Here is a 70,752-nt window from a genome sequence, read left to right as displayed (position 1 = left end):
GTTAAGAATAAATAAAGCCATTCATGGAGTTGTACTCTTAGAATCCCAGCACCAGAGAAGTGGAGACAGATGATTCCTGGGGCTTGACGGGGCCAGCCCAGACTACTTGGCAAGTTCCAGCAGGAAGACTGACTAAAAATAAAAGTGGGGAGGAAGGCTACTGGAGGAATGGCGCCTTTGGATATCCTCTGGCCTACACACACACACACACACACACACACACACACACACACACACACACCATGTGGGCTATGAGTGTGCTCATACATCTACACAAAGAGGCCAATGTTGGGTTCTCTCCTCTGTTACCTGCCCCTTTGATCCCCCTGATATAGTCTCTCACTGAACCTGCAACCCCTGTTTGTTGGCTATGTTGGCCAGCAGTCCTAGAGATTGGCCTGTCCCTAGTTTTGACCTGGGTGCTGGGGATCTGAACTCTGGTCCTCATGGCTTTTAATGGGCTCAGGGGCACACTTGCCCAAGGCATGTGTTAGACCCCCAGCACTAGAAAACTCCCTAAACATTTCCATTGTGAGCAGGCATAGTTTCCGTTTTAGAAGGAAGAAAAAACAGCACACCAGCCCCCCACTGGGAATTTCTGGCCACTCTGGCAATCCCAAATATATGGGAGGAAATGGGAGTAGGTAAGAAGCCCTTAGCACCCTGTGTGGCGGCCACTGCTGTCTTCAGTGACAACTGTTTGGTTCTGGACAAATGTCTGGCCCGTTGGACGGCTCTGTGTAGTGTAGGTGTGACAGAGTCCCCTGTGATTTTACCCCTCACCCAGAGCAGTCAGAGAGGCCAGAATCACAAGGGTCTGGATCTGTGTGTCTGAGCCTTGTCACCCTTTTTGAGGCTGCTTGGCCTCGGGTGTGTCTGAGCGCATTAGGGACTGTGCTGGGAGCGTGGAGCCTTCAGACGGAAGCACAGAGCTCTGGGCATCATTCAGAATCTGGAGGAAAGCTGGGCGGTGGTGGCGCACTCCTTCAATCCCAGCACTTGGGAGGCAGAGGCAGGAGGATCTCTGTGAGTTCGAGGTCAGCCTGGTCTACAGAGTGAGTTCCAAGGTAGACAGGGTTATATAAAGAGACGCTGTCTCAAAAAGCTGAAAAACAAAACAAAACAAAAAGTTCAATAGAGGTACATAGGCATGGCCTGCCTCTGGCAGTGCCCACACCTTTAGCCAAATTCTTGCAAGTTCCTTAAGCCTCAAAATATTATATGTGGGTTAAATGAGTGAATATGAGTCATACACTTAACGTAATGTTTGAGTCCCAGCTTCTAGGAAGGCTGAGGCAGGAGTGGCTTGAGCCAAGAGTTCACAACTAGTCTGGGCAACATAGTGAAAACCTATCTCAAAATAAACATGCAAAGAAGCGATTCTGTTTTGCTGTGATGGCTACCTTGATGAAGCACTTACATACCGTCATGAGTACCTAAGTTTGATTCCCAGCACCCAGGCAAAAAGCCAGGCGTGATGGGCTGCAGAGAAGGCTCAGTGTTAGGAGCAGTTACTGCTCTTGCAGGGACCCTCACAGTGGCTAATGAATATCCAATCATTTGTCAGGATTCCGGGGGGATCTGACACCTTCTTCTGAGCTTTGAGGGCTCCAGTCATGTACACGGTGCATATACATAAAAAGATAGCTTTATTTTTTTGAGTATGAGTGCCTAAGAACCACAACAGAAATAGTTAGGAACACTAGGCATAGATAGCAACCTGTATTTGTAATCTCAGTACTAGGGAGGAAGAGACAGGATCTTGGAGCTCCCTGGCCAGCAAGCAGCCTAGCCTGATTGGTGACTCCTGTACCACAGTGTCATCCTTTTTCAAAACACAAAAGTGGCAAAATAAAGCCAAAGTAGACAACTCCTGAAGAACAATACCTGCGTCCTGATACCAGAGAGCTGGTACACACACATACACACACACATATACACACACACACATACACACACACACACACACACACACACACAAACACACACACATAAACACACTCACACATAAACACACACACACACATAAACATGCTCACACAAACACACACACACATAAACACACACACATAAACACACACACTCACACACACACTCACACTCACACACACACACACACATAAACACACACACATAAACATACACACTCACACATAAACACACACATAAGCACACACACACATAAACACACTCACACACAAACACACACACATACACACACATAAACACACACACACACACATAGACACACTCTCTCTCTCTCTTTCTCTCTCTCTCTCTCTCTCTTTCTCTCTCTCTCTCCAAGGAGCTGTAGTTTCCTGAGCTAGATCCTCTAGGCTTGAAGAAAGAGATATGCCTTCCCGACTCCATTAGTGTCCTTATGAAGGCCCAGGAGTTAACACAGATTTCCTAATAGGCAGATAGATAGGGAGAGGGCCATGGCTGGGTAATAAAGATGGCTAACCTCCAAGATGGCTGGCTTCTCCTTCACCTTCCTAACTGACAAACTGCCAATACAGGTGGAAGGGTTTCAAACTTCCTGCTTTGCTGAGAAGTCTGCCAGACACTCTTGGCCTGTAGGCTTAAGATGGATTCCCCAACATTACAGAAGAACTTTGGGTGACTGTCCAGGCAGTGAGAAGTCTCTATCAATTCTAGAGTTTATATATTACTCTTCTGAGGTTTTTAATAGAGTTGAAGACAGTTATGGTTTTCCCTAGTTATGACAAAAGACAAGTTGCATATGAGACTTAAGACCCACAAAGATAGGATAGAATTTGAAGAATATTTTCTTTAAATTTTGCCAAATGGCTGGGTAGTGGTGGCACTCGGGAGGCAGAGGCAGGATATCTGTGAGTTCAAGGCCAGCCCGGTCTCCAGAGCGAGTGCCAGGACAGGCTCCAAAGCTACACAGAGAAACCTTGCCTCGAACCCCCTCACCCCCCAAAAAGTTAAAACCCTTCTTTTTATTTAGACAGTGGAGATGATGGGGGATGTCCTTCTGTATATATGTTTCCCTTATTGGTTGATAAATAAAACATGATTGGGCAATAGCCAGGCAGGAAGCATAGGCAGGGCTACCAGATGAGGAGAAGGCTGAGGAGAGGAGGGCAGAGAGGCGAGGAGAGAGAGAGATGTGATGCTGCCGAAAGTGTAACATGCCAATTGTGGGTAAGCCACAGCCTCGTGGAAATATATAGATTAAGAGAAATGGGTTCATAATTAAGACAGAGCTAGCCAATTAGAAGTCCTAGCCCGGGCTGGAGAGATGGCTCAGAGGTTAAGAGCACTGACTGCTCTTCCAGAGGTCCTGAGTTCAATTCCCAGCAACTACATGGTGGCTCACAACCATCTGTTATGAGATCTGGTGCCCTCTTCTGGTGTGCAGATACACATGGAATGTTGTATACATAATAAATAAATAAAATCTTTAAAAAAAGAAGCCCTAGCCTTGGCCAACATTTTATAAAAGAAGAAGCAATTACTGGGATTTTGGTCCTGGGATGGTAGACCTTTCCTGAGGTCCAGGGGTAGGAGATGGTGGGGATGAGGTGATGGCTCTAAGACGGAGGCATAGAGGCTCGCCCTAAGCTGATGGGAACCAACTGAGCAGGCAGGTATGAACTTTAGTCTCTCTGCATCATTGTGGCTACAGTTGTGTGGCTAGACATCTTTCTTTCTTTCTTTCTTTCTTTTTTTTTTTCAAGAAAGGGTTTCTCTGTGTAGCCCTGGCTATCCTGGAACTCACCACACAGACCAGGCTGCCCTTGAACTCATAGAGATCCACCTGCCTCCTGAGTGCTAGGATTAAACCACACTGCCTGGCTGACATATGTAGCCTTCAGGCCCATCCAGAGCAAGTCACCTATCAAATATGTGACTTTGGGCATTGCTTACAGAGCTCTCCAGGTGCTCTGCCTTCATAGCAAGGTCAGTGATGAAAAGAAAACGTCGGGAACCTGAGTAAAACATTCCCACATCAAAGGCTCAGGAGGGAGGTAAAGTTTTTGCTTCATTAATGAATGGCAGGATTTCCTTGGGGCCTTTTCTACTTTCAAAAGTTGTCCAAGGACTAAGTATGGTGGTGCATGCCTTTAGTTTCAGAATGCAGGAGGCAAAGGCAGGTGGATCTGTGTGGCTTCCTGGCCAGCATGGACTACATAGTAAGTTCCTGGACAGCCAGAGCTACACACTAAGACCTTGTCTTAAAAGAAAGTCACTGGAGTCAGGTGCTGTGGTGAGGTCTGGCATCGTGGTTCAATCTCGCTCTCTGGTACATGCCTACAATCCTAGCATTATAGAGGTGAAGGCAGGACTGGGGAGTTCAAAGCTAAGAGCTATGTGAAACCCTATTTCCAAACAAACAAACAAACAAACTCACCAAAGCTAGGCATGGTAGTGCACACATATTACCTTAGCACTCAGGAAGTTAAGGCAGTAAGACCACAAATGTAAAGCCAGCCTGGGAGTACATAGATAGTTTTCGGCCAGCCTGAGCTACAAAACAAAACACTCTGAAGTAGGGAGGTAAGAAAACAAAACAGCTAGAGAGATGGTTCAGCGGTTAAGAGCCCTGGCTGTTCTTCCAGAGGACCTGGGTTCAATTCCCAGCAACCACATGACTGCTCACAACGATCTGTAACTCCATTTCCAGGGGGAATCAGGGACTCTCATACAGACATATATGTAGGCAAAACACCAATGCCAATCAAAATAAGTAAATAATAAAAAAAGAAACAAGAAGATGATATCCAGGCTTGGCATGCAGCTCAGAGGCATTGCACACACTTGGGGCATTCACGGAGCAGTTAGAGGGAAGGTCATTTTCCACTATCTCAGTCCTCGTCCAGGGCAACCTCAGATGATCTCTCATCATCACTGTCTCCAGCCCTGAGGAACGACAGCCTTTGAACAACTGGGAAAGCAGTAAGGTGTCTGGAAGGACAGCTCTACAGCTGGCACTGTGGCTCTTTTTGTCTGTCCCCACCTACCTGTACTGACATTGACTGGATCAAATAACAGGAACTGGAGGCAACAGTGGGTCTCTCCCTTCTAGAAACCTTTTCCCTGAACCAAAGAATTGACTGGAGATTTTTTTTTTAAAATCAGAATGTTGGGCTTAATTTCCAAAGATTCTGACTTGGGTCATTGGGTCAGGGCCCACGCTGCAATGCTGACCAGTTTACAGGCAGAGAAACACACTGGTTTCCACAAGCACTAAGGAGGCTTGGACTGGGGCTGTTGCCCTCTGTGCTGCCTCGTTCTGTATCAATCTGACACAAGCCAGAGTCATTTTGGAAGAGGGAACCTTAACTGAGGAGATACCCTACCAGATTGGACTGTGGTGCGTTTCCTTGTTGATGAGTGATGCGGGAGGGTCCCTCACCGCGGTGCTGCTCTTGGGGTGCTGTAAGAAAGCAGAGGAGCAGCCATGTGCAACAAGCCAGTAAGCAGCTCTCCTCCAAGGCGTCTACATCAGTTCCTGCCTCCAAGTTTCTGCTCTGACTTCCTCCCACGATGGACTGTGATCGAGACATGTGAGACTAAATAATCCCCCCCCCCCACACACACACACATTGCTTTTGGCCCAGTGTTTTATCGCAGGAATAGAAACCCTAACTAAGGCTCCCTCACTCCTCAGGTAGCTGAGAAAGGAACAAGAACGATGCTACTTCATTTGGGATGGCGGTGAGGGAAACAGAAGACTGCAGAGCAGCAAGCTGTGACAGATCAGACCATGTGCTTGCTGCAGTCTTCACTCGCATTGGAGCTCTTTATGGTAAAAAGAACTTAGGTGACAGATAGATATAGATATATAGATATATAAATCTAGATATAGATATATAGATATAGATATGGGCTGGGCAGCGGTGGTGCAAGTCTTTAGTCCCAGCACTCAGGAGGCAGAGGCAGGTGGATCTCTGTGAGTTTGAGGCCAGCCTGGTCTACAGACAGAGTGAGTTCCAGGTCAACCTTCAAAGTAATACAGAAAATCCTGTCTTGAAAACCAAAACAAAAAACAAACAAACAAAACCAACAACAACAAAAAAGGTTTGCTGTCGTTATGGTGTCTCTTCCCAGCGCTAGAAACCCTAAGATGGGATTTCTCACAATGACTATAGGCTGTGGTCTAGCTAATCCAACACTGGCTGCCTATGTCTGTAATGAAAGGTTCAAGATTCCAGTAATTGTTCAGTCCATTACTGGACTGGATGTCTCACTGATCTTCAGTATATGCCAGAATCCCGAAGAAATAGGCTCCAATGCCAGTGAAGGAATGAACTTGCTAGTGAGGGCAGGAGGGAGCAGGCAAAGAGAGTTTCTTTCTTCCATGTCTGTTATACAGGCTTCCAGCAGAAAGTGTGACCCAGAATAGAAGTGCGTCTTCTCACACCAAAGATCTCTATTAGCTGGGCATGATGGTGCTCACCTTTAATCCCAGCACTCGGGAGGCAGAGGCAGGTGGATCTCTGTGAGTTTGAAGCCAGCCTGGTCTACAGAGCAAGTGCCAGGACAGGCTCAAAAGCTACACAGAGAAACCCTGTCTTGAAAAATAAAACAAAACAACAACAACAGCAAAAGATCTCAATTAAAGGCTTGTTACCACCACAAAGATCTGGATTAGAAGTGATTTTTCCCACCTCAAATGATCCAATTAAGAAAAAAAAAATCACAGGTGTGCCTAGCCATTTTGGGGTTTTAGCTCATTCCAAATGTAGTCAGGTTTGCAAAGAATAGCCATCACAGTATGCAACTGCAGGGTCTCAGTAAACCTCTCAGCAGGGGAATTTGCTCACAGAGAGTGAGGGACCAGCCTGGATCCATTTAAAGATTAGAAGTCATATGATTATAAGGTCAAAATAAGTTCTTGCTTTCTGCAAAGCCTTAATTTTTACCAGGTCTTAACCCACTTTATGGAATTTGACTTGTTCTATACCCTATACCCTTATCACCACCCTCATAAGATGCTCTACCAACTAATGTTGAAATGTTCTCCCAAGTTTGTACATAACCCAAAACCCTTGAAAATCCCCCTAAACCCTTGAAACCCCCCTAGCCTTGCAGTTTCAGAATTAATATAAACCCATGTTTGATGCTATTTTTCTCAAATCCCATTTTAGGGAGATAGCCCTGTTTGATTTGCTTAATTAGACTAAAAAAAAAAAAGAAAGAAAGAAAGCTTGCTTAATAAAAGAACTTTTAAAAAATTGGGTAATGGTCTTTATTCTTGTTCGGTGGGATTAACAATTAGAGGCCCCAGTGAGATCAAGACTCCAATCCAAATTCTGAATACGAACCTTCACTCCAGGTACCTGTGTGTGCCTGACAAGGACGTGAACTCCTGTCCAGGGTACTAACAAGATGTCCACCTGGTTTTTTGGCACCTGGTTCTTAGTACCTTGTGTTTTGTTCTGTGTTTTGTCTCTTGCCCAGGGTACTCGTAAAAAGTCATTCTGTTGGTCTGGGTCTTGGATATTGGGAGCTAAAACAGAAATCAGTCAAGCCTGGTTAAAGGTATGAATGAAAGAGGCCACTACGTGTTTTGTTATTGACTGGTCTCTTTTATTCGAGAATGGTCTGTGTTTTCTGTTTACTGGTTTTGGTTTTTGCTGTGTCTGTCTCCTACAATATGCCATGTCACCTCCACACCCTCCACACCTCTCCCCTCCACCCTGCTGTGCTGTCCCTGCTGCAGGGGCCTGTCCCACCTCAGCTGTTTACCCAAGCTGCTTTCTTTTCCTTTCCTGAGTCCACTGCTGGGTCCTCTATGGAATAAAATGCTAGTCAGTGGCAGGCAGAAGCGGGGACAGTGGGAAGCGATGAGTTAGCTCCCATATTCTCACAGGCAGTGGCTCTATTAGGAGGTGAGGCTTTGTGGGAATGGATATGGCTTTGTTAGAAGAAGTGTGTCACTGTGAGGGTGAGCTTTGAGGTTTCCTATGCTCAGGAGTCTTCCCAGTGAGCCTGTTGACTTCCTATTGACTGCAAATTGTAGCACTCTCAGCTCCAGCACTAAAGCCGCCTACACACGGCCACACCATCCTTCATAATGGGTGGAACCTCTGAAACATAAAGGAGCCACCTCAATGAAATGTTTTCTTTAGGAAGTTGCCATGGTCACGGCATCTCTTCACAGCGTAGAAACCCCAAAACAAGCCTACAAGGTGGGCAGGGGGTGGTGGACTTGGCAGTGGAAGACTGACCAGTGCATTGCAACTTTGGTCACTGCCATGACTGCTTTAGGAAAGAGAGCTTGGAATTTCTTCTCTCTTCCTTCCTTTCTTCCTTCCTTCCTTCTTTCTTTTTCTTTTTTTCTTTTTTTTTTTTTTGGCTTTTTTCTTTTGTTGTTGTTAATTTATTGGGCATTGTTAGCTCCTCAAGGCTCAGGAGTGGCCAGTCCCTGTCCCTGAGAACTCCATCATAGACCATTCTGACAGCAGGACCCAGAGTCCAGAAGCAGACTGACAAGTTCCACTCGACAGAGTAAAAAGCCCAAGCTCAGGACTTGAAATTCCACCAATCCCCACCCTGAAAATCTACACCCTGGGAAGATCTGCCCTCCCCCCAAGAAACCCTATATAAACCCCGTCTTCTGCTCAGTTCTCTGCAGCTTCTCACCAGAGCGGGTTTTGTTTTGTTTTGTTTTCCTTCTCCAAATAAATCTCATGTGTGAGATTTGTTATATGGTGTGACTTTGTGGTATTCCTTGGCTCCTTACTGCCAGGATGCCTTTCCCTTCAGAGCTGTTATAGCTGCACTGAGGAAACCTTTCTCTCAGAGCTGTGACACTGACAGATACTGAGACCTACTCCACCACCCAACCCAGCCCACCTCATCACCCTCCCCATGGCCAGCGCTCCCCACATCTCCAGCAGACTCCGTAGCCCCAGACACATCTCACACCAGTCAGAAAAACAGCACCCCATCCTCTGGGCTCCATATTCTAGTCTACAACTTTGGAAGAAATCTTCAGTCTTTATGGGAGGCCAGGCTGCATCTAGGAACTCAAAGCCCCAAAACTCTAGCGGTCACCCTTAATGGATCTGAAGACTTTCCAGTCACCAGAACCCTTGGCCACTTAGGCCACAAGACCAGAGAGGAAACAAAAAATAAAGGGAAAAAAGACCCAACCAACAAATTCATAAGCAGGAATCAACACCTAGACCCATAATCATCCCAAATCCATAGTCCTTGAAAAGGAAATTAAAACTCTCCTAAAGAAATCGAGGGGCTGGAGAGATGACTCAGAGGTTAAGAGTACCAGCTGCTTTCCCAGAGGACCTGGGTTCAATTCCCAGCACCCACATGGCAGCCCACAACTGTCCGTAGCTCCAGTTCCAGGGGATCTGACACCTTCATACCAATGTACATAAAATAAAGTTAAAAAACCTCAGGGCTGAAGAGATGGCTGAGAGGTTAAGAGTACTGACTTCCAAAGGTCCTGAATTCAATCCCCAGCAACCACATGGTGGCTCACAACCATCCATAGTGGGATCTGGTGCCCTCTTCTGGCCTGCAGGCACACAGGCAGACAGAGTTCTATATACATAAGAAAGAAAGAAAGAAAGAAAGAAAGAAAGAAAGAAAGAAAGAAAGAAAGAAATTGAGGAAAAGACAAACAAAATATTGGAAGAAGCTGGGTGTTGGTGGTGCACGTCTTTAATCCTAGCACTCGGGAGGCAGAGGCAGGTGGATCTCTGTGAGTTCGAGACCAACCTGGTCTACAAGAGCTAGTTCCAAGGACAGCCTCCAAAGCCACAGAGAAACCCTGTCTCGAAAAACCAAAAATAAATAAATAAAAATATATATAGGAAGAAATCAGTAAATCCCCTAAAGAATGCCAAGAAAGCCAATAAAAAGCAAACAAACATATGAAGGAAATGATCTAAGACCTGAAAATGGAAATAGAAGCAATAATGAAAATACAAATTGAGGGAATTCTGGAAATTAAAAATCTAGGTAAGATGAAAGCATCACCAACAAAATATAAGAAATGGAACAGAGAATCTCAGGCATTGAAGATATGATAGAGGAAATAATTCATTGGTCAAAGAAAATGTTAAATCTAAAAAATTCCTAACCCAAAACATCCAGGAAATCTGGACACCAGGAAAACGTGAAGAATAATAGGAATAGAAGAAGGGGAAGAATCCTTGCTCAAAGACCCAGAAAATATATTCATCAAAATCATAGAAGAAAAATTCCCAATCTAAAGAAGGACATGCCTGTAAAGGTACATGAAGCTTACAGAACACCAAATAGACTGGACCAGGAAAAAAGTTCCTTTGCCATATAATAATCAAAACACTAAACATACAGAATAAAGAAAGAAAATTTAAATCTGCAAAGGAAAAAGGCTAAGTAACATATAAAGGCAGAGCTGTCAGAATACATCCAACTTCTCAATGGAGACTCTAAAAGCCAGAAGGGCACGAACAGACATTTTGCAGATGTTAAGAGACAACGACGACTCCACTAGGACTATGATAACACTAAGCTAAAAAACACAAACTAAACAGTGGCTTTGGACTACAAACTACTTAGAAAAGTTTCAATGTGGCTAGTTGAGATGATCTGGCCTCACAGACTACTCTAGCCAGGACTTGGGATAAGCCCTGCACTTTCCCATTACGCAGAGACTAGCCAACAAATGATACATCTACCTCTCCCAGTACTTGACAACTAACCCATTTTTTTCTTTTCAGGATTCTCTAAAGATGCCATCACCCCCAGACTCACTACAAAGTGAGTTCCAGGACAGCCAGGGCTGTTATTACAGAGAAACCTTGACTCAAAACAAAACAGAATATATATATATATATATATATATATATATATATATATATATTTTTTTTTTTTTTTCGAGACAGGGTTTCTCTGTGGCTTTGGAGCCTGTCCTGGAACTAGTTCTTGTAGACCAGGCTGGTCTCGAACTCACAGAGATCTGCCTGCCTCTGCCTCACAAGGGCTGGGATTAAAGGCATATGCCACCACCGCCCAGCAGATTATGTTTTTTAAGACAGGTTTTTTTTTTCTGTGTAGCCTTGCCTTTCTTGGAACTCACTCTGTATAGACCAGGCTGGCCTCAAACTCAGAGATCCACCTGCCTCTGCCCTCCAACTTCTGGGATTAAAGGTGTGTGCCACCACCATTCAGCTAAAGATAATTTTTAATTAAGTATTAATTAAACATTTTTAGGACTTGGATATTTCATATTGTAGTGGTTTGAAAAGTATGGTCTCCATAGACTACTGTTTAAATGGTTGGCCCATAGGGAGTGGCACTGAGGTGTGGCCTTCTTGGAGGAAGTATATACCTGTGGGGGCAGGCTTTGAGGTCTGCTATGCTCAAGGTACAGTCTCCTGCTGCCTGTGGAGCAAGATGTAAAACTCAGTTCCTTCTCTAGCACCGTGTCTGCCACCATGTTCTACTGTTCTACGGTGATGATAATGGACTAAACCTCTGAAACTGTAAGTCAGACCCAATAAATGTTTTCCTTTACAAGAGTTGCTATGGTCATGGTGTCTCTTCACAGCAATAGAAACCCTAAGACACACTCAATTAAGGAATTAATGTTAGTGAGTGGTTTTTGTTATTGTGTTTCACTGTTTAACTCTGACTGTCCTAGAGCTTGCTTATGTAAACTAGACTGGCTTTTGAACTCATATTCCCCGGCATCTGCCTTCTAAGTGCTGGGATTAAAGGTGATGCCCGACATGTTTAGATAGCCCAGGTTAGCTATGAACTTTGCTTCCATTAATTTTTGCTTGTTTTCCTTTGTTTATACAGGGTTTCTCTATGTAATAGCCCTGCATGTTCTAGAACTTGATTTGTGGACTGGAGTCAAACTCAAAGAGATCCACCTGCCTCTGCCTCCTGAGTGCTGGGATTAAAAGTGTGTGCCACCAAGCCCAATGTAATACCACATTTGGCATGCGGAGGCAGAATTGCTGCAAATTGAGGCCAGACTGGGCAACATAGTGAGTTCTAGGGTACAGAGTGAGAGACATCCTATAAAAAATAAAACCCATAGAATGAGATAGTCATAAGTTATACAGGGATTTAAAGTCCAGAATACAAAGCTCTTACCTGTCCAGTATAAAAACAAATATGGTCAAAGCATTTGAACAGAGGCATTTAAAAAGTTACTCAGTGAGGCCAGGGAGACGGCTCAGTTGGTAAAGTTCTTGCCATGCAAGTGTTAGTTTGGGTCTCTACCACCCACAAAGTGGATCAGGCCAGGTGTTCCTTTTTCTTTCTTTTTTTTTTTTCAAGACAGGGTTTCTCTGTGGCTTTGGAGGCTGGCCTTGAACTCACAGAGATCCACCTGCCTCTGCCTCCCAAGTGCTGGGATTAAAGGCGAGCGCCACCACTGCTAGGCTAGGCCAGGTCTTCCTATCATCCCCATGTGAGGTAGACATGGTTCACGAATCAGCTCATCCACCCAATCAGCAAGTTCCAGGTTCAGTGAGCGACCCAGACTCAAAACGTAGTGTAGAGTGATTGAGGGAGGTGTGCAATCTGATCTTTACATGCATGCTCCCCAAACACGTGCATAACACACACATGCCAAGACACGCAGACGGCTTATAAAAATAGATACTCAGTATCTAGTCACTAGTGAAATGCAAATCAAGACCACAAATGAAAGTCACCAGGATTCCTACAATAAAAGTGGCATGCATTGAGGAGAGTGTACAGGGACCCTTCACATAAAGCTACTTAAGAACCTGGCAGGTAAAAAAAAAGAACCTGGCAGGTTTTCAGAAAGTTTACTAACATGTCCACACGGACCTGACACAACTTTTTTTTTTTCCCATTTTTTTTTTTTAATTTGAATTAGAAACAAGCTTGTTTTACATGTCAATCCCAGTTCCCTCTCTCCTCCCCTGCCCCCTGCCCCCCACTAAAACCCTACCTATCACAGACCCTTTCTGCTCCCCAAGGAGGGTGAGGCCTTCCGAAGGGGGTCTTCAGAGTCTGTCATATCCTTTGGGATAGGGCCTAGGCCCAGTGACACAACTTTTAAAAAGCCCAATGAATGTGGCATGTCTACACCACAGACCATCCTAGTCAGGAACAGCAGTGATTTTGTAACACGAACGTAACACTACATTTCAAAAGAGCAGAGATTACAATTTAGAGAAATGTTCAAAACAGGCAAAACTATAGATGATCAGAGTTTGTCTAGTGACTGGGAGGTAGGGATGGGGCATTAACTGCCAGTGAGCTTGTAGCTTTTTGGGGTGGGAAAGGAATGATGAAAACATTCTGGAATTATAGACAGCAGTGCCCACCACACAACCGTGCATACCACACTGGACCTCCTGCTCTAAGACAGTCAATTTTGTTTTTCTGTTTTGTTTTTTTGTTTTTTTGTTTTTTGAGATAGGGCTTCTCTGTGGCTTTGGAGGCTGTCCTGGAACTAGCTCTTGTAGACCAGGCTGGCCTGAAATTCAGAGATCAACTTGCCTCTGCCTCCTGAGTGCTAGGATTAAAGGCGTGCATCACCACTGTTTGGCAAGACTGTCAATTTTACGGTATGTTTATTTTTCAAAAAAGGGGGAAGGTTTTACTCAGCAGTGTCTTATGGTCAAACCAATCAGACGAGGCCAGGTCTATCTAGAGGTCACAGGATACAGGGTGTGAAGCCAACACCAGCAGCCCTTCTGTCTTGTCTGCCTGTTCCAGGGGTTCTCAGTTCCTTACATAGTGGTGACCTGCACCATACAATTATTTTTGTTGCTATTTCATAACTGTATTTTTGCTGTTATGAATCATAATGTGAATGTTTTCTGATCGTCTTAGGCAACTCCTGCATGTTGAGAACCACTGCCTCAGTTCTAATGATTGTGTTTAAACAGTGACTCTGAAGGTTCAGCTGGAGTGAGCAAGCCATAGTCCTGCTGAAACACAGGCTGCTGAGGAGCTTCCTGCAAACGAGGGAAGAAGAAAGAACCCTGAAACCCCGCCTCTGGGCATGGGTGAGTAGATTATATCTCCAGAAGACTCAGGCCAGTTAGACAATATGAGGAAAAACTTGCTATATATCCTTCCTTTTTTTTTTTTTTTCCCAAGATGGGGTTTCTCTGTAATTTTGTAGTCCTGGAACTCGCTCTGTAGACCAGGCTGGTCTCGTATTCAGAGATCTGCCTGCCTCTGCTTTTCAGCGTTAGGACTAAAGGTGTACACCTACTATTACCACCCAGCATATCATCCCTAAGAATTGAGACTGGGCCAGGTGGTGGTGCCATACACCTTTAATCCCAGCATTCAGGAGCAGAGTTCGATCTATAGATCAGCCTGGTCTATAGAGTTGAGTTCCAGGACAGCCAGGGCTACAGAGAAACCCTGTCTGGAAAAAACAAAACAAAACAAAACAAAAAGGTGAGATTGGAGGTGGAGAACTGGCTCATTGGTTAAGAGAACGGACTCTTCTTCTAGAGGACCCAGGTTTAATGCCCAGCACCCACATGGCAGCTCATAACTGTAATTCCAGTTCTAGGGGACCTGGAACTCATGACAAAACACTAATGCACATAAAAGAAAAAATAAAAATAAGGTAGATTGGTTACAGCATGCTTTGAGTTGGGAAGGGTGCACTCAAAAAAAAAAATACCGTTTGCACAGTCTGTGCACCACATGTGTGCCTGGTGTCCATGGAAACCGGGAGGGGATATTTGATTTCCTGGAACTGGAGTTAAAGTGTCAGGAGTTAGCATGTCATTATGTGCTGGCAACTAACCCTGTATGCTTTGGGGGGGGGGGGGCGTGTCACAGTAAGTGCCCCAACCACCCCGTCTATCTCCAGCCCTCTGGGGGGTTCACTTTTTGCTGCTGAAATGGTTTTCATGTGGCCAAGTCTGGTCTTACATGTCGAGTTCATGGTGACCTTCAACTCCTCATCTCGACAGCCTCCTAAGTGTTCGGGCCACAGGATAATAAAGGTATAGCCAGGTAGCACATAGCCAGTCTTTAGTTCAGCACAGGGCAGACACAGAGCAACTCAAATACGCCAAGCTATAGGAATACATACCAAGTTGACTATCAACAGACCTATCCCACATATTTGGCAACAGGTGACCAGAGCAGAAAAATACTTACAAGCCAGCTATGACATAGGGAGGCAATGTCCACTTTAGAATTGGCCCAAAGACTAGCACGGCACGTGGTAGGGGTGAATGCAGTCCATGGTTAAGCAAAACACATAATCTCAACACAGTAAGTAACCCAACTATAGTTTCCAAACTAACAGTAACCATGAAGACAGCCCACAGGTCCCTCTGGAATTGTCTCACACATCAGTCAAAATGAAATGGCCTTTGGATAGGAGTCTAAGACTTTTGACAAATTACTTTGAAAACTCATTTTGTTCAGAATGTTGGCAAATAACTAAGGTTTCTCATTTTAGTTTCTTAATCCAGAAAGGAACACACCAACCCCAAAGCTTCAAGAGCTAAATTGTCAACTCAACCTTTTGACAGAGGAATAGAATGAGGCAATTTCTGTAGTTTCCCAATTTATTTCCCTCAAATATAAGCCACGTGAATTCTGTGAAACACGTTCAAATTGCAGTCACACAAATCTATTAAAAGGCCTGTATTGTTTTGGGGGAAGGAGAGTGGTTTGAGACAGGTTTCTCTGTGGCTTTGGAGGCTGTCCTGAACTAGCTCTTGTAGACCAGGCTGGTCTCCAACTCAGAGATCACCCACCTCTGCTTCTGCCTCCCGAGTGCTGGGATTAAAGTCGAGCGCCACCACTGCCCAGCAGCCTGTATTCTTATACCCTCCAATTAGCCAGCCAGTCTATTAACATTGTTGCAGGTCAGTAGAGTGGCAGCTGATCTGATTCATATGACCAAACATAGCATTGCCTCAAGAGAGCAGAGGGATGCCTAGCTGTTTGTATCCAAACCTTTGACCTGTTGATCCTTGCATATAATAAACTTTAAGCCCTTCAAGAACCACTCTTTCCTTTACCCACTCACCATCAAGTCTACTTCTGGGAGGCACAGCCACCTCCACTTACCGTGTGTTTAGGAGACTGACTAAATCCAAGACCATTCAATCAAACCAAGAGTCCCGGGAGCCAGGTTCCTCATTGTTGGGAAAAGACCAGAGGCAGCATTCCAAGCCAAACCTTATCCAGCTTTATTAAAGATACTTTCCATAAACAATCATGGTATTTCAGGCAGGACATGGGCAGACAATCAGTAACAGTTTACAAGAACTTCCAAACTCCCTTCTTGTATGGACTACCAAAATCAGAAAGCCACTATAAAACCCGGTGAAGTCTTCATTCAATGCTTTGAAAAGGGGAAGAGCTTAGAGTGAGGGTTGACATTTCACATTAAGGATGTTGTTTAACAACTTTTCACAAGCCGACCCTGACTTTCAGGAAACGAAATGAAAACGGCAGAATTATCAATCTGAAGATCCACAATCTTGTATATAAAAGGAACTGCTGCTCTTTTGAGGATATTATTTTCACTGCAAAGTTCAGATTGCCCAATAGACCAGCAAAACCAATTTTAGGGGGTCAGGTTCCAACAGGTCTCTGGTTTTAAGGGAGTTAAGTCTATGTTGATGGTACAGGGGGAAGAGGATATAAAAATGAATTTTAGAGTTTTTCCACACAAGGCATTCTGTGCCATGGCGGCCACATATGTCAACACCAGGACGTCTCTCCTGAGCCAAGAGAAAACTTTCTAAATTGTCAAGGAAAGATGTTTTCCATCAACCATCAATCAATCCAGCTTAGGAGACATTTTGTTAGTGACACATGTTCCTTCCCCACCCCAAAACAATGAAGTGTTCTGTGTGCTAACAACATAGCTTAAAAAAAAAAAAAAAGTAAAACAAAATTCTGCATTTTTATAAAACTTGATAAAAAATAGTATTTCAAACTGTACAGTCACCAGAAGTACACAGTTATCAAAAATGCACACATTTCACTTGGCATCTCCAGCACCTTCAGCTTTTTGTGCCTAAAAGAAAGACAGGTAAAGTCAACATGCAAATTAAAATTGATCTTTGCTTATAATCAATACATGGTATCACTGTTTGCAGTTTTGGGGTACGTAAAGACACCAAGTCTGAAGCACACCCAGTGGTCAACTTTACTAAATCACCCCCTTCACTAACTGACTAGGAAGAGAGATCAGAAGACCCCAGGTCACTTCTAGCTTTAAAATTTCATGGAACAGCACGAGTGACACTCAGGACAAGCCAACACAGCCTGTGCCTTGTAGATTATAACAGATTTTTACAACTGAGGATTTGGGACAGGAAAAAAAAAAAAATCACATCACACCCAGACCTATCCAGATATAATAAACAATTTCAGGATAGATGACTCACTGAGTGCACACCCAATGAAGATCTAGCTACAACTGTACCTGGTCTGTTTTGGCGTCTCCATTTTCTGCAGGGTTATTTGCATCCTTGCCAGCATCTGCTTTCCCCTTCTTCCCCTTGGGTACCTTCTCTCCCTTCTAAAACCAAGGAAGGATGGATAGAACATTTTTCATTTTGTATACCAGGAGATAACCTACCAGGCTCTGCAAAGCAGGCTTGGCTACTGGATACACCCCCTACAGTAAGCTAAATTATAACTTGTGGTCCTCAGCATACAAAGTCATCTAAACATGAGTTACAGACTACATTAACTAGAAATCCTTGTTTAACAGACAAGGGTAGTGTTTTGTAATTTATGCCAAGGATCCTAACATGACAAATACCAGGAATGAGGCTATGGAAATAACTTACAACATCCACTGATAAGAGTCACCATGATGATGATTAAGGAGGTGAAGGATAGTTCTCCTTCTGTGAAAATCACCAAACTAGTATCAGCTCCGAAGTCTCTGGGTCCTGCTTACCTTTGCAGGAGCCTTTTTAGGCTTGGGCTCTGGCTTTGGAGGAGCAGGTTTCTAATTTTGGGAGGCAGAGGAGAAGAGGAAACTATTAGTATGATGGACCAAAAGAAACAGCCCACCACACCACAGCTAGGAAAGCTCCTATCATTTGGGATTGCCTTTCTTTTACAATTTAAAAGTGACCTTCCACTTTGGTCACTACCATCAGAACTTAAGACAACAGTGAACTCCAGATGTGTACCACCACAAGGTAATTTATTCCAAACCAGCCACAAACTGAACTGCAATTCAATGAATCCAAAGGGAATCCCAAAAATGTTTCCCAACCTCAGAGTAATAAGCATGAGGAATTCAAAATATACTTACAGCAGACAACCTTGCAGATCTTCTCTGTGGCTATTAAAATAAAAACAAAGTCAGAAAAATAGGCACAAGTTTCACCCCAGTTTCTCCTCCCAGGTTAAGGAGAGCAAATATGGAAAACTCTAGGGCAACTTCCAGACCGGGGCTGTGGTCAAATACTACGGAAGGAGCCCCGTGGTGTTTACCACCCACGGCCTGTGCGACAAGCCCTATATGGACAACACTCACCTCGTCCTTCACCTTGGCTTTATCTCCTTTAGTATCCCCTTCAGCCTATAAAAAGATGAAAGGCCAACATTTGTAACCTCGGGGATGTAAATCTCAGTCATCGGCAACTTGACAGAAAGCGGTAACTCGTTTCTAAGACGTATCCACTCCGGGTCTCTTAAAAGTAGCTTTAGTGGGGATCCAGCCGAGCCGCAGCCCGAAGGACCCGGCGGGTTGGCTGTAAAGCGCGGGAGAAGCTGGAGCGGGGCCGGGAAGGCGCCCGGCGCCACCAGCCAGGCAGGAGCAACAGCTGCAGACTGTGCAAACAAACCCCTCCGGAGGCGGAGCCCAGTGCCGTTGCCATGGCAGCCGTCGAGGGCGGGAGCTCGGGGAACTCGTGGGCGGCCGTGCGCGGCCTCTGCGCCGGGAACGTGGGCGGCCGGGGGCGGAGCCCCGGCGAGGCCCCACCCCTCGCGGCGGCAGTTTTTTGGCGGCAGCGCGCTCCCCGCCCGCCCAGCCGAGCGCCGCCTTCCCGCCCTTTCGGGTTTGAATCGCCCGCTCGCTCGCTCGCCCGCCCGCCCGGAGGAGGGGAGGGGCTGCCGGTGGGGGAGGGGGCGCGGCGGCAGAGGAGAGCGGGGTAAACAGCTGCCAACATGGCTCCTCCCGCCGCCGCCGCCGCCGCTCCTCCAATATGGCTTCTGGAGCCCGCGGGCAACGCGCCGCGCAGGATTCGCCCGCGGCCCGACTCGGGCTGGAACCCGCGCGCGCCGCGCCGCGCCGCGCCGCTCTACCCGCCGAGTTCCGCGCTCGAGGCGAGCGGTGCAAGTGGCGGCGCCCGGGCTCCCGCGCGCTCGCGCCACGTACCTTTCTTTTGGGCATGGCGGCGGCGGCGGCGGCGGCGGGGGAGGTCGGCGCTGGACGCGGGGATGCAGCGGTGCGCGGGCTCGGTCCGTCCGGGGGTCGCTCTCGCTGCTTCTTCACACTGCTCGGGCTCCGGGGGGTTTATAAAGTTTTTATAGCGCTGGGAGCCCCGGACCGGTTAGAACCGGATTTCACCTCCCGTCGCCGCTCATTGGCCCAGCTGGGGTCACGTGGGCGGGGTTTAAACTCACCTCCTCTGGAGTGAGGAGGGGGTGTAGGGGGAGGGGGAGCGAGACGGCGGCGCGCCCTGGGGGAGGGGGCGCGGTGGGGGAGGCGCGCACTGGAGGCCGTAAACGAGGGGCGCGCGAGGCGGCGGGCTCGGGGTTCCGCTCCCGCCCGAGCTGCCTTTTGCAAACTACCAAGTTCCTTCCACCTTATGCAACCCCGCTACCCACTTCTCCAAGCCGTGCGAGCCGCACGGGCACATCTCGTCCGCTTTCCTTCCTGCTCCCGCCGGGGGCCCCACGACAGGGGACTGCGAGGCCTGGCCGCGCTGCCAGCTCCCTGGGCGGCGGGAGGCGCGCCAGCTCCGGGGGCCGCGGGCTCTCCGGGATGGCAGCGAGGAGGCCGGCTTGGCGCAGTCGGACGTGCATCCTCCCGAGCTGCCACCGCGGGGAGCCCCTCCGAGCGCCTCACCTGCAGAGCAGCCCGGGAGGTGGGGGGCGTGGGCTTCAAGTGGAGACTCTCCACACAGGGGTGCCTTTCGGGTACCGCGGGGCAGGTAGGAGCTGTCCTTTCAGCACCTACCGCGCCATCGCCTCCCCGAACGCGAAGCCGCCCCCCAACATCGGGCGGGCGGCTTCCTTGAGTCCCTGCACGTCCGGCCCCTTGGACCCCGTCACAGAATGGTGGAGAAAGCCGCCAACACGATCCGCGAGCTCTCCCCTCCCCCTAAGCCCTCTGGGTCTCGGGTACAGCTAGCCCAGCTGCCCCCGCTCGACAGAGGCCACCAAACCTGGGCTTTGCAGATGCCACAGCTGGCGAAATCCCTCCCAGCAGTATCAAGCCCGCTTGCTCCCGCTGTTGAAGGAAAGCGCCAGAAGATTGGGAAACAAGTAGATGAACAGGTGTGATGGCCAAGGGGCCCTTCCAGTGCACCCCAGCCCCAAGCCCAGCGATCCAGTGCTAGCCAAGCGCACGACAGAGGGTGCCAATCGCAGAAGCAAAGCGTTCTTTGGTTAGTCACTAAACAAATCTTACATCTAAGTTTTTTTTTTTTAATTCTATTTGATACCCAGAACACAATCCGCTAAACATCTGCAACAGGGTGTTTGGCGCTCAAGTGGAAGACACATAAACAGGTCCCACCTTATTTTTTGAGGCAAGGGTTGAAGCTAGTTTGCACCAGCCATACTAGCAGAAAGCAAACATCCAAATCAAGCATTTTCAGCCTTTGCTTCTGGGCAGCAATGGTTCTGCCTCTTCCTTCCACTCCCACTGCCTCCCGAGACCTCCCCCTCCCCTGCACCTTTCCCAGAATACAGGTCTCCAGGCTGGAAGATACCTTCTCCATTAATCACCTGTACTGTACTCCAATCGTAAGAGAAAGTCAGCCAGGACTCAACAGCCATGCTTGCTGGGCAGATTCCGTTTGCTGCCTCCAGCCTCTCATTCCCGCCTTAATTGTAGGGCTCTGCATTATAGCCACATAATTCATGCCTCCCTAATTAAAGCTGTCAACAGCCTCATTGTAAAGCTGGAAAATGTACAGCACCTGCTCTTGGGGAACTCTGTGCCAGGGATTGATTTCGGGAAGTGCCAGGTGTATAGGGGGCCTTGCCAAAGGGTGCATTGATTGGCTTCTGGTTGCAGTGTCAGGATTTTATCCTTGATTCTGAGATGGAATGATGGCCAAAAGGTCACCAGTGACAGATATCTAGGCACAAACGAGGTGTCGGGGCAAGGCATAGAAAGTTAGGAAGGAGCACATTTAGCATGGCTTATAATAGCCCACCTCTTTCTGGGAGGGAGGTGCTGGGTAAGGGGTTCACAAGACAGAATGAGAAAGCCAGAGTGGCATTTGATCGGTGTTCCTGGCTAGTATTTACTGTTCTGGGGGCACCTGAAACAATAGCTCTGGAGACCTCTCTTCAAAGGTAGTAATCTCTTCTCAGCCCTATGGAGAGGCAAGGAACGGATAGGATCTTGTCTCTTCCTGTAAGGTAGTGTTGACCCTCACAGGCTGAGAGCCTGGAGTAAGTTCTGCCATGATGAGAGTAAATTGTCTCCGGATCTACTTAGGGAGTCAGGTCAAAGAGCTGTGAGGAGCCTTGAAGATTGGGAGTGGGAATCAGTTTGCGCTGGTGATGGAAGGAGACAGTCAATCAGGAAGTGCTTGGTTCTGTTCAGTCCTGATGTGTTACAAGTTGGCCTGTATTGGATTAGGGCCTCTACAGGCCCTTCTGCTACCCTGTAGCTATGGAGGGGGTTGGGTCTCATTGGGGAGTGGAGTCTGGCCCCATGCCCTGCAAGGGGGAGTAAAGCTTGTGTGGGCTGAGTCAACAATAGGTAATTGGATTGTAATCACCCGCCTGGCTTCCATGAGCCATTGGGGGCGCTGAGCCTTTCAGTGAGCAGTGGGTACTGGTGGGAGGGGGTGGAGATTCAATAGCAAATCCCAGGTGGAGAGCCAAGGGGAGGAGCAGCAGATGGGCAAATTTTCTTCCTGCCCTTCCCACTCTGTTCTGCCCTGCCCTGCAAAGCTGGCTGCCTATCAGTTATTTACAGTAGACTCAAATCTTTTGTGAAGTTAACATGGTGGGGGCTCAGGGCAAAGCCCTAGGTTTTGGGAAGGCCTCTTCTGCATGTTGAAGGATAGGCTAGGGCAGGAAACACAGCTGGTAAGTTAGAGTCCCCTGGTCTCCAGATTATTGGTGACTGGTCTTTGACTTGGAAGCATGGGAGACTGTCCCTCAAATGCCAGAGGGGGCCATCTATAGGCAGTAGGCCTTGGCTTTGGGACTTCCTGCAAAGCAAGGGGAGCACAAGTCATCAAAACCAGGGAGGTGCCTTTCACCAAGAAAAGAAAAGGAAGTTGGGGCCCACAAGGCAGAGGGCAGGGCAAAGTGGCCAGTAGCCAGCCTCACTTAGGCAGGTGCAGTGCCCAAAAGTGCCAGCCAGTCAGCCCGTTTAAGTTCCAAGGCCTGCAGGAAGCCTTGGACTCGCTCTTCCCGTTTGGCGGAGAGTTTGTGCAAGCGTGTCCGGCGGAGTTGGGCATCCGCATTGGCCTGGAGCCCCTCTCGAAGCAGCTGCTCTGTCACTGCAGCCTGGTCCCTCTCCAGCTGGTGTCTCTTCCGCTCCTCAGCATACATGTCCCGGGCCTTCTGCTAGAGAGAAGCCGGGTTAGGGGTAGGGAGTTAATTTTAGGTGTGAGTGGAGATGGGATGGAGACGGTGGGATTAGGGTGCACAGTGGCCAAATATACAAGCTCTGGAGAGTTTCTACCAGTGTGGAAGGCCAGCGGATGGCATCTGTGTTACAAAGTCAGTCAGCAGTCCATCTTGGCTTGTTTTGTGTGAAAATATCCGTTATCTCTTAAAATTATTTCTAGCTTACATTGAAAACAGGTAAACAGTCTGACTTTTGATTCTCTATAGCTGTGGGAAGATCCTCCCCAACTAATTATTTTTTTAATTCATTTGTAAAGTGGGGGCTGTGCCTACCTTGAAGAGAGGTTTAAGGGATTAGGGATAATAAATGCAAAACCCACTCTAACATATTAGCAGACAGAGAAACTGTGATTTTTATATGTTGCTGTTGTCTACTGTCTGAGACATATTCACTGGGTCATCTTACAGTCCCAAGGTCAGTGTGAGGTGCTGTTCTCCAACTCCATAATCTATTTTTCAGGGTCCAGCTCTAGACCAGCCTCCTATAATGAAGACAGGCTTAACTCTCTGAGCAAACAGCCCTTCTAGGAACACTGAGAAGCCAATTCAACTCTCTTAAGCCACTTACTGCTGCCTAGACCAGGTATTAGTCTCTAGTCTGCTCTTTCTTTTGGAAAAGAAATCCCTTCATGGCTCCAGAGCCACCAGGGCCCCTGGAATTAATTCTGACAGCTGGTGATGATCAGAGTCTCTGAAGTACCTCTCAGACTGTGCATATGTCTTCTGACGATGACAAACTCTTTAAAAGGACAGAGACGGCTTTCCCTCTCTGGCACTTGGAGCACTCTGCATATGACCCATTCACTTACCTGACCTCATGATCACCAGAGGACAGGAAGGGTGCTGATGGCAAAAGTAGGGATCCCTTTGGAACAGAAGGGGCTGGCTTGTCTCATGGACTGTTCCTGCAGATCTATTTGGCCTACAGAGTTTTGGCAGCAGAACTCCTGCCAAACCTATCGCATGAGTGGGCAACATGGAGTGTTTTTGTTTTTGAGACAGGGTTCTACTATGTTACACAGATTTCTGCCTTCCAAGTTGCTGGGACTACAATCACTACACTGACCAGTGAGCAATGGGGTTTTCCTATAGGATATCTATATGTATGTCATATACTGTATGTCCAGCACTGTGTTATGGTACGTTGTGTTCAAGTCTTGTCCTAATCAGCCTATAAGCTCTGACTGCCTTGTCTTCATGCTTTTTGTTGTTGTTTTTGAGACAGGGTTTCTCTGTGTAGCCCTGGCTGTTCTGGAACTCACTGGCCTCAAACTCAGAGTGCTGGAATTAAAGGCACGTGCCACCACTGCTCAGCTCTTGTCTTCACTCTTTAGAAGCATCCTATATGTTATGTTCACAAACACTTGCATCCATTGTCTCACTGACCTTCAAAATGGAGCTGTGAGTAGGCCAGGTGTGGTGGCACATGTCTGTGATCCCAGCACCGCAGAGGCAGAGGCAGAGGCAGAGGCAGAGGCAGAGGCAGAGGCAGAGGCAGGTGGATCTCCAAATTCTAGGCTACCCTAGTTTACAGTGACCAGGACAGCTAGAGCTACATAGTAGGGATACCCTGTTTCAAAACACCAAAAAACATCCCCTCAAAAGCCAAACTAATAAATTACTTGTGTGTGTGTGTGTGGGGGGGGGTGTCAGCAGTGGCAGCTCAAGTTGGATCCCCGGAAACCAAAGGTGGCAGAATAGGTGACAGAATATGTCTATAACCCAAGCATTAGTAAGGAGAGACATCCCTGAAACTTACTGGTCTTCCAAGCTAGCAGAATAGATCAACTTTACCTTTAGTGAGAGGTCCTGTCTTGTTGGCAAAATGTATCAGTAGGGAAAGGTGGTATTTAAGCCTGACAAATGAATTCAATCCCTGGAACCCAAGCAAATGAGGAAGGAGAGCTGGTTATGGTAGGCCACACCTTTAATCCCAGCACTCAGGAAGCAGAAGCAGGCAGATCTCAGGGAGTTTGAAGCTATCCTGATCTACAGAGGGCTAGCTAGCCCGACCTACATCGTGAGTTCCAGACCCTGTCTCAAAAACAATAAAGAAGTTGGAAAGAGAAAACAAACTCCACAAAGTTGTCATATGACCTCCATATGCACATGGTGGGACACTGTGTCTACCCACATTACACTTAAACACATATACTAATAATAAATGAAAGATCAAGGAAAGATATGATCTATACTTACAGACATGCACATACACAAACAAGTACATATATACATACTCTAGCCATACAAATAAAGTTGCATGGATTTTCTTAGGTCAGAATGAATTTGCCTGAAGCCCTGAAATTTAAGAAATTCATGTCCGAAAGACTCTCACCTCTCAAAGACTATATTTCTTCTTTCTTTAAAAAAAAAAAAATTATTTTTCTAATTGTGTGTGTGTGTGTGTGTGTGAGAGAGAGAGAGAGAGAGAGAACATGAGTCATGAGTACAGGTGCCCACAGAGATCAGAAACACTGGCTTTCCCTCGGAGCAGAAGTGACAGGTGGTTGTGAGCTCCTGTGAGTGCTGGAAACTGGTTTTAATCCCTTGGAAGAGCAGGAAACCCCCTTAACATCTGAGTCATTTCTCCTATTTTCCTTTCTTTTCAAGTAAACTTTTTATTTCTAGGAAAAACCATAGATTGCCCATATCATACAAGTAATTTTTCTTTAAGAGTAATCCTAGCCAGGCGTGGTGGCTCACACTTTTAATCCCAGCACTCAGGAGGCAGAGGCAGGTAGATCTCTGTGAGTTCAAGGCCAATGTGGCCTTGGTCTATAAAGTGAGTTCCAGCACAGCCAGGGTTTCACAGACAAACAATATCTCAAAAACCACAAGTAATCCTGAGCATTCTGTTTTATAGACCAGATAACTGAGATTTGGTAATACAACAAAAATCTAGGCAAATATTTACATTAGCTATTGAATATCTTACACAAAACTTTTCAGATAGGTTAAAATAAACAGCCAGCGATAAAATTATAGTATAATTTTATTTTTGGTTTATAGCAAGATTTTAAATATTATTTATTTAAAGACAGGGTCTTGCTGTGTGGCCCTGGTTAGCCTGAACTTTCTAATGGAACCAGAGTGGCCCCAAAGTTGTGGTGATCCTCCTACCTCTGGTGCCTGTGCTGGGATCACAGTCCATATGTCACTATGCCAGGCTCCAAGGCTTGCTCTCTTTCTTAAAATAAAATTTTGCCAGGAGGTGGGAGCACGCACCTTTCATCCCAGCACTCGGGAGGCTGAGGCAGGTGGATCCCTGTGAGTTCGAGACCACCATGGTCTACAAGAGCTAGTTCCAGGACAGGCTCCAAAGCTACACAGAGAAACCCTGTCTCAAACCCCCCCAAAAAAACATTTTTTACATTAATTAATAGTGTATATACCAATGGTTTGCCTGAATATTTATGTATATGCACCTGTGTGTGCCTGGACATGTCAGAAGAGGGCGCTGAACTCCTGGAACTAGTTACGGGTGGTTGTGAGCCACAATATAGATGCCTAAAGCTGAACCAGGTCCTCTAAAAGAGCAACAAATATTCCTAACGACTGGGCCATCTCTCCAGCCACCTAAGGCTTTTCTTTCTTTTCTTTCTTTCTTCCTTTCTTCTAGGTTTTTTGGGACACGATTTTTCTGTGTAACAGCTCTGGCTGTCCTGGAATTCACTCTGTAGACCAGCCTGACTTCAAACTCACAGAGATCTGCCTGCCTCTGCCTCCCAAGTACTAGAATTAAGGGCATGCAGCACCACACCTGGCTTTTTTTTTTTTTTTTAAGATTTTATTTATTATGTATACAATGTTCTGCCTGCATGTATGCCTGCAGGCCAGAAGAGGGCACCAGATCTCATTATAGATGGTTGTAAGCCACCATATGGTTGCTGGGGATTGAACTCAGGACCTCTGGAAGAGCAGTCAGTGCTCTTAACCTCTGAGCCATCTCTCCAGCCAAAAGCTTTATCTTTTCTTCTTCTTTCTTTCTTTGTTTGCTATTCTGTTGCCAATGTTGGTGGAGAAACATCCCCAGAAGGAGGAAAGGCAGAGATGCCTAAAGGCTCAGGGCTCCTCTAAATGGCAGCCCCAAATAAGCACCAGAGTGAAGAAGTCAAGGCAAAGGCAAAGCCTGTCCCATTTGTAGGAACCAGTGGCCCACTGTGAGGATGACATGGGGCAGCTGAGCTCCTTATTTTACAGACAAGGACACTGAGGCAAAGACACAAAGGGACTTAGTTTATGTCACACAGCTGGCTGAAATTCTGTTGGTTTCTCCAAAGTGGCTTTTTACATTAAAAGGGGGGGGGATGTCTCTCTCTACATAACCCAGGTTTTCTTAGCACTCACTTTGTAGACCAGGCTGGCCTCAAACTCACAGAGAACCACTTGCCTCTGCTTCCAGTGCTGGGGTTAATGGAGTGTGCCACCACACCTGGCTCACTGTGGCTTCTTGACAGGATGGGAAGTATATCTTGTATCTAAGGATAGCTGTAGTTCTGGGGGTGGAAAAACCATCTTCTAGATAACTTCTGTCCACACTCATGTGTCTGGAGCTACTCTCACAATCTCAGAGATGCCCTAGGTTCTTCTCAGTACTTGCCCTCAGAAAACCCAAGCAAGTGGGACACGGTAGTATATACCGGCAATTCCAGCACACACCTGTAATCACAGAGGAGGCCCAAGCAGGTCTGCTATGAGTTCAACACTGTCCTAGGCTACATGGTGTGCTGATATTTTGTTTGTGATCTAACAAATAATGCTTGCCTGAAGATCAGAGTGCAAAGCTAAGCCACTAGTTAGCCATAGAGTCCATGAAGTGGTGGCACACACCTTTAATCCCAGCACCCAGGAAACAGAGGCAGATAGATCTCTGTGAATTCAAGGCCACCCTTGATCCAGTCTAAAAGAGAAACAGAGCCAGGTGGTGATGGCTCACACCTTTAATCCCAGTACTAGAGAGTCTCATGCCTTTAATCCTAGCACTAGGAAGGTGGAGACAGGAAGGGATATGGTTGGGTGGAGAAAGGAATATAAAACAGGGAGATAGCAGCAGCTCATGGCATTCAGTCTGAGGTGTCATAGAGATGGATGTAGTCTGAGGACTCGTAGGGAAGGATTGCCCCTTTGGTCTGAGCATTGGTAAAGGTTAAGAACTCTAGTGGCTGGGTGTTCTGCTTCTCTGGTCCTTCAGATTTCACCCCCCTTAGCTGACTCCAAGTTTTTATTTAATAAGACTAATTAGGATTGCATTACAACATAGTGAGTACCATGCTAGCTAGAGCTATAGGTCTTACTACAAAGGGAGGAAAAAAATTAAAACAAACACCCTGTCCCAAGCCCAAGTTAAGCAAAGTCCTTATTTTCCCTTCTCTTTATATCTGTGGCTATGTGTGTTCCCTTGTGTGCAGGTACATATATGTGGAAACCAGAGGTCAACCTCAGATGTTCCTGCTCAGGAACTTCCTACCTTTTATTTAATTTTATTGAGGCAGGTCCGAACACTCACTCAGTGCCAGGATTAGAGGATTGCACCACTTTGCCTGTTCTGCCTTGTTAAGACAGGGTCTCACACTAGCTGACACTTGCTAATTCAGGCTACAATGGCTGCCCTGATAATCTCAAGGTTCTGCCTGTCTTCACCTTTCCATCACTGAGGTTACAAACAGGTTACTACATCCAGATTATTATTTAAGATTTATCTATTTATGTATATGAGTGGTACACTACTTGCATGTATGCCTGCATGACAGAAGATGGTTGTGAGCCACCATGTGGTTGCTGGGAATTGAACTCAGGACCTCTGGAAGAACAGCCAGTGCTCTTAACCACTGAGTCTTCTCTCAAGCCCTGCACCCAGATTATTTTTAGTCATGTGTATGTGTGTGTGCCTAATTGAGTATTAAGTGCAGGAGTTGTAGACAGTTGTCAGTCACCCACTATGGGTGCTGGGAACAGAACTCAGGTCCTCAGGAGGAGCTGTGTGTGCTCTTAACCACTGAGCCGTCCATCCCTCAGTCCTATACCCAAATTTTTATATGGGACCAAATTCACATGCTTGCTCTATAAGCACTTTGCTAGCTCTCTTTAGAGCCACCATCTTTTTTCTTTCTTTTTTTGTTTGGTTTGGTTTTAGATGGAGTCTTACTCTTTAATTCAGGCTGCCTTCAAGCACATGGCAATCTTGCTACCTCTGACCCCCTGGTCCAAGGGTGGAAGGTGTGTACCACCATGCCCAGAGATCAGCACCATGCCCAGGGATCAGCAGTCCTAAAGGTCCAGGTCTCTCATGAGCATATGTAATGACCTGTGTTACTAACAACCAAAGGAACATTCTTTGAGACAGGGTCTCACGTAGTGGGGATGACCCTATACTCCTGGGTCCTCCTGCCTCTACCTCCCACTCCCTTCTCAAGAGCTCTGATTCTCTTAGAGACCTTCATGCAGGTCATAGGCAACCTTGTGCAAAGGCTCTGAGAAGGTCACTCTGAGAAATGGTACTGAGCCTCTCGGCTCTTCTACACTCAGAAGACACAAAGAACAAGGAGCAAAGCCTTGAGTTCTTTACCACTTACTGGGGCCTGGGCTTGAGCTGGACAGGAGAGTCAGTAATAACATCTCTTGGAAAAGAAAAGGAAAATCAGGAGGGGTAGTAGTGGCACACACCTTTATCCCAGCACTAAGAAGGCAGAGGCAGAGGCCAGCCTGGTCTACAGAACCAGTTCAAAGACAGCCAGGGCTACACCGAGAAACCACGTCTCAAGAACATCCCCCTAAAAAAACAATAAAATAAAATCACATGGTGCAGTCACACAAATGAGACAAAACACTCATACACATTTAAAAAAAAAAAAAAAGTCTTCTTTTTTCAAGACAAGGTTTCTCTATGTAGCTCTGGCTGTCCTGGAACTTGTTCTGTAGACCAGGCTGGCCTCGAATTATTTTATGTGTATGAGCATTTGCTTACATGTATGTATGTGCACTTTGTGCATGCCTGGTGTCCTTGGAGGTCTAAAGAGGGCACTGGGCTCCCTGGAGTTGGGGTTAAGGATGGTTGTGAGCCACCATGTGGGTGCTCTCAACATCAACGAGGAGGAACGGCTCAGGGGTTTCCAGCACTCACGTGTCATGACTCTATGGTGACCTCTATGGGTAACTGTACTCACGCGTACATAACCCCATCCCAGTACTAAAAATAATAGAAATAAGTGAAGACAACAGAAAGCAGGTATAGGACTGGAGAAGCAGCTCAGCGGGTCCAGTGCTGCCTAGTTACAGGAAATCTTGGATCTACTCTCCAGCACCAAACGGCTTTAGTCTCTCAGCATTGCCTCTCACCCCTGAAAGTCTCTCGTGATCTTTTTTTAACCTATCAGATTCTGCCCATCCCCACGTCCTCTGGTTGTGTTACTTATACCTGCCAAGCTTTGCATGACTAAGAGGCCTAACTGCCTGTGGCTTGTTCCCCCACCTTCCCTCCTAGTATCCCCAAGACATGAACTGGATAGCCTCGGGCAGCCTCTACACTCTTTCATTACACTATCATCACACTGTATACTCTTTATTGTCTTACTACAGCTGAAAATTTCCTTACATTTGTTTGCTTGTTTACTGTCTGTCTATTCAACTAAAAATATAAGCTCCATAAGGGCAGAGATCTTGTCTGGCTAGGTAACTGCTGGTTCTCCTGTGCCTAATATGCCTGACTCATACTAGGGACTCTTAAATAAACATTTATGAAGAAGATAGAACCTGTGGCAAATCGTCTACAAACCATGTGCAAAGCACTGAGAAACTGGAGATAATAAAAGGATTCCGGGCATTCAAATTATAGGGCTACACACAAGAATATCCATACACGGAAGGCTCACACCCGGGCTCTCTGGGCGTCATGCAGAGCCAGTTTACTCTCACTTTATAGACACACAACTCTACTGTGTGTAATTACCTGCTTTCTTTGCCTACAGTTGATTTAAAACAGTAAACAGGAAGGAAAGGGAAGGGGGGATGCTCTCAAAATTAGCCACTGACACAGCAGGAGACAAAAGAGGAAGGACTTAGAAAATTATACAAGATATCTTAAAGCCAGATCTTTGGGGACCATGTTGATGTAGGAAATCAACAGTCCTAGTCTTCAGAGGCATCGCAGTACAATGAAATGCTTGAGACAGTAGTTACTGTCATCATTATCCTCATCGTTAGAATGTGATTGCTCTGACCATCACAATTAGCAGCTGCTTGGTATACTGTAAGTGTCAATGAATTACAAAATATACTGCAGAAAGCTTTTTAGCAAAAAATGTCTTAAGTTTCAGATGAAGCTTTAGCCATGTGGGAAACTCCTCACCGGCAGCAGGTAACTGAGGCTTTGCTAGTCTTTTCATTTGTTCTAAGCTGCCTTGTTCAAACTACTCATATTTTGAGACTCAATAAAACCCTCATAACTCAAGAAACAAATGCCAAGAGTTCAGAACATGGGTTCCTGTACAGATTTCAGGGATTCTGTGAACCCGAAAGCATTCCACGTAGTTGAGTGTAAGTACGATCCTATGGGAAGTAGACCTGGTTTTCACCAGACATGTTCTTTTGTTTTCATTAGGTTCCCAAAAGGGGCCCTAAGACCAACAAGACTCCTGGCTTACATCATTCCTTCTTCCTGGCCATTATCTTCCAGACTTAAGAAACAGCAGATTTCAAGATTCAGGTTCCTAGCTCTGTGACCTTGACACAGTTAGTCTCTCTGTCCCTGTTTTCGTATCTGAAAAATGAGGACACCAAGTCTGTTACATTTAGGGAGGGTTAAATAGATAATATACAAGAACCACCAGGGCTGGAGAGATGGCTCAGTGGTTAACAGCACTGGCTGCTCTTCCAGAGACTCAGGTTCAATTCCCAGCACCTACATGGCAGCTCACAACTGTCTGTAACTCCAGTCCCAGGGGATCTGACCCTCACACTGATGCATAGAAAAATGAAACTAAAAAGCACCAGCAGAGCCCCTCACTGTCTGCAGCCCTAGCCATGTTAGCCGTGGTGATCAGCCATGGACAGAGCACCCAGAAAGACTCCTGATGGCAGGAAGACAAGGCTGCTCATGAGTGGTTCTCGAAGAGTGCTCTGCAGACTTCAACTGTCACACAATTTATTACTGGCCTTGTGAAATCCTCCTTCCTCTGCCTCCCATTAGCTAGTAGGACAGGTGGGTGTCACCAGCTATGAGTTTGTCTAACATCTTTAGAGACTACTGAAAAATATGAATTGTTTTTTTCCTGTGTCTTTAGGATACCTTATACCATATTGGTTCCTACACAATATTTTTTTTTTCCTTTTCCTTTCTTTATTTTTCTGAGACTAGGCCCTGGCTGGCCTCTGCCCCTGCTTCTTGAGTGCTAGGATTAAATCCTACAGCACCATGGCGCAGTCTTTTTAACTGTTCACTCAATTGTACATGAGAGGCTAACAAGGCCGTCCTTACTGAGTTATTGGGAGCAGTAATGAGCGAGGTGCGGCATGTGGGAGCCATGTAGCATCTGACATACAGTACATGATCAGTGGGCGGTGGGTATAACCCTGCTGATTATCTTTATGTTTGTCAAGGAATGTTTGGTGGGCTGGAAAGATGGCTCAGTGGGTAAAAGCACCTGTCACCAAGCTTGACAACCTGAGTTCAATTCTTGAGACTCTTTGCATGAAGGAGAGAACCAACTCCCAAAAGCTGTCCTCCACACATACGCTACGGCACATCTATGCGAACAATACATATACAAATAAATAAACGCAATAATTTTTTTAAAAGTACTCAGCAAGATATAGTGCAAGGTGGGTCTGCAGTGCCAACCTCTTTCCATCCCACCCTGCCCAACTCGTACCTGAAGTGCACCATGGTTCATCTGAAACTGCAGGATGGCCTCACAGAGGTTCCAGAATGTGTACTCTGGCCACAGAACAGGCTGGAACACCAGGCAGGAATGGGAGGTCTGGTAATAGTAAGGAAGAGAGCATGAGTTAGTCACACCCGAGGGGGGGGGGGGGGGGGACGGGACACACGACTGCACTGCTGGTCAGTCCTCCAATGGAGGGGCAGGCTGAGAGGGGGCAAACAAGATGGCACAGGTTTGCAGAGCTCTGGATGTTTTTGGCCAGCCCATTTCCCTCATTGTTGGAAGAGGGATCAGAAGGCTATTAGATCACCTGCCTGTGGCAAAGCAGAACTAGACTAGATCTATGTTTCTACCAGGTCTTTCCCTGTTTTTCTTTTGTTTGAGATAAAGTCTCACTGTGTAGCAATGACTCAAATGGAATTCAATGTGTAGAATTCAGGCTGTCCTGAAACTTACATTGCTCTGCTTGCTTCCCGAGATCTAGGATCAAAGGCCTGTGCTACCACACCCAGCTCCACCGTGTCTCTAAAAGCCAATTTTAGGATGCTGAAATAACATCTGGATTATGTTATTCGCTCTTGGAGGTCACCTGAGATGCACACAGTCTGATGAAGTCAGCCAGAACAAATGGTAGCAGCTCCTGTTATTTTAAGTAGCAACACTGTGACACCATGTTTAAACCCATGGGCTCTAGAGCCAAACTGCCTGGGTCTACCATTACCACTGAACTGGATGAGTTATTTAGCCTCTTTGGGCCTCAGCTTCAAGTGTAAAGGCAGATTACACTGAGTTTTATGGAACTATGGTTTTATGGAACTATGAAGATTAAATGTGCATGAAGGAGAGCACAGGACAGCGTGAACAGGAACTATCATTATTACAACTAAGCTAACCCTAGCCCCAAATATTCCTGATAGCCACTGTATACTGTCTGCTGCGTTAAACAACCGTGTCACAGGGGACAGCTTGTTTGCTATTCTAGACCAATGTCACCTTCCCCAAAGCTGCTCCCAAGATACCAAACACTTTCTCTGGAACAGGAAGAAGTATTCTCCCCCCCTCAACCCCTCCCACAGGGTTTCTCTGTGTAGCACTGGCTGTCCTGGAACTCGCTCTATAGATCAGGATGTCCTCAAACTCATAAGAGACCCACCTGCCTCTGCCTCCCACGTTCTGGGATTAGAGGTGTGCACCATCACCACTTGGCTCTGAACCATTTTGTATACACTGTATTCCCTTCAAGATACTCAAAGACTAAAAAGAAACATTTTCAGTAGCTGTCTATTTTTAATAGCTTGGCTATTGTTCCTCATGAAATGGGATCTTTCTTTTATACTGGGGCTTGTAGATCAGGCAGGGCTGGCCGAGAGCTCCAGGGATCCTTCTGCCTCCACTTTTCAAGCATTAGGATTTTGAGTGCGCACCATCACAGCAGGCTTCTTTATGGGTGTCCAGGCTCAAATTCAGGTTGTTATGCTTATGCACCAAGCCTTCACAAATGCACCATCTTCCTAGGCCCTCACTTTTTTGTTTTGTTTTTTCGAGACAGGGTTTCTCTGTGAAACAGTCCAGTCCTGGCTATCCTGGAACTCACTTTGTAGACCAGACTGGCCTCAAATTCACAGAGATCTGTCTGCCTCTGCCTCCTGAATGCTGGGATTAAAGGTGTGCACCATGATGCAGAGATGTTTAAATAATCAATAGTCCTAATTGAATTTGAACTTTTAGGGACTACCTATGCTGGAATAACTGAACAAAAAGCCTGAGAGTTTGGATACAGTTTAAGTCTCTCATGAAATATGCCCGCAGAGATATAGCCCATGTCCTAAAGAGGAGACTATTAACAGAAAGGTAAGGTTCTTGCCATGCTAGAGTGAGTGATTGTCAGGTTAACCACAGTTTCAAGGGCCCGTTCCTTGAAAGGGGGGCATATGTGAAGTTTTCATTAGGGTAGGATGGCTTTGCTTTCTCTTTAGGACAAAAGCCCTGCACTTCAGATAGCAAGAAATGCTTTAAACACCCAGGGTCAGGTGCGGAAAGAAAAGTAAACGTTACCAGGTACAGCCTAGAGGGATTGCTCTAGATGTTAGCCCTCTGCCCCTACTCATACAATGGTACTGAAGGGGACCAAATCACTCTCATTCAGGGTGTGGGTACAGTTCTTGGGTTCAGCTCAATGCCAAAATAACATGCTACAAAACCACCTACCTGCCAGAGCAAGAAGTCGCTCAAACGAACTTCTCCAGAGGTCCGAATCAAGATGTCGGGATGAGGAGAGTGGTTGCTATACAGGCACTTATCAAGCAGGGACTCGGAGACATCACTAAGTGATCAGGAAACAGAGCACACATCTCTTTTTGCAGTACTCTCTTGGTGAACTCCCAGTTTATAGGCCACTATTAAATACATTTGCTAGTGCATCACCAGCCTCAAGAATGACTTCAAATCTGCACAACCACATACAATAAGTTTTCTGCAGGACAGGATTGAACCCAGGGTCTTGATAAATGTACAAGTACTCTAACAGTATATATACTACATCATTCTAAGCCTTACATAGGACATCCGTAACCCCTTTTTACAGATACAGAAAAGTGAAGCTCAGAGATAAATAATTTGCCCAAACTCTTTTACCTATAGGGCCTAAAACCAGGTGTGTCTTCTAGACTGTTGCTCTTCATTTGATGTTTTGCTTTTAAGAGGCACCCTATGACCTAGCAACATAAGGAAACACTATGCAACTGGGTTCTTCTTTTTTAGAAAACTTAGGGCCAGGTAGTGGTGGTGCACTCAGGAGGCAGAAGTAGGTAGGTGGGTCTCTGTGAGTTCGAGGCCAGCCTGGTCTACAGAGAGAGAGTTCAAGGACAGCTTGGCCTACAAAGAAACCACTACTATGCTGGCTGGATTTCATCCTTTGTAATGAGAAATTAGAATCATATCTCCAGCACTGTTAGTTGCTTTGTTAGATTTCTTTATCCATTTCAGCCTTCCTAAAAGTTAGTCAATATGCTAAATTCAAAGAACACAAGGCAGGTTTGCAAACTATATAAACTTAGAAAAATTACTTTTTTCTTTTTCTTTTCTTTTTTCTTTTTTTCTTTTTTTTTGGTTTTTCGAGACAGGGTTTCTAGCTTTGGAGCCTATCCTGGCACTTGCTCCGGAGACCAGGCTGGCCTCAAACTCACAGTGATCCACCTGCCTCTGCCTCCCGAGTGCTGGGATTAAAGACATGCGCCACCAACGCCCTGCAGGAAATTACTTTTTTCTGCTTCTGTGTTCTTATCTTTAAAATGAATGGAAAGGCTAGGAAGACGGCTCAGTATGTGAAAGTGCTGGCTGCTGACCAGAGGCTGGATCTCCAGAAACCTGTAAAAACCAGATACAGTAAATCAAGTATCTGTAGGTGGAGAGGCAGGCACAGCAGAACCTCCAGAAGTTTGAGGCCCAGCTGGCCTGCCTTACACAGAGCAAAAAGATCCCGTGTCAAATGAGGTGGAAAGGTGAGGCTCCACACCTGGAGGCGATCCTCCGACCTTCACTCACGTACTACGGCATGCATAACACTGTACCTACACACACAAATTACATGAATAAAATGAAGTAAAAACTGTATGCACATTACAGTCCAGGAAGTGAAGGCATCTGAGAGGTGAGTGTGGTGGCAAATGCCTATACTTGCAGCATTCCGTTCAGTAGGCAAACCAGGGGCATCAAGAAACTGAGGCCAGTGCTCTCTGAAGAGCACATTTTTAAAACTGGGACAATGCCGGGTGGTGTCACTCACCTGTAATCCCAGCACTCAGGAGGAGAGGCAAGTCTGTGAGTTCAAGGCCAGTCTGGTCTACAGAGTGACTGCCAGGACAGCCAGTGCTACGCAGAGAAACCCTTCCTTGAAAAACCAAATAATAATAACAATAATTTTATTTTTTAGTTCAAATTAGGAACAAGCTTGCTTCGCATGTCAATCCCTTTTCCCTCCCCCTCCCCTTCCCCCCAATCCTCCCCCCTCAACAACAATAATTTTTAAAACACTTGTGTAGGGGAAGTTGTAGCCACGCCCACTTAGGGGCTGGCTACAGGTGTGCCGACCATGCTTGCGAGGGCGTGGTCAGGGTGACATGGAGCGAGACTTGAAGGGGACTGCGGTTTCTCTTTTGGGGCTTGCCAGACAGGCCTACTGGCTAGCTCGCTCTGTAAGTAAGGCTTTTCCCTATTAAATACCCTTATATTTCTACCTGACTCCGTATTGGTAATTTCCCACTATACACTTGGAATACAGAAAATTCGAATGGCCTTTGTGCTTACTCAGTAAATGGTCACAATTATTATTTCACACAGAGAACAGAGGACCACAGGAGGTCAAACAGCCTATTCAAAGTAAAAGTTTACTGACCAACCTTGAAGGCCAGCCTTATTCTTTCTCTAATTCCAGGTTCAGAAATAACCTGTTAATTTTTCTTTTTCTTTTTTTCTTTCTTGGAGACAGAGTTTCTCTATGTAGCCCTAGCTGTCCAGGAACTCACTCTGTAGACCAGTCTGGCCTCCAATTCACAGAGATCCGCCTGCCTCTGCTTCCCTAGTGCTGGGATTAAAGGCATGCACTACCACCATCTTCAACCTGTCAATTTTCTTTCTTTTTTCCTTTTTTAAGATTTATTCATTTTTATGTATATGAGTGCTCTATCTGCAGGTATGCCTTTGTGCCAGAAGAGGGCATCAGATTCCACTATAGATGGTTGTAGGACTCCATGTGGTTGATGGGAATTGAACTAACAACAGCCAGTGCTCTTAACCTCTGAGCCATCTCTCCAGCCCCCCAATTTCTTAAAAAAAAAAAAAAAAAAAAAAAAAAAAAAAAAAAAAAAAGCCCTATCCTAATGAAAGAAGAGTTGGGTGATAGCACACAGAGCACAGAAAGTCTATTTACTTAGTTGAACCTAATTCTAACGACCCTGATACAAATGTAGACTTGTGTCACTTTGGAAAGCAGGTCCTAATAAACTCAGTAGAAGCTGAGAATTAAGCTGCAGGAGGTGTGGGCCTCTTGACCCTGCTGATTCTATCTACCCTGTCGACAGAGTCAGGAAGACAGTTTGGAAACACTTCCTGTGTGTAAGTGGATACTGATGCATAGCGAAATGTTAAAGCATGCTGTACTAGGGGTCAGGCCAGAGTTCCTCAGAGCAAGAATATGTTAAATCTGCTTGTTGAATGACAGTATCCTTTCTGGCATAAATAGTTTTCACCGTTACTTCAATTATTATTTTATACATGTAAGACTACACGAAACATGAATCATAAAGCATAATATAACAAACAACTATGAAATTACTGCTAAGCTAATTACCAATAACGTGCATCTACACATATATGTTCTTATGTTTTCTCTGTCTCTCCCTCTCTCTGGGCTAGGAAGTGCTAGAAATTGAAACCAGGGCCTTCATATACCAGGTTCAAACCTATCTCCACCCTTGTATGTTCCCTTTCTGCCTATTCCCATCCACTTACCCAGGGTCTTAATTTCCCCAACAGTCAAGTTATAATCTACAAGTTAATTTACCCTCCTAGAGCATTGGCTCCATCATGCCAACCTGTGCCCACCTCCTTCACAATCTGTACCGACAAATTCCCTCTTTTGTGTTTTGTCACACCAACCATCCATTCTTTTTGTTTTGTTTTGTTTTTCAAGACAGGGTTTCTCTGTGGCTTTGGAGGCTGTCCTGGAACTAGCTCTTGTAGACCAGGCTGGCCTCGAACTCACAGAGATCCACCTGCCTCTGCCTCCCGAGTGCTGGGATTAAAGGCGTGCGCCACCACCGCCCGGCCCAACCATACATTCTTCTTGTGAAGTGCCCATCTGTCCTACAGGCTCAGAAGGACAGTTTCTCAAACTCCGCTCTTGGCCCTCTACTCACACAAGACTCTTAGGCTCCCTCTTGCCCTCCTCACTCCATCACCCTACAGATGACCTTCCTGCTGGAGTACTTATGGTCCTGATGCCCTTAGACCACTGATCCAACATCTCTGTACTATGACAAGCCCAGAACCAAACTTTTGGCTGTTCTTTAACGGGATCCTGTCTAAGGTTCCCTGGCATAGTGAAAGCCACCAATGTCCACTGTTAAAATCCATCGGTCAAACATCCAGGATAACACAACCTTTCTCCAGAATCAGTTCATTGAGATCTCCTAATTCTTCCCTTTGCAGCTCAGTGCAGGCTGCTTTGTCCATTCCAGTACCATTAGAATCCAGGCTCCCTTTCAATGGCACCTTACTATTCAGGAGTTGCTACAACCAAGGCTCACCTCATAGTCCTGCCTTGTGCCCTAGTTAACTACTGCTTCTTCCCTCTTACCATAAATTCCTGCAGTACTGTGCACCAATGGATCATTTGTATCTTACTGATGCCTATTTCCTTTACCAGCACTTCAAAACACAGGGGGGAAAAGTAGATCTTTATATTCTCACCACTGTATCTCCTTATACAGTGCAATGTGCTTACCCAAAGTCAGGACTAGAAAAATTAATACAGGGCTGAGCCAGGCATAGTGGCACACATCCTTAATCCTGGCACATGGGAGACAGAGACAGACAGACCTGGTGATCCATGGTCTAAATTCCAACCAAACAGAGCCAATATTGAGACCCTGTATGAAGACACAAAGAAAGAAAACAGTACTTTCTGAGGCTGAAGAGACGGCTCATGGTTAAGAATGACTGCTACTCTGCCAGAGGACTGAGCTCGATTTCCAGCACCCACAGGCAGTTCCAGGAGATCTGACACCCTCTCTGGCCTCTGAGGATAACTGCATTCATGTGTACATTCCCCCACACAGACATACACGCATACATATGTTAAAAAAAAATCTTAAAAAACAAAACAGTACTTTCTGGGTAAAAATCAATCTTTTTTTTTTTTTAAAGGGCCACCTGTCTTTTCATTTGTTCAATGAACAAATGCTTTTCTTTTATGGTACCAGAGATCAAACCCGAGGTCATACATCTACTAAGCAAGTGCTCCACAACTGAACTACAGCCTCACTGTAATGTCTTGATATTTTTGTTGTCGTTCTGACATACGAGTCTCACTATGTTGTTTAGGCTGGTCCCAAACTTGCAAGTGTTCTAAGTAGGTAGGAGTATGGGTTTGTGCCACCATGCCCACCCCAATTTCATGATTTTTAGTTTTCAGCCAATCATATTATACTAGAAAAGGAAATCAGAAAATTCCTTAAATCCCAAGAGCTCATATAATAATAAAAAAGACAGGGAATCTGGAATTGGTGACTGACCTTGGATATGCTACTCTCGGTTTCCACATCTATAAAATGAAAAGAAGACTTGACTGTCTCCCATGAGATCAACAGCAAACAGGGAACATAACACATTGCTGCAATTATTTCTGTTACTTGTATTTTACTATTGTTATTATGAATCTACAATATTCACAATATCTACAATATCTACAATATTATCAAAGATTATATTAGTAACAACATTAAAAGGCCCAAATAGACAGATGTCTTCAAAAATTCCTCTATTCCTCCAAGCCTTAATAAATAGGATTCTACACTGGTAATGATTAAAAATTCCCCTTCCTTTCTCTCTCTACCCATCCCTCACAATACCTTAATCCTGTGGTATGAAATTATAATATTATGAGAAACCTAAAAGATTCTCCTCCACAAGAATGCATACAAAAGAATGGCTGGAAAAAGTGTTAAAAAGGGGACAAGCGGGGTGTCATTTCTCACCAGAAGAAGTAGCCTTGGCAGCTGCTCTGCTGTTTCTCAGTTTGTTGGTGTGTGGTCTACTCAGATGATCCTAACCTCTTGTTTGGGGGAAATCTTCTAAATCTTCCCACGTATACCCCTGACTTGAGCTCTGGCCAAGCACATGGCTCAGAACAGGTTCTAATCCTTAGTGCATCCGGGTTTCCCATCAGCTACAGGGAAAGATAGCCCCAAGTACCTGGGTTCCAGCAGACCTTGCTCTACTCCCCAGGCCATCTCTCTCACGGCGTTGGTGATCTCATGACGGGATGTGTATGCAAAGCAGACATTGAGGAAACACCTGAGGATGGCAGAGCATAGTAACTCACCAAACAGGGGCAGCAGCTGACAGCCAGAGTCTGACTCCAGGGCAGCCATTCCCTGGAAGGGAACAGGCACTTTGTGTTCCCAGCATATTTTTGAAGGGTGAGATTGTGGGTTGTTTTATGATTTCTAAGAGTTCTTGGAATAAGCATGTTCCCCATTTCATTAGATCAAAACAAAATGACCTTTATTGCCTTCTTAACCCTTCCCCCCTCTACTGACAACCAGCCTAGAGGAGAGAAATCCACTGTGATATTAGTATAAACATAGGAGACCAAATATAAAATAAAATCACTGCCAAACAGTATTATTTAAAGTCACACACAATGTTGTGTGATTACTGAACCCTGGCCTCTAAATCTGTCCATGGACTAAAGAGTAGGACAGAAAAGATTGTTGTGCCAGGCCGTGGTGAGACACGCCCTCAATCCCAGCATTGGGAGACAGAGGCAAGTTGATGCCTGAGTTCAGTCTAGCCTGGTCTAGTTCCAGGACAGACAGGGCTCCACAGAGAAACTCTGTCTTGAAAAACCAAACAAATAAGAAAAGACTCTTCAAAGGCCTACAGACAAGGATTTCTGTTTTGAGGCAGGGTCTCTCTATGTTGCCCAGGTTAGCCTCAAACTCACAGAAATATGCCTGTTCTGTCTGAGTGGTGGGATTAAGGGAATGTACAACCACACCTGGCCTAGGACTAATGGATCTCTATCCCAGCTCTTGTCAAGTGACAGTATTTGTGCTGTGTCTGTATGTGTGCACATTTATAATTACATAAACACATGTGGGGGGCAAGTGGTGAGGAACTGGGTTTGTAGTGAGTAACTGGTCAGGCAGATGGCCTCCTCTCCAGGTGCAAGAAGCATCACTAACTAGTCCTTGGTTGTACTTAAGGGACAGCCTGAGAACTTACTTGTTGTAGTTCTTAGTAGCCTGGACAGCATGTGCAATCTTCTCCTGGAGGTCCAAAGGCAACAAATGCAGATCACCTAAGACACGGATACATACCCCATGCTTCTGTAGCTTCTCCCTGACCAGGGAAAAAGGAGGCAGCATGTAACATGGTACCTGATGAGAAGTAGGTACTTAGGCAACAGCCAAGCAGCTATCTGAGTGCTGTCCCATGCCAGGCACTGTTACATATATTATTTCAGAACTCGAATCAACACTCAGAAACTCGATCTATAGCACTGAGGCATGGAAACTGTCCAAGGTCATTTCCAGTGTCATGTTTGGCTTGACCATATCTGTCTGCCTTGAGAATATAAACTCTCGGCCATATGACACCACCTCAGCTGTCCTTATGGAGAGTTGTATTTTACACATTCTGTGACATCTGTCCAATTCTAGCAAGCTAGTAAACTGCTCCAGAGCAGGATCTGTAATATTGGTGACATCTGCTATGTTCTGGTGAAGTAAGATAATAATGATAGCTGAGAGTACATATTTTGTGGGATTAGATGGTGGTCCAATTACTCCAACCAACAACTTCAATCCCTGCACCATACTCTCAAGTACACACTCTAAGTTCCCCTTCACAGACAAGCAGACTGAGGCCCAGAAGACTATAATGAAATCTGGTGCCCTCTTCTGGAATGAAGGCATATATACAGGCATAACACCAAATATATAATATACAAATCTTTGAAAAACAAAACAAACATCAATGTATAGCCTAATCAAAGCAAAATTTGAGTAGATTTCAATTCAAGCGCCCCCACTTTTGATGATCTTGAATGAACTCGTGGCGTCTCTGAGCTCGGCCCCTATTTGTCTCTCAGTCTCCCTGACCTGAAAGCCTAAGACAAAATGGCCCTGCCACAGTCCCAGTCCTGACAGGTGGTAAATTGAAAGGGGTGCATGGCAATGCTTATTCTAAGAGAACAGAGGCAAGAAGCCCTTGAGGTTTACAGAGGAACTACAAAGATCCTGGAGGAGCCAGGACTGTGTTCCCAAAACAGCTCTGTCGCTAACTCACTGTGGCCAACTACAAGGCCTTCTCTTTTCACAGGGATTTAATGTCCCAACCAATAAACACAGGTAGACTAGTAGTTCTGTTTTTCCTGTGTGTGCATGTGGAGGCCAGTGGATAACCTTGGATGTCATCCTCCTGAATAGGTTTCAGATAAAAGAGCTGGGGGCTGAGGTCAGGGAGGGTTAGAGGTGGTGGAATGAGAAGTTTTCAGTCTGGCCAGCATCTTACTGTTCTTCCATCAAGCAGCTGAACTTCTGTCGGGCTAGGTCCAGCAGCCCGTCAACCTCACTCTTGGAACGTTTGAAGTTCTCAATGCTGAACGCATACACAGTCACTTCTAGGATGCCCAGGTTCAAACACCAGCGTAGCGTCTGAGGGGGAGAAGATAAAGAGCTAGGACACGGGAGGAATGGGGAGAGGTGAGCAGGGAACAGAAAAATCTGAGGCTGGCTATGGTGGCTTAGTTCTAGAAATCCCAGTGTTTGAGAAGCTGGGGCACAAGGATCAAGGCTAGCCTAGACTACATAACAAGACCCTGTGTCAAAAAAGAAAAAAAAAAAAAAAAAAAAAAAAAAAAAAAAAAGAAAGAAAGAAAGAAAGAAAGAAAGAAAAAAAGAGAAGAAGTTTATCCAGGCACATTGGTGAAGTCTTTATAATCTGAGTATCTGGGAGGTGTAAACGGGAAGGTCAAGAGTTTGAGGTCAGCCTGGGCTACAGGAAACAATATCTGAAAAAGCAAAAAACAAACAAAGAAAAACTAAAAACTCATCTGTATTTTATCCCAAAGAGTTCTTCAGCAAGAACATAAAGTCCTAGGTTTCTAGCCAATGACTCCATCATGGCCTCATAAAGAACTGTAGGCAATCACTAGCCTCTGTGGGTCTAGGTTTCTCTACCTGCAGAAAGGGACTACAGATCTATCCTGACAGGCAGAACATAACATCTTGATGACTTCAGACCAAGCCTGGGAGGTCAGAACAGAAGCAACAACTGGAGCACTCACTGGGCAGCACTTCACAGTTGGCAAAAGGTGTTCCTGTGTTTCACTTTCCAGACAACTATCAGAAGTAGACTGTTGCTGTCATGCTACTTTATACATGACATATTAGTCAACTTTGAAAGCTGGACCATGTCAAAAGTAACTTCTGGGAGCATCGACACACCACACTGAGAACTCTTAAGAGGCTGAGGAGAGAGAACCCCAAGTTTAAGTCCGGCTGGGATACATAGGGAGGTGCTGTCTTTGTTGCTGATTTCTTTTGTTTTTCTTTCTGAGATCCGGTTTCTCTGTGTAACTCTGTAACCCTGGCTGTTCTGGAACTCACTCTCTGCTGGTACTGAACCCAGGGCTTTGTTCATGCTAGGCAAATACTATACCCACTGACCTACCTCCCCAACAGTTCTTTATTTATTTACTTTGACTTTTAAGACATTTAGCTAGACTGGGTGGCGGTGGCACACGCCTTTAATCCCAGCACTTGGGAGGCAGAGGCAGGCAGATCTCTGTGAGTTTGGGCCAGCCTGGTCTACATAGTGACTTCCAAGACAACCAGGGTTACACAGCAAAACCCTCTCTCAAAAATAACAAGTAAGCAAATTTCTGTCACTAGAATATAGGTAGAAAGGGAAAAACAAAACAAAATAGCCTGACAACTACAAACTCCAGTTTTGTAAATGCCAGTATGGCTGGCAAAGAAGCAATACAACAAAACAAAAATAAAAAAGCACTTAAGCCACAACTCAAAGTTTCATTTTCACTGTCATCTAGTTCAAGTTGCTCACTTTAGGTTCTGTCACCCATACCCACCTCAGCAAGCTTGTTGAAGCCCTGTGAGTGGCCCTCCTGCCGCTCCACCTGGCACTTCTTGGCATAACGACGGTTTCCATCCATTATGAAAGCAATATGTTTGGGCACTGGGCCAGCCTATAGAATAAGACGAATGATGAGCCAATTTCATTCTCTTTGGGAGAATGTATATTCTTAACTAATAGGTTTGAACCATCAGATAAAGACCCTGGGCTGGCAAGATGACTCAGTGAATAAAGGTGCTTCTGCCAAGCCCAACGACTGAGTTTGAGCCCCAGGACTGGTGCACATACAGAAAAAAGAAAAATGAATCCTACAAGTTGTTCTCTGACCTCCACACATACGCTGTGGCATGTATATGCCTCCATACAACATATATACACAGACACATACATACACACACAATAAATAAATGTCATCAACATACTTTAAGATAAAACCTCTGAGAAAGAGAACTCAGTACACTGGTTTTGGTTTTTGTTTGTTTTCTTGAGACAGGGTTTCTGTTTGTAAAAGCCCTAGATGTCCTGGAACTAGCTCTTGTAGACCAGGCTGGCCTCAAACTAACAGAACCCGCCTGCCTCTGCTCCCGAGTGCTGGGATTAAAGGCGTGCGCCATCACGGGCCAGCTGTTTTTCACTATACCTTTTCCATCCATGCATCCTATACTTCAGTCATACCCATCCCGTTCACCTTTCTTCCCCCTTTCTCTCCCCCTTTCCCTTCCACATTGCCAGTATAGTCACCTTCTGCTTTAACTTCATGCCCCCAGCACTTCCACATACGAGAGAAAACTTGTGGAATTGATTTTTTTATGGGATGGGCTTATTTCATTTAACATGATCTCTGAGTCCATTTTCTTATACACTACATGCTTTCATTCTTCATGGATAAACAAATCACTACTGTGTATATACGGCACATGTAAAAAAAATCCACCTGGACTGATTTGGCAACCGGGCTACTGTAAAGAGTGAGCAATCACCTGAGTTGGAAGGCGTCTGGAGAGGGGTTTGTTTGATGTTTTTGTGTACACAGGAGTGACCTGACTGAACCAAATGGAAGGCCTACTTTTCCCTTTCTGAGGGACCTGCCTGGTGACTTTTACAGCGACTACATCACGTTCCCACCAGCAGTGTGGAAGGATCCCTTTGTCAGTATATCCCTGCCAAAGCCTGACTTTTCATTTTCTTGATGCCTGTCATTCTGTGTAGGGTAAGACAAGATACTTTATTGTTTTTTATTTTATAACCGTATGTGTATGGATATTTTGCCTGCATGTATATCTGTGTACCGTGTGTGAACCTATGTTCCAGCATAAGAGGGTACCAGATTGCCTGAAACTGGAGTTACAGTGACCTGTAACCTGTGGCTAGGACTGGGGACTGAACCTGAGTCCTCTACAAGAGCAGCAACTACTCTTAGCTACTGAACTATCCCTCCAGCACTTTCCAACTTGATCTTAATGATTTTTGATTTGTTTTGTTCTTCAAGAGAGGGTATCTCTGTGTAGCTCTGGCTGTCTGAGAACTCTGTAGATCAGATGACCTAGAATTCAGAGATCCACCTGCCTTTGTCTCTGGGGTTCTAGGATTAATGGTGTGTGCCACCAATGCCCATCAAGTTTTTGAGTTTTATTTACCTTGTAGTTATAGCTACTAAGCAGTTTTCCCCCCAGGTACCCATTGTATTTACTTTAAATCCATTCAAGTGATTTAACTCCTTTATTGACTCATAATTTGCTCTTTTTGGTTTCTAACTTTTTTTTTTTTCCATGACAGGATTTCTCTGTGGCTTTGGAGCCTATCTTGGAACTTGCTCTGTAGACCAGGCTGGTCTCGAACTCACAGAGATCCGCCTGCCTCTGCCTTCTCAGTGCTGGGATCAAAGGCGAGCACCACCAATGCCTTGACGTGTCTACTTTTTTCAAAATTTCATTTATTTGGGGTGTGTATATCTATTTGTTTGTTTGTGCTACAATACTGATGTAAAGGTCAGAGCACAACCTATAAAGAACTCAGTTCTATCTTCCTGCCGTGTAGGTTATGGGGTTGAATTCAGGCTACTGAACTTGCTAGCAAGAGCCTTTATTCACTGAGCCATCTTCCCAGCTCATCCATCCACAGTCTTCTCTTGTCTTCTACATAAAGCCTTTTCAAAAATCTAACTTTGACAAGCACCTTGTATTTGCCAACACAAAGCTTTCATACATAGTTTCCTGAGGAAAGAGTTTTCATTTTCTGGCCTGCTGGCATTCATATGTGAGTATATGGAAATCCAATTTTTACTGACTTAAATTCTTTGTTACATGCTGCTTGTAGAAAAAAACAAAACAAAATCAGGCTGACTAGTTTGCATGAACACCTAACACACACACACACACACACACACACACACACACACACACACACACGATGTGACACCTTTGTGATTCCTGATGGGGCCTTCACAATGGCTCAGCTGGTAAAGGTGCTTGCTCCAAAGCCTAACAGTTTGAGTTCCATCCCCAAGACCCACTCCCAAAAGTTGTTCAATTACCTTCACATGTACTGTGTATACTGTACCACTAGACATTGTACTAAGTTCTTTGCATATATATTTAATACTCATAAAGACGTGTTTGTTAAGCCACATGGCTGATAAATTATAGGAAGTTTCCATCATGGCTGTCTGCTTCTAGAGGCCGAAGTCTTAACCATCAAAGAAAGATTAACTCAGTAGATAGTATAAGAAAAAGTGGATGGGAACTCTAGAGCAATGGTTCTCAACCTTCCTAATGCTGGGGCCCTTTAATATAATTCCTCATGTTGTGGTGACCCCCAACCCTAAAATTATTTCCATTGCTAATTCAGAACTGCAATTTTGCTACTGTTATGATCACAAGGCAAATATCTGATATGCAGAATATCTAACATGTAACCCCAGTGAAAGCCATTCAAACACCAAAGGGGTCATGACCCATAGGTTGAGAATACTGCTCTAAGGAGACAAATTTCAGTTCATTGTCATTCATATTCACACACTCTTTTTTTTCAAACTCAGGTCTTGTGCATAACTAGTAAACACCCTGCCAGTGAGCTCTTCTGACATTCCTACAACCAAAATTTCAATTTTCCAGAAGGAAAATCTAACAGTCTATGTTGTGTAATGATATTAAGAAATCCTGTTTCACCTTTAAAAAGTTACTTGGAACAATAAAGACGAGAAATGTGGCCCTGCCGGCTACATTATAATTCTAAGATTATCTCTTTTCTTTGCTGAACTCCACTTAACAACTTAACAGAGAATGCTAAAATTTAATAATAAATTTTAACAACATTCCCCCAACTATCCAAAAGGTTAACTTGACCACTGGGCTACTGCTTACTTACCTTTATGATATTGGCACAGAACCGTTCCCAAAGTGACAGCTCTCCTTCTTTGATCCATGACATAATTCTTGCTATGTCAGAAATCACCCCAGAACAAAACACCAACCAGATAACCCTGAATAAATGAAAGAGAAGTCATCGTGCTTGCAATTAAGCAAACCTGACTTTCAGAGACGATGTTGGACTTTGGTAATCGTCCAGCATCCGAATCCTGAGACACTGGTGTAATCTTTCACCACTCAGGGCTGTACAAGCCAACAGGAAACCTTTCGGACGAGGTGGCTCTCTCTTTTTTTGGGGGGGGGGTTGTTTCGAGACAGGGTTTCTCTGTGGCTTTGGAGGCTGTCCCGGAACTAGCTCTTGTAGACCAGGCTGGCCTCGAACTCACAGAGATCTGCCTGCCTCTGCCTCCCGAGTGCTGGGATTAAAGGCGTGCGCCACCACCGCTCGGCGGTTCCTTTTCTTCTTATTCTTATGTGCACAGATTTCTTCCGACTATCTGACACATGGTGCCTACATCTTGGTCGCTTCCCGCAACTTCCTCCTCTATTTTACCCCCGCAAGCCATTTCTCCCTCTGGGCTAAGCAATCACCATCCCCCATCGGCTGCCGCACCTGTTACCCTGGTGGTCGCGGAGTCAGTCCTCGGGGCGGACCTTACTGTCCCCCGCCGCCTCCTCGCCAAGCTTCCGCTCCGGTGGGTCCCTCTGTCCACTCCGCACCTAAGACGCCGTGGGAAGCGTTTTTCTACGGCTCCTGGACGACTCACGACGTGGCGCTGGAAGAACACGTCACCGCTGCGCGCTAGGACACGCCTCCTCCGGCCCCGGCGGGCGGGGCCGCGGCTTGCGCCTGCGGACTTCGGGGCAGCTCCATTGGGGCAGGGGCAGGCTCCCTCGGGGACGTAGAAACAGCGGCCTTCGTTCCCGCCCCGGGAGGTCATCCTGCTCGGCCCCGGGTGCTGGACTACCGATGACGGCCGCGGGGTGTGGCGTGAGATGGGAGCTGCACCTCAGAAATTAAAGTTTCTCTTTGGATGACTGAAGTGCTTATATTTTGGGAGACATCGTACTCTCGGCAATCCTCCTGCCTTGGACTCCAGCTACTGCGATTGTAGATGTAAACCGTGCACGGATGATCTGGGTTCCTTCTAAAGCTCTGCTATATAGCGAAAAATGGTGGCGCATTGTCCCTGAACTCAGCATTCAGGAGACTGAGGCCAGGAGAATTAGCTCAAGGCCTTCTCTGCTACATAGTAAAACTTGAGGCCAGCCTAGTCTGTACAGGACATTGTCTCTTAAAAAATATTTAATGTATTTCTACTTACCGCCTTTTAGTGGTATTAACTGATCAGAAGGAGGTCCCTTGCTCTGGTCACTGACTAAAAACATCCAGAATTCATAATTTACACCTTCCCAAGATCTACATAACTTAAAAGCCAGAAAGAGCTTTACTTCTAAAGTAACTAACTGGCCATTGCGCTGGGGAATACAGCAGAGTCGGTGCTTGCCTGTCATGTCAGTTCTGGGCTCTGTTTCCAGCCCAGCACAAAAACATCATGGTGCCAGTGGAAGGCAGGAAAACGAGTTTAGGTGACCTAGAGTTTGAGGATATCTTGAGCTTTTTTGGGATACCCAGCCTCCAAACTAAATAGAAACAATTTTAAAAATAGAAAAGATCAGCGCACACCTTTAATCCCAGCACTCGGGAGGCAGAGGCAGGTGGAACTCAGTGAGTTTGAGACCAGCCTGGTCTACAAAAGCTAGTTCCAGGACAGTCTCCAAAGCCACAGAGAAACCCTGTCCCGAATAAATAAATAAATAAATAAATAAATAAATAAATAAATAGAAAAGACCATACATAGTCAAGTAAAGTAAGAAATCAAAAGCATTATTTGTATACCAAAGTTTGCAGAACTTTTGGATCCCGAACATAACAAAACTGGGGCTTGCATGGGCTTCATGAGACATGTCTTCAAATGTACTACCTATGGCCTTTTACTTAGTGATACTGATCAGGGAGAGGTTGTTACTTCTACTTTCTCAAAGCTTAAAACACAAAATAAAACAAAGTTCCTGAATTTTCCATATCTGATGCGTCTGTTTCAAATCATAGTTCCATCTGTGAAGGAATTTCACAATTCCAGTGAACCATTTTAGCTCATTTGCCCTACAGTCTCAATGACACTGGGCAAGGAAGAGATGCCGCCCGTCATTTAACCTGTGGAGATGCATAACCCATTCACCAGGTCTTACACTTCCATTCTTCCTCTTTTGTGAGCTGTGAAGTTTCTGCTAATATTTTTTAGGAAGCCCCATTAGTACCCTGAAGCCTAATAGCTAGGGTTGCTAGGTTTAACTTTTAGTGCAATTAGTTAAAGGGTCACAACCCTCCTGCTCTGCTAACAGTGTGAGGATTTATTTAATCCACTTTCTGTTAATAGTTAGGTTTCCCCCTGGTCAAGCCCCCCTGTTGCCCCCATTAAAATCTTCCTCTCCTTTGGAAACCATTTAAGCATTAGGAAAGCCAGCAAACTGTATCTCAAAATGCTGGCTTACAGTCAGGGAATGTCCTTTGGCCTCAATTTCCCCAGTTCTCTTCGGTATTTTCCTTTTTGGGGTGTTGCAAGGGGTTAATTAGGATTTGTAAAGGGCTTTGAGGAGTAAAGGACAAAGTATTATTAGGGTCTCATGCCCTAAGCCCTGGCCCCGGCCTTTCATCCCAGCCAGTGGCATAGGCATCCCCATTCTTATGCATGCCAGGCCCCTAATCCCCTCTTGAATGTGGCAGCTTCCAAGGAAGGGACAAGAGGCCTTAACTAGAAACAAAAATCCAGTGTAATGAGGTGCTATAAGGGCTGAACTTTCAAGATTCGTCCCTAACAAAGTGGGAAGGGGAAACACAGCGGCTCTGTGACTTCCCAATCCAAGGTAGGGATTATGAGAAGAGAAAAGCATCCTAAATATTTGATGAGAGAACAGTTTGAGTACCAATAAGTTTTTATTTTCCCAGGGAAGAAGGGAAGGGAAAGTCAGCATGTGTTATACAAAATGATTATACGATAGGAATATATAAGTACCCGGGTACAGTAAAAAAATCAACCATGAAATAAACACCCCAGTGTTGGGGCCACCAAAGCCCAAGGGGGCTCAGTCTCCTGCAGTTCAGGACAGAGAAGGGGTCAGGGAAAGGACAGACAAGTACACACTTTCCCCACCCCCTCCCCATAAATTCAACATTTCTCACAAAGCTTTGGTTTCTAGCAGTAAACATGGAGTTACATTCGTCCGTCTCCTAGTAACAATCTTGTGGCCACTTTGACATAAGTTTCTTGCACCGGCATTAAGTTCCTGAGTGATTTTACTTATACATTCATATTCCCTTTTCTGGTCTTCAGATGGAAGGCCCCACAATTGCTTCTCTCTACCTAAGGGTTGTAGATTAATTCAGTTTGATCCATCTAAAAGTGAATCACACCAAGAAGTGGTCTTGCCAGGGAGAAGTAGCTCACCTGCCATCCCTGCACTAAGGAGGCTAAGGCAGGAGGATAGCCAGGAATCTGACGCTAGAGAGTGAGACCCTGTCTCAAAACAACCAACCAAAACTCTTGACTGAGTCTGGGAGCAAGGGGTGAGTGAGGTTCATGGCTTCTTCAGAATTTTTATATGGGTCATTCAAGAGTTGTAGAGACATTCCAAGGGGTAATTTTGTGTAAGTTTTCATTTGAGGGAGAAGAGGATAGTATAGGAGCTGTTTTAAGGTCAGAAAGATGTGATCCAGAATGGGAGACAGGGGAAGAGGAGAAGAGAAGGGGAGCCGTGGTTCCAGAGGCTCACTTTGAGAAGAGGACCCCACACTTAGGTTTCAGATGCAGCCATCTGGTGCAGAACTTTCTGTCAAAGATGCTTTGGCTATTTTTCTCTCAATACAAAAAGTTTTGTAAACAATAAAACCCCAAAAGAACATGAAGACCAACACATTATATTTACACAACTAGACCACCTAGCAACCACCAACTCAGACAGTAAAGTCCTACAAAGGCCAGACGAATACAATAACTAGGGGGGGGCAGCATTTGGGGGAGACAAGAAACCAGGATCAGACACACACCACCCAATGTGTTCTATTGCATTTGTCCCGTTCCAACAGTGAGGTAGGTTTGCAGTGATCTCACAACATGTAAACGAATCCTCCCCCCCCCCCTTTTTTTCCTTTAGCTATCAACCATTACACTGCAGCAGGGCGGGACACTTGCCACAGAGGACCACACTCCTGGAGTCTCTCTGGAAGCCAAGATTAGATTGAAGTCCTTGTTTCCTGTCCCCATCCCTAGACAGCAGTGTGGGGATAAGGGTGTTGGTCTTAAATTCTACCCTGACCAGGAGAACTCAGTGGTAGGATATGTTCTAGCACAAACAAGGCCCAAGGTTCAATCCCAGTATCTAAAAACAGTCAAACAAACAAAAAACCTCATCCTCATAAATTTGCATTTAAAAAAACCAGCACACACACACACACACACACACTCTCACACCCTGCTGTGTATGGCAGGCTTTGATAATCTGGTGAGGGATGGATTTGGGATGGAAAATTACTCTTGTGCCTTTTACCTGGCCCAGCCTTTTGATATCTCTGTACCATCTTTTCCTGTTTAGACTAATTCTTTTGCCAAAAAAAAAAAAAAAAAAAACTGAGATCAAGTCATGGGTAGCTTAATTAAAACCTAGCCTCCTGTGAAACATTTTAAGGTGGACGAAGGTTTTAAGGACTATATGGCAGAAACGCCATCTGTAATTGGCAAAAATGAGGTAGTTCAATAGGCTGTGCATTCCAAATGGTTGGTCTCCATGGTGATCAAAACAAAAAGTATTCCTGCTGTGCAGACCTGGAGCTGCTTGTGGACTTATCCCTGAGATTGCTCGTGTACCTGAGAACACAGTGCAGGAATGAGGGCCTTAGATTAAAATATACAAAAATACAAACTGATTATTTATATTAAGAAAAAAAATTAAAATGCACAAGATACGTCATTCGCACACAGATAGTGCAGTTGGCATCCTAGAGAAAGTGGGACCCAAGGTGCAGTTACCCAAGGGAAAATAAATTAAAATCACATTGGCCCAGAAAGCGCTGGGAGTGAGGTAGCAACAACAGGTGTGCAACTGCCCACCCCCAAGCACCCTCTTTGCCTGTCATCACAACCTGTTGCTAGACACTGATACGGCTCCAGCACTGCATCCCAGGACTGGTGATCAATAAGCAAGATGTGAAAAAACCTTGCCTGGCTCCCGAAGAGTCCCTCCCACAGAATAGAATAGCTGGGGGGTTAGGTTCATTCATGTGGTTTTACACTTGTTTCACACCCTGTCTGGCAAGTGAGCACAGCCTTCAACAGAAGAACCTGCCTATCCCAGCCACTTTCAAAAGCATGTCATTTTAGGTTAAAGCCTCAGCTAAAGCATGCAGGTTCTAGGGTGGGTCCCCACAAAAGCCTTCACTTTCATTTAGATGAAGTATGGTCGGAGTTTCCATTGCCTCTCCCTTTCCCCCCACCAAGGGAAGACAGGGTGATACTGGGAACCCCGGCCTCAGATACATGGCAGTGCCAGCTACCCACAACCCACCCTATCCCCACTTTCTCCACTCTGCAGACTGATGCCTCCTCCTTGAAACTCCCCCCTGCTCTGGTGCCTCAATTCTGGGCTTCTGGGAGCAGGGCGGGGCTGTGGATCTCTTCTTCCTCCTCCCGGAAGTAGGCAGGCTTTCCCTGAGAAGTGGGGACCTGCTGGGCCTTCAGTGGACATGAAGCCACCATATGGTTGATGCTTTGGCAGAAGTGGCACTTCTTGGGCTGGGGTGGCAGCTTGCATTCCTTGGCATGATGGTCTAGACCACCACAGTTATAGCACCTGGCACAAGACAGAATGGTAAAGGTGAGATAAAGCCACGGGAAAAAGTCTGACACCCACTAAGGGAATGACACCCTCACCCATGCTCATGTATTTATCGCTATAATTCTCTCCCTTCCTTATGCCCTTTCTAGATCTGTAAGACGAAGAGAACCAAAGTAGATAGATCGCAACTGTGAAATACAGCTTGAGGGGTGGATGAGACATCCGCTGGGCCTTCTGCAACCAGAGTCATCACTTCAACTGTATGTATTTTCATATTTTTTGACAAGGTTTCAGTATATATTCCTGCCTGGCCTTCAACTGATGGCAGTCTGCCTCCCAAGTCCTGCGTTACAAGCATGTACCACCAGACCTGACTAAAGAAGGGTTTGACCCCCCCTTTTCTTTCACAGGGTTTCTCTGTGTATCTCTGGTTGTCTTGGGATTCGCTCTGTAGACCAGGCTGGCCTCCAACCAAGAGATCCACCTGCCTCTCCCAGGATTAAAGGCCACCACCATCAGGCTAAGAAAAAAGTTTTAAAGCTAAATTATATTACCTCTTTAGAGCAAAGGGCTTTTAAGCCCCATAGCAAAAACACAGGCACTACCCAACTGGTGAGCTGGTAAAGGAGCAGTAGATAATAACTGACATTTACCGTCTTCCTCCATCACTCAGATTCACGGGAGCCTTTGCTTCTAAACTAAAATCAGTATGGACAGCCAGTGTCTCTTAGCAATAGAGTATAGTCTCAGGGCAAAGTGAGTTGCAAACCAACTACGACTGAATTGCCAAAGCTGAAATTATCTTTGGGAACCTAACGTGGGTGGTGCCTGAGTCGGCAACTTACACGAGCTGCCTTCTGGGTCATACCTGTCTCCTTTGGATCTTCGCTTCTGCATGTTCTTCCCCTTTGGCCGCCGCTCACTCCCAATACAGAACACCCCACCAGGGCCAGTGACACGGATGGATTCCAGACCCTTGGCAGACTTCTTAAAGGTGAATTCTACCGCTTCACCCTCCTTGAGGCTCCGGAAACCCTCCATGTGCAGCTTACTCTAGCAAAGGGAAAACACAGGATTTTACTATGTTTCCATTACTACACCATAAAACAAAATCGAAAAGCAAGAGAGCACTCCCATTTTACAAATAAGAAAACTCAACTCAAAGCTGAGCATGGCTGGCAGCACATACCTGTCACGCAATTATAGGGTTGCCATAAAAACAGCAAGAAATCACCTCCATTCTTAGGAAATACATATTAAAATAGTGAGACAAACATATTTAATGCTGCATTTATGGTTACTCAGGTGGTACCATTGGACCACATGTGGCAGCACAAGGCTTTAATCCCAGTACTTGGGAGACAGAGGCAGATGGATCTCTGAGATGGAGGCCAGCTTGATCTATATATGAGTTCTAGGCCAGCCAGGACTACATAGTGAGACCCTGTCTCTCCCCAAACCAACCCCCCCAAAAAAAACTGCATAGAAATAAGGATACAGTAGAGGGCAAAATATTAATGGAAAAATCTGGGGAAAGATTATAAGAGAATTTGTCTATTCTTATAATCTTTAAATTTGAAGTCATGAAAATAATGTTACTGAAACTTAGAGTCATTAAGAGATTTCCAGGAATGTGAGGAGAAGCTAACAAGCGACTATCTGTCTGGCTTGGAACTTCCTCTGTAGACCAGGCTGGCCCTAAACTCAGATTTGCCTGCCTCTCTGTCTCCCAAGTGCTGAGACTAAAGGCATTCACCACCACCCCACCACTGCCCAGCCTAAAATACACCTGAAGGAATTAAACACCGAATTGCTAAGAAAAAGAATGGCAAGCCAGCATTATGATACAGCACTAATCTCAATGTTCAGAGGGCGGGGAAGACAGGAGGGAGGCAAGTTCAAGGCCATCGTGGTCTCTAGGAGGAAAACTGCACAAACGCAAGTGAGCCAGGTATGGTGGTGCCTTTACCACCCCACTCAGAGGCCTGGAGCTGTGGGCCAGCCTGGGCTACATTGTTTCTTCAATGCCAGAAGACATAGAATGACACGTATTTTAAAAGGTATCAGGGAGCTGGTAGGATGGGTCAGTGGGTAAAGTCAGTTGCTGTCAAGCCGGAAAAATTCAGTTCTGGACCCCAGGAGACTAAAGAACAGATGTGGTCTTCTGACCTCCACGTGTACACTGTGTTTGTCCTGTGTGCTATACATATACACAAACACACACAAATTTAAAGCAAAAGCCAACAACTTTGTTGTTGTTCAAGCCATACTTTGGTACCTCATTTGGGTATGTTTTTATAGATGAATTAATGATGAAGTATGGGTTTTTGGTTTTTGAGACAGGGTCTCACTTTGCCATTCAGACCGGCCTCAAATTCATGATTCTCCTGCCTCAGCCTCCAAAGTGCTATAATTACATGTGTGTTACACCGCAGTGAGGTAGGTTTTTTTTTTTTTTTAAAACAACTGTATTGCCCAAACTGCCACAGCCTCTTCAACATGGGACCACATGTGCATGCCTAGCAACAAGGCAATAGACTGTAAATTATCTGATTTGGAATGATGATAGAAAATAGAAATAAAGATTTAGAACAATTTACATGTACTGGTTTCTGGAAATACCACATGCCCTACCTGAAACTTGAAAAACACTGCTAGGTATGAGCAGTTTGCAAAGATCCAGCCCCTTTAAAAAGGAGGGACACTAGTCATCGAGGAACTCGGAACCCAGAACCCCTACGACTTACAGCTGCCACCTTACTGCATACCAGATCCAGTGTTTATTAGTGCAGCCGACAGCACTTCCTAGCACATCCCAGAACAGTCAAGGTACCACAGCTTAAACTACAGTAAGAAATGCCTCCTTCCTGTGATTACATCAACAAGGAAGTCACCCTAGGACATGGAACTGATGGTAGAGTGCTTGTGTAGCATTCCAAGGTTCTTTCTCTCTTCCCCAGAAAGAGTAAATGATCCATCCAGGCTTGATGGTGCATTCCTTTGATCCCAGCAGAGGCAGGGTATGTGAAGCCAGCCTCATCTACACAGAGTTCCAGACATGGTTATCTAAAGACCCCATTGCCAACACACACACACACACAGCAAAGAAGAAAAAAGGGGGGGATCACTGCACCTGGCCAGGATTACCTCAGAGAGCATTAACAAGTTCCACTAGTATTCTAGTTGGTAGAATATTTCACACTAGGGCTCTAGGAAAAAAAAATAATACCAACTATTTATTAGCCAGGTGGGACACAAATTCTTCAATCATTCTAACTTTTGAGATTCTTTTTTGGGGGAGTTGTTTTTCAAGATGGTTTGTCTGTGTAGTCCTGGCAGTCCTAGAACTCACTCTGTAGATCAGGCTGGCCTCCAGATCTCCACCTGCCTCTGCTAAAAGTATGTGACACAATCAGAGTAACTTTTGTTTTAATTTAGGGGCTTTACACAAAACTTCCATCAAGGGTGTTGGTGAAGAGCACAGGCTTGGGCACCATATCCCATTCTCTAGTCTCATAAATTAAGCCTTAAGATTCCTCAGAAAAATAAATAGGCACTGGTTTTCTCCTTGCTTTTTTTCTTGCCTTTTTAAAAATTTGTTTTATTTATTATTTTTTGTTTTTTGGAGACAGGGTCTCACTATGTAGCCTTAGCTGGACTAGAACTTAGTATGTAGACCAGACTACCTAGAACTCAGAGATCAGTTATCTTCTTAAGTGGTGCTACTGCTATGAAGTCTGGACTGGCCTTGAACTGGAAATCTTTGCCCTTTAGCCTCCAGAATGCTGGAATAACAGATATAGGCCCATAGTGGGCATCTTCAAGCACCTAAACAGACTCTAAGTCCAGATCCTGATGGGTGTGGACTTTACTAAGCTTGCAGTTAACACTTCATGACTACTTGTAATTGTCACATCACAGAAATATTCCCAAGACACATCCTTTCACTTTTTTATAAAGGGTGCTTGGGACTGAACCAAGGCCATACACATGCTAAACATACCCAACCTAGGTTCCCCCTACTGTTTCACGCCCACAGAACATTAAGGGTGTGGTGACTTCCTAACCCACTGCCTCAATTTGATGTGAGCAAGGCGGTAAAACCTGAAAAGGAAATAAAAGTAATTCAGGGCTCAAAAGGACCCACACCTCTCTGCCCCCACTGCACAGAAACCACCCTAAAACCAAGAGGAGCCAGACGGACAGCCTTCTTTCTCTCCAGGCAATCCATAGGGTCTCTCCACTGTCCAGCTTTGACCCAGCAGGTAAATGGTTAAGACTTGAGTGCAGGATCCGGGTCCCTCCTTATTCATTTGCAAAATGGAGTATATACTGATTTTATGGTGATGCTGTGAGGTTTTACACGTGAGGAGTAGTTAACACTTCACCAGCCATGTAAAATCCTCAGGGAGGACCAATTATCTTCCTTTCAGGCTAGATGGAGACAGGATACCAGAAAGAGCCAAGTGTTGGGATGCTCAGATTAACTCTTGCTTTTATTACTAACCATTCTTGGGAACTCAAAAAATAAAAAATAAACAACAACAACAACAACAAAAAAAAACCCAGCCCCTCTCTGAAGTCCAGTTTACTGAGAGCAACACTCTCCCTCCTCCACTCACTGTGAGACCAAGGGTGACAGGATAAATGGGTAAGGCAATGAGATTGACTGACCCCCTCAGCCCTTCCACCACCAGAGATCTGCTTAAGACCGCCCCTGCGAGCACCTCAACATAAAGGCTAGGCAGGATTTAAACTGGTGGTCTCCAGGGGTGGCTGCTCATCCCCTCCCCCCACTCCTTTCTAAAACATAGTTTGAATTCTTCTCTTATCAGATAGGTAATCAGTGTGCAGCCCCACCAAGCCAGACTCCCAGGGCCAGCATCTAAAAGGAGCCTGAAAATTCTTCAGCCACCCCCAGTCCACCCCCAACCACACACAAAGCAGGGCCCCGCCCCTCTCCACATCCCCTCCAAAAAGAAAAGGCCCTGGGGGGGAGGGGCATGGCCTGAGCTCCCCCAATAGAGCCCAGCCCCAGGGAACAAAGGGTTGACACTGGTTGGTTCTGGTGGTCGGATTCCTGGAGTTCCAAGGCACAGATCCCCTCTAGGAGGGCTCTCCTTCACCCTCCCCCACTTTCAAACCCGACCAGTTCCTTCCTTCCTTCCTCTACACTATGGTCAGGGTGAGAGGAGAGGCTTCAGAACCTCTTCTCCAGGCAGACCCCAAGAAGGGGAAGTTTGCAAGTCAACTAACAGCCATCTTCCCTCCCTGCTACCCTCTGTGTACCTCCAGGATGGACTAATAAAGAGGATGCCTCCCCTAGGGCGATTTCTGTCAGGTCCTTCCCGCAGCAGACAAATATTTCAACAAGGAGGAGAGGCAGGAATCCCATTTCCCTTTTCCAACCTGTTGAAGTTAGTCAGGTGGGCAGCCTTCTTGGGCCACTGCAGTTGGGGGGGGGATGACACTTAGTAGCAGTTACAGCATTTCCTCCCTGGTGCTACTCCTTTCAGTTACAGCACTTCCTGGCTTCTGCTTCTTTGAGACTCCCCACCCAGCCGCACATCAAATACCCCACCCCAGCCTTACACCCATGCGGCTCCTTCAGCTCCACAGGCTTCGCTCTTCACCAGGACCCAAACTAACCAGGGCTTTTCTCTTCTCCAGCACCCTGGGACATTCCCGTTCTGGGTGACCCCATGCGTCCCTCTGACCAATTCTGGGTTTAGTAACCAAAATGCAGATCAGTGTTTACTTTAGACTGCACGGAGTGCTAAACACTCCTATCAAATCCACGTGCTGTTACAGCCAGAAGGTTCATGGATGCTCGGAAGAGGAGAAACCCTAATGAAGTGGAGACTAGCCAAATATATATTTGGAGAGCTAGGCAGAGGGAGTGTCCCGGACAGAAGCTCCAAGGAGGAGCTTCAGATAAAAATAAGCACCTTCATCATAGTTATCAATAAAGGCCAAGTGTTGGGCTGACTGCTATGAGCCTGGTTTTGCTAGCCAAGCAAGGTCCAATAAGGCAAGTCAAATATCATTTTTTTCTAGATATACTTTTAAACTCCAAAATAATACCTTTTAAAGATTCAACACAGAGGTGACACTGGAGTCAAGGCTTCATCCATGTCTCACTGCTAGAGGCAGAGTTTGGCATCATAAATGTCCCCAACATAAGGTTAACTGCTATTCACTTCTGCTCAGTGGTCCAGGCCCAATGCTCCTCCACAGCTGTCCACCAGATGGTGCATCAGCCTATTCGAGTGGACTTGTGTTAGCAATGACACCTCAGCTACTCAGGGTGAATTTTTTGGTCCTCTTCAGCGTCAAGAAGCTGGAGTGGCAAGGACATGGGGCTTTCTTCCCATCCAACCGTGATCCTAAGCCATGAGCAAGGAGTGCAGGGTGGGAATAAGGATGGAAAGCTTCCTGGAATCCATACCAAAACCACAGAAAAGGCTGGTTTCTAACAGCAAAGTGAAATCATGCTTAAAAGGTTATGTACAGCCGGGCATTGGTGGTGCACACCTTTAATCCCAGCACTCGAGAGGCAGAGGCAGGTGGATCTCTGTGAGTTCGAGATCAGCCTGGTCTACAAGAGCTAGTTCCAGGATAGGCTCCAAAGCTACAGAGAAACCCTGTCTTGAAAAACCAAAAAAAAAAAGGTTATGTGCAATTATGAACATCACTGCTCCAACAACGAAGACTTGGACTCCATAGGCCTCCTGCTCTTTACGCAGGTGAATTTCTCAAAAAAGAAAAAAAATCATTTATGAAGTTTAAAACCTGATTAAGGATTGTGTAAGCAATGGCCATGCCCTGCACCCTAGACCAAGTCACTGAAAATCACTGACAGTGCAGGCAGCAATGTCACCTTCCACAAGGCAGACCGACAGTTTACCATATTGGAAATTTTGCTGGGATGATGGCAAAGCATTGTCCAGGACGTTCACTAGAAGGATGTCTCCACATAGAGGAGAGGACACCAAAATAACACACAGACTTCTTTGTTTTTGTTTTTGAGACAGGGTTTCTCCGTGGCTTTGGGATTGTCCTGGAACTAGATCTTACAGACCAGGCTGGTCTCGAACTCACAGAGATCCGCCTGCCTCTGCTGGGATTAAAGGCCTGTGCCACCACTGCTCAACACACACAGACTTCTTTATACCAACGTTACAGGAAAACATATTTTTAGTAGGCCACCTTTTCCCACTGTCGTGGGAATGACAGGTAGTGAGTGTCCTGGGTTTGATTCCAAGATGATCTTAAAGAAGCCCAAGTTCTGGGGTTCAGAGTTGTGAGTTGGCAACATGTACCCCACAAATACTATATACTGGCACACTATATGGTACCAGACCATATCCTAATCAGTCCAGAAAGAAAGCATCTTGGTCTACAGCCTTCTCTTCTGGTGGAAGACATGCAGTCTACCCCAATCCTCCAGGGTTCAAGACCTGTTTTCATTTCCATTCATCAATTTAGATCAGGAATGTACTATAAAAATCATCGCCCACAGTCAAGTTTTTCTCTTTAAAGGACATCTGCATTGGTAATGCAGTGTTATAATCCAGGAAGGCAAGACTCTATACACTTCCTGCAACCTAGCTGTCCTACCCTAGACCCTCAGGTATGTTCTGAAGGTCCAAGTCATTGTGGCTCAAGCAGTTTTAGCTTCAATTTCTGCATCAGTGTTGAATTTTTGTCCAAACCCAACTTAGTATTTATATTCTTTGCTTGTAAGCCAAAAAAGCCAATAAAAACTCACCTGAGGCAAATGGTGGTTGTACACATATATAATCTCAGCACTGGGGACACAGGAGGACCAAGGCCAGCCTGTGCTACAAAAGAGCCTGCCTTAAAAACGAAAAACTGGGGGCTGGGGAGATGGCTCAGAGGTTAAGAGCTCTGCCTGCTCTTCCATAGGTCCTGAGTTCAATTCCCAGCAACCACATGGTGGCTCACAGCCATCCCTAATGAGATCTGGTGCCCTCTCTCGTCTGCAGGTATACATGCAAGCAGAACACTGTATACATAGTAAATAAATAAATCTTAAAAAAAAAAAAAAAACAATGTTCTGAGCAGCTGCTGAAAACCAATGCATTTTTATTTCCTACTTTCTATGAATCTTGGTGGCCTATATATATTTGGAGCCACAGGAAACCAGAGTTAAGCCAACACTTAAAAGTGGTCAGCAACTTCTAACAATTTCAATGAATATCTTGCTGTTTCTCAACTAGGAGTGATTCTGCCTTCCAAGGGACATTTGGAAAGATACAGAGACATTCTAGTTTTTACTATTAATTCTGACACAGATTTCAAGTTCTAAAAAGACCCATGGATGATTACACCGGGTATTAAAGAAACCTGGGTCATACATAGCCATTCACCCTCGACCTACTCTTCCCCTGGGAACAGAATGAAGTTTATGCAAATCAGACACTGGAGAGGCCAAAGCAAAGGAGTGTCACCCAACTATATAAGTCAACTTGGCTAGAGTGACTTCCAGGCTTGCCTGCACTATAGTCAGTGTAAGGTGCTGCCTCAAAATATAGAAGTATGTGGACTGGCACTATCTTTAACAGGGTGCAGGGAACCTTATCACCTCAATCTTGGAAGGGTTTTTCCTGATCCCCTCCCTTTCCATGGCATGACAAATGTCATCCAGAGACAATTCCTTCCCTTCCACCCCATCCTAACCCACGGCCAGTACAAGAAGTTCCATTAAAGACTTCTTTCCCTCTCTACCTCATGAACACTCCTTTTGAAGACAAGTTTCAGAGATTACCCAGTATCTACAATGTACCTCCAGCTCAGAGATAACTCAGGTTACCAGCCTAAATTATGCTGGAGTGTGAACCAGCCCAACCACCATCATGAGCTGTGGTAACACACCAACTACAGTGTGGGGAGAGTGGTGGTTAGGGAGGCAACTTCTTCAAATATGGGTGCCAATGGGCCTTTAATCCCAAATCCAGGCAGAGTTAGGCAGATCTCCAGTTAGAGGCGCCAGTCTGGTCTACAGAGCAAACTCCAGGCCAGCCGAAGTTAGACAGTGAGATTCTGTCTCAAAAACAGAAAGAAAACAGGAAACCAACACATAAAAACTTCAATTTTGGGCTGGTGGACATAGATCTCCAAGTTGGTCAGTATTGAGATTGTTGCTTTCCTCCAGTGGCGTCCTATAGCTTTCCAATTGCTATGGATCCTAAGGTTAAGTCTGAGGCACAGCCCTCCAATTTGTTCTACTACCAAGGAACCCCAGAGCAGAGGGTACATGCTCCTTAGTGTCTCCCTCCTTAGCCTTTGGAAGAAGTCAAGAAGGCTCTATACCTACTTTATATCCCAGCCTCCCAAAATTGGGAAGGCTGTCCAGCCCATCTCCAGACCAGGAAAGATTTTAATCTCTGTGATCAGATAAATGGGAGAGTGGGGGAAGCAGGAGAGCCATTCAAAGCTGGTTCCTGTAATAAAGTGACTTAATAGATCCAAAGGGGTCAATTCCCTTCTCACTCACAATTACTTCCTGTGGGTTATCGTTCACATATGTAAATGAGAAGGGGGCACAAAGCCACCATGCAGAAACCAGCAATCTGGTGGTAGTGATGGGGGGGGGGTCAAGAAAGTAGCTAAGGGTACTGCTGCTGCGGGTCTCTTAAACACACGTTCCAGAAGCCAATGACACCAACAGCAAAGAGCTGCTCCCAAAATTCCTTCAAACCAAATCTACCTAGTTGCCCTTGCTCAACCCCCTGACTGGAGGGTAGGGCTCAGTCTTCACATTAGTCTCTAGCCTCCAACCAGTCGATCCAGCATCTCCTTCCCTACCCCTCCCCCTCAAGAACGCCATCCCTGAGGCTCCAACTCTTAATCCCCACATCCTCCTTTCCCCTCCCCCACAGCTCCTAAAGCTAACCTCCCTGAAGTAACCCCTCCCTGCCCGGACCGGGTGTCAAGCTCCAGGGCCAGGGATTAGCAATTTCTTCTTTCCTGGTCCTGCCTTAACCACCAAATCTGGAAGGGGGAGCAGCAGTCACCTCCTTCCCACCGAGGCATGGGGACCATTTGAACGTCCATAGGATGTTGAGAGGGTAAGGCGAATAACAGTGAAACCTGAAGGCTCCCTTCCTTGTTTAGGGTTAGGAATGTTAGGGACAGCAATCAATGGCTGTCTGGGGCCATAAATGCCAAGCTGAGGAGAATAGGGCAAGAGGCCAGCCTCCTTCCACCGCCTGCCCCCTCGACACTGAATTTCACTCCCCACTGCGCAGCCCTTCTTTAACTGAGAACTTGGGATTGCACCGACCCAAGTCTCCTAGACTGGCCCATCCAGGAATGAAGGCCTGGGCTCTTACGGTTTTCCTTCCTGGCAGGACCTGGTGGGCAGCAGAGGTGCCTGCCAGTCCTGAACTGAAATCCAGCCCTCTAGGGGGGCTTTTCAGCCCACACATTGATCCTTCCGGGATCTGCCGAATCTATACTGGCCACGGGACCTGGCTTTTTGGGTGGCCACCGGACTGAGGTCTGCACTCAATCAGGGGGAACAGCCTGACCTCGCAGGTTCATGCCCGTGGGTAGGGTGGCAAATGACCCACCTCTCCTGCCCTGGAAACTACATTCAGAACTCAAGGCGCTAGCGCCCGGCTCAGGCCCTGCATGTGCTTCCCTGATCAGCCTGCTCGCCCTCCCCCACCGGCAAGCACAATACAACCTTAGTTTCTGCCACATGGGGTCACCTCCCTGCCCCCTGCTCCCTTCCCAGGGGAAAGAGGTAATAGACACGTGGTAAGCCGGAGGGGTTCCCGGAAGGGGGCGGGGAGGGGGTGCTGGTAACCAGTGGTGCCTCCTCCTTGCTCCACCGTAGTTACTCAAACTCAAAATTGGGGTGTCCCAGCAGATAGGGACGCACAATGAGGGTCCTTTATCTCCTCCAATCCAACAGGAGCGGCCATCAGCCAAGCACATATATGTAACTCCCAGTTTTCCTTTTTCCTAGCTAAGTTACCGGAATCATTCTCACCTGGTGCACAAAGACGTCCACCGGGGGGTCGAGCGCGACCCCGGCGCGGGCGGTCATGGACAGGAAGCCGAACCCCATGCGCACGTTGAACCACTTACAGATGCCGGCCCCGTGCAGCAGCTGCGGCTCCTCTGCGGCTCGGGCCGCGTCAGTCGGCGCCTCCTCGGGCGCCTTCTCAGCTGCCTTGGCGCAGCCACCTGGAGACAGGGAGGGCCAGGTGATCAGCTGGGGGCCAGGCAATCACAGGGCCCTCTCCGGTACCCGTCTGGGAGACCTCGGTGTTGAGCCCGCGGATAGACACCCAGGAGGAGGCAGCTACCAAACAGCTGGTAAGAAGAAACCTGCCCTGGCTGCCGCCCCAAGCTCACACCGAGGATGCTGATGCCCCGAAAGTTTTGCTTGTCTTCCCACAACATGTTGCCGGTGCACACGCGGCGGGACAGGCCCCTCCTCTTCGCTCCCTCCGCCCCCGCGGGCTTGGCGCACAAGCCACTGGAACACCAGGGTTCCCTGTCCCACAGATGGCCCCAAGGAGCAGGAGGCCGCAGGGACTTGGGGTCCCGCGGGCAAGTCCGTGGGACACTTTCCCACCTCCCTTCTAATTAGCTCGTGGGCGCCCTGCACCCTAAGGTGTGCCCGCTAAATCGTAAGCTCGAACCTGCAAACTGCTGGTTGGACACCGAGCCCATGGTCGTCGGCTGAGCCCGTGGCCCCGGGCCCCAGGTCGGGCGGCTGCTGGCCCCAGAGAAGTCCGGAGGCAAAGGGGTGGTTCGGAGAAGAGGCTGCTACATCTTCCCCCGCACAATAGCGGTGGGAGGGCCCACGGCTTTTCAAAGGCTCCCAAATTCTAAAAGACAATGACCCAACCCCCCGCGGGCAGCCCCCTCCCCTCCCCTCCCCTCCCTCCCTACCCCTCCCTTTCCCTCCGGCTCTGGCTCCCGCCCTCCCCCACCGCTCTGGTCTCTGACACCTCTGGGGTGTCCCTTCCCAGAACCTTGAGATTTGACACCCCCTCCACATGCACACATCTGGAAACGGGGGTCTTTTGCCCTAGAAGTCTTGAGTACCCCCAGAATTTGGGATCCTGCACTTTGAGGACTCAATATGGGTACCCAATGCAGACACAGGTGGGGGACCTGAGAGGGGGGTAGTTTTGTAACCACGTGACTACACACACACACACACACACACACACACGCACAAGCACACACACGCACAAGCACACACACACACACACACACACACACACACACACGCGCGCGCGCGCACACACACACACACACACGCACCCCACCCCCACCCCCCGGGCAGATAATTATACATTCCAGAGAGTTGGGGGAGGGAGGTGTGAGCCTGGTGGCGCTGTCCAATCAGAAACACAAACCACCTGTCAAGGGAGAAATGGATGAGCCCTCCCCCTCCCCCAGCCCCTCAGCGCCCCTCCCCCCTTCCCCCTCAGGCCTCTGAGCTGACCCGGCAGCTTGTCGCTGACCTGCTCTCACCCCCCACTCCCGTGTGCTTAGATAGACCTGGAGTTCTGGACACTAGGAAGTCAGGATAGGGGTGCAGCGAAGCGGCTGGAGACCCCACAGAGCACATCTGTCTTGACCTAGGCGCTGCCCCTCAAACTCCGGCTGCCTCTGACTACAACTAGATGCCTCCATCTCCAAGTCTCAACCTCAGTTTCGCTGGGTTTGTCCCAATCAGAAACAAGCTCCTAGTTGATTCTGTGCTAAGAATCCTTTGCTTCCTTCCAAGCCTGCATCTAAGTTGGTCCCAGGTAGAGAGCTTCCTGGGAGAGCAAGGGGGACCCTGGAAGAGTGCCCTCTGTGATAGCTAGCGGCCTTTCATCCTGTCCGCCGCGTCCCGTCCTGTCCCACCCCTTGCTGGCAGAGGGCAACAGATTTGTGGGTGGAGGCACTTCCTGCAGTACCCGGGACCCTCTGGTTCCCAGACCCTCCTGTTCTCAGTCACCATCCTAAATTGCGCTACCCTCCCGTAGTGTGGCTGGTGGAAGGACTGGATAGGGAGGTTTCTCATTTGAAGAGGTAAACTCCCTACTAGAAGATAAAGAGGGTGGACCGGGGGTGGCCGCTGCCCTGGTCAGAGATGGACAATGGCCCGGGGCTCAGTGCACAGCCCTGGCCCTGCCCCTTCACTTCCGGTGCTCAGTTCAAACTGGACAATGCCAGCTCCGGTCAGTTCCCCTCCCCCATGACTACAACCCATTTAAAGGGACAGAGCCTGCTTTCAGGGGCATCCCTTACCCTGAATTCGCTCTTCTCTACGAATGTGTAGAATCTCTTGTGGTTCACGCGCAGCAGCTGTTCGAGTGTCGGGGCGCGCTCCTGAGCACGTGTGTGTCTGAGAAAGAGAAAAAAAGATGATGTGGTACCAAATGGAAGATGGGCGCGAGAATCAGTGACTATGAAGAATATTTTCCTCTTCCCTACGAAGTGCTTTGCTCGAGATTAAAGTTTTTATCGTAAAATGTGAGAGACAGGATTTGGGGAGATTTTTAAAAAAGGACTATGGTGAGCCTTCTGCTACTTAGTTGAAAAAATATAAGTATCGTTAACAGTACCCTATTCCCAACTGGGGACTTCTGTAAGATATTTCGGAGTAACAACCAAAGCCATTTTATTTGCATAACCCGTTCCCGTTAGGTAGCGCCTTTTCAATATCTGTTCCCTGAACCTCTGCTCCTGAAGTTCAAAAGTTGATGGCTGAGGTCCTCTGAAGGGAAGTGGAAGAAGGGGGTGACAGCGCTCAGGCTTCTCTTGGTCCAACTCCAACGCGGTTGAGTTTCCCGCGGGCTTGATCAGCTGCTCTGTCCAGGGTCCTGAGGAAGCCTTGGCTCTGTCCCTGGTGCTGAAACGGCCACGCACTCCTTCCAAATTTTCTGCCTTGAGAACTTCCTGCTTTCTCACCTCCACGTCCTTCCCAGAAAGCCTGATTTTTCCCCATGTCCCCTGACACAAATGAGACAAATAGTTTTTATTTTTGCTTTTTTTGAGACAGAGTTTCACTGTGTAACTGTCCTGGCTGTCCTGGAACACTCTCTATAGAGCAGGCTGGCCTTGAAGTCACAGGAGGAAGGCCTGCCTCTGCCTTCCAAGTGCTGGGACTGAGCCACCACCTGGCTGAAAAGCACTTTTTAATTGCTGTTTTGAAATGGGGTCCCCTGTAGCCCAGGCTGGCCTCAGACAGACTATATAGGCAAGAATGACTTTGAAACCCTGATTTTCTGGCTCCATCCCCCAAGTGCTGAGAGTGCAGGCACACACCACACCCACCTTTGTGCCTTCCTTAGAGCATGGTGCACTTGGCTGCCCATGTTTGTTACAACTCTGTGATTTGGGGCAACTTTCTTAAACTCTGTGTGCCTCCGTTTCCTCCTATGTCCAGTGGAGATAATGAGACTGCCTTAGTGCTCACAGATACTGTGAGAATGAAGGACAGTGACTAGGTATTCCAGGAAAATGTTTTCAAAATAGTACTTGACATGTAGTTTTTAATCACACGTGATTACTATTATAATGGGGATAAGTTTGATCCCTAGAACCAAGGCCTGAAGTTAATACATAGGACCTCATAAAGCTGGCTATAGGGACTAAGGAGATGGCTCAGCAGTTTAGAGCACCGGCTACTCTTCCAAAGGACTGGAGTTCAATTCCAAGCACCCACATGGGATTCACAGCCATAGTTAACTCCAATCCTAGGGAATCCAACACCCTCCTCTGGCATCTGCTGGCACTGGGCACACTTGTGGCACACAGATGTACATGCAGGCAAACACCCACATGTAAAATAAATAAGTAAAATTTAAAATCCTAACTCTGATAAAACATGCTCACTACTCTGTCTTATAAAGAAGTTACAATATTATTTTTACATCCACAGGGATGAGGTACATCACTGCCCTACATTTATAATGCTAGACGATACAATTTAAAAATTCATGTGTTTTTTCCCAAACTTCCTACTACCTAAGACTGGGCTGCAGAAGTTTCCTAAACCCAGGAAGAGTTTCCTAAACAGGCTATTATTTTTCTTTGTTGTTAGTAGATTGGTTGACTTTTTGAGATGGGATCAATCTCTATAGCCCATGCATTCATGAAACTCATTCAGTAACCCAGGATGACCTTACACTCATGTCAATCCTCCTGCCTCAACATCCTGAGTGCTAGAATTACAGGGATGAGCCATCACATTATCAAAATACTCCTAATTCTCATTTTCCTTGATACTTTTTTTTTTTTTTTTTTTTTTTTTTTTTTATTTTTTTTGGTTTTTCGAGACAGGGTTTCTCTGTGGCTTTGGAGTCTGTCCTGGAACTAGCTCTTGAAGACCAGGCTGGTCTCAAACTCATAGAGATCTGCCTGCCTCTGCCTCCCAAGTGCTGGGATTAAAGGCATGTGCCACCACTGCCCTGCTCCTTGATACCTTTTTAAATTCTATTTCTAGAACAGTTCTGAGTGTAAAGCCCTGGCCATCTGCTAACATGAATGATAGTGTGTCCTGGAGAAAACTATTCCCCCAGTGTGTCCCTCAAGATACCTGCCTCACCAGCTGTACACTCACACACACAAGCAAGCACATGTCATGTGTGTGTGTCTGTAATCCCAGTACCTGAGACAGGAGGCAGAAGAATTTGGAGCTCAAGGCCAGCCTGGGCTACATGAGAACAGTGTCTCAGAAGGACAAAACAAAGCAAGAAAAGACACCAGCTCCTTAGGACTTTTGATACATCACCCCATGTTTTAAAATAAAACATTGAAAGCTGTAGATGTAGGTCAGTGCTTGCAAGCATCTGCCGCGCCCTAAGCTTGATCCCTAGCACCACAGAAGTCTGGTGTAACAGTTTCCTCCAAGATCAAAACATTCCATCCTGCAGGGGAGTTCCTGACACAGGGAGGTAAACAACTTAAAGAAATGCTTCAGGAACTCCCTGAAACTGACCAGATTCACTAAGCCCCTCCCTGCTCCAGTAAACAATTTTGTGGGAACTACAAAGAAGACTGAGGCCAGACCAGATGCCTGGAAGAAGCAGTAATCAGCCAGCTATCTGGAAAAGGTTTAAACCAACTGAGACACCTAAAAGGCACACTTTCTAACCTCTTGAGCTGCCTGCAGGCTGTGCAGTGAGCTCCAGGTTCCCAGCTTTTGTGAGCTGTCAGTCATGCTATGATGGGCCTTGGTGGTGCAGCTGTCTTTGAGTCATCTCTGCTCCTGTTAATAGGTAAATAGGAGCTCCCCAGTAAACCTTATTGGTTCACCAAGTTGGACTTTGGTGGTATCTGTACTTTGGTCTGTTGTGGGTTCCCTATCTGGGGTAAGTGGCCGAGTGTGTTGTGTCTTCTCAGGCAAAGTTTTGTCACATGGGAGTATTCTGTAACCTAAGTGCTGTGGGTGAAAGAGGATCAGAAGTTCAAAGTCATCATTTGCTGTACTGGAGAACTTGAAATTTAAAAAGTTAGATACCCAGTAAAAGTATCCAAAAAGCAGTGTATTTGTTGTGTTACCTGTGGAGTATTACAGTGTTCTGAGCTTCATCAAGAAAGAGGTCTGGGTTGGAGAGATGGCTCAGAGGTTAAGAGCACTGGCTGCTCTTCCAGAGGTCCTGAGTTCAATTCCCAGCAACCACATGGTGGCTCACAGCCATCTGTAATGAGATCTGGTGCCTTCTTCTGGCCTGCAGGCATACATGCAGGCAGAATGTTGTATACATAATAAATAAAGTCAAAAAACAAAAAAAAAGAGGTCTGTAAGATGGCTTAACAAAAATCCTGCCACTTAGCCTGGTGATTTGAGCTTGACTGTGGGATCCACATGGGGAAAGAAAGAACTAAGTTCAGAAAGTTGTTTTCTGACATCCATATGTGTACTACACACATGCACCCACATACATGCATATATATATATGTGTATACTGAAAACAATTTTTTTAAAT

The 70,752-nt window shown here is 46.2% G+C and overlaps 3 protein-coding genes across 4 annotated transcripts; all 3 read right to left on the bottom strand.

Annotated features, from left to right (window-relative positions):
* Nucleotides 1-16,127: 16,127 nt before the first annotated feature.
* Dhdds (dehydrodolichyl diphosphate synthase subunit) lies at nucleotides 16,128-19,516 on the bottom strand. The gene is made up of 6 exons (XM_027399611.2): nucleotides 19,313-19,516; nucleotides 18,470-18,514; nucleotides 18,245-18,274; nucleotides 17,882-17,932; nucleotides 17,399-17,494; nucleotides 16,128-16,987 (listed from the first exon to the last, which is right to left on the bottom strand). Exons 1-6 carry the CDS (start codon nucleotides 19,325-19,327, stop codon nucleotides 16,952-16,954), a joined length of 273 nt encoding a protein of 90 aa, XP_027255412.1. The 5' UTR covers nucleotides 19,328-19,516; the 3' UTR covers nucleotides 16,128-16,951.
* Nucleotides 19,517-20,870: 1,354 nt separating this feature from the next.
* Dhdds (dehydrodolichyl diphosphate synthase subunit) lies at nucleotides 20,871-48,690 on the bottom strand. Of its 2 annotated transcripts, none has more exons than XM_027399609.2 (9): nucleotides 48,498-48,690; nucleotides 47,883-47,997; nucleotides 44,512-44,628; nucleotides 42,933-43,075; nucleotides 41,643-41,759; nucleotides 40,608-40,709; nucleotides 34,845-34,959; nucleotides 32,625-32,732; nucleotides 20,871-22,695 (listed from the first exon to the last, which is right to left on the bottom strand). In XM_027399609.2, exons 2-9 carry the CDS (start codon nucleotides 47,943-47,945, stop codon nucleotides 22,456-22,458), a joined length of 1,005 nt encoding a protein of 334 aa, XP_027255410.1. In that variant the 5' UTR covers nucleotides 47,946-47,997; nucleotides 48,498-48,690; the 3' UTR covers nucleotides 20,871-22,455. The 2 variants fall into 2 exon arrangements, with proteins under 2 accessions (XP_027255410.1, XP_027255411.1); XM_027399610.2 differs by having other exon boundaries at nucleotides 20,871-22,692; nucleotides 48,498-48,689.
* A 4,884-nt stretch (nucleotides 48,691-53,574) lies between these two features.
* On the bottom strand, nucleotides 53,575-65,488 carry Lin28a (lin-28 homolog A). The gene is made up of 4 exons (XM_035438900.1): nucleotides 65,458-65,488; nucleotides 64,800-64,996; nucleotides 54,645-54,829; nucleotides 53,575-53,791 (listed from the first exon to the last, which is right to left on the bottom strand). Exons 1-4 carry the CDS (start codon nucleotides 65,486-65,488, stop codon nucleotides 53,575-53,577), a joined length of 630 nt encoding a protein of 209 aa, XP_035294791.1.
* Nucleotides 65,489-70,752: the final 5,264 nt, after the last annotated feature.

This window comes from Cricetulus griseus, chromosome 2, assembly GCF_003668045.3.
Source record: "Cricetulus griseus strain 17A/GY chromosome 2, alternate assembly CriGri-PICRH-1.0, whole genome shotgun sequence".
In the NCBI taxonomy this organism is placed as follows: Eukaryota; Metazoa; Chordata; class Mammalia; order Rodentia; family Cricetidae; genus Cricetulus; species Cricetulus griseus.
Note: the sequence above shows the minus strand (reverse complement) of the source record. Positions and strands in the feature narration are given on the sequence as shown.

Coding starts and splice junctions, on each gene's coding strand:
- Dhdds (XM_027399609.2), bottom strand. CDS start 47,945: ATGTCATGGATCAAAGAAGGAGAGCTGTCACTTTGGGAACGGTTCTGT. Junction 41,760..42,932: donor AGCTGCTTGATGGAAGAACA/GTAAGATGCTGG, acceptor TTCCCTGGTCAG/GGAGAAGCTACAGAAGCATG. Junction 40,710..41,642: donor GCTACTAAGAACTACAACAA/GTAAGTTCTCAG, acceptor TGCCATCCTCAG/GTGTTTCCTCAATGTCTGCT.
- Dhdds (XM_027399611.2), bottom strand. Junction 17,495..17,881: donor CTAAAAAGGCTCCTGCAAAG/GTAAGCAGGACC, acceptor CCTTGGTTTTAG/AAGGGAGAGAAGGTACCCAA. Junction 16,988..17,398: donor GAGACGCCAAAACAGACCAG/GTACAGTTGTAG, acceptor TCTTTCTTTTAG/GCACAAAAAGCTGAAGGTGC.
- Lin28a (XM_035438900.1), bottom strand. CDS start 65,488: ATGGGCTCGGTGTCCAACCAGCAGTTTGCAG. Junction 64,997..65,457: donor GTCCAACCAGCAGTTTGCAG/GTTCGAGCTTAC, acceptor CCCTGTCTCCAG/GTGGCTGCGCCAAGGCAGCT. Junction 53,792..54,644: donor CGAAGATCCAAAGGAGACAG/GTATGACCCAGA, acceptor GTCTTGTGCCAG/GTGCTATAACTGTGGTGGTC.